The sequence below is a fragment of the Narcine bancroftii genome, chromosome 1 (genome assembly GCF_036971445.1).
Source record: "Narcine bancroftii isolate sNarBan1 chromosome 1, sNarBan1.hap1, whole genome shotgun sequence".
NCBI lineage: Eukaryota > Metazoa > Chordata > Chondrichthyes > Torpediniformes > Narcinidae > Narcine > Narcine bancroftii.
The window spans coordinates 342,216,420-342,288,508 of record NC_091469.1 but is presented as its reverse complement, the minus strand read 5'-3'; the positions used below and the strand labels follow the sequence as shown (position 1 = coordinate 342,288,508).

General features: G+C 38.8%; 1 protein-coding gene across 4 annotated transcripts; it reads right to left on the bottom strand.

Moving 5' to 3' along the window:
- Window positions 1-15,471: 15,471 nt before the first annotated feature.
- On the bottom strand, window positions 15,472-71,747 carry LOC138749211 (brain acid soluble protein 1 homolog). 4 transcript variants are annotated; one of them, XM_069910323.1, is made up of 2 exons: window positions 71,572-71,747; window positions 15,472-16,454 (listed from the first exon to the last, which is right to left on the bottom strand). In XM_069910323.1, exon 2 carries the CDS (start codon window positions 16,442-16,444, stop codon window positions 15,713-15,715), a length of 732 nt encoding a protein of 243 aa, XP_069766424.1. In that variant the 5' UTR covers window positions 16,445-16,454; window positions 71,572-71,747; the 3' UTR covers window positions 15,472-15,712. The 4 variants fall into 4 exon arrangements, with proteins under 4 accessions (XP_069766424.1, XP_069766406.1, XP_069766434.1 ...); XM_069910305.1 differs by lacking the exon at window positions 71,572-71,747 and adding an exon at window positions 21,557-21,673; XM_069910333.1 differs by lacking the exon at window positions 71,572-71,747 and adding an exon at window positions 21,535-21,649.
- Window positions 71,748-72,089: the final 342 nt, after the last annotated feature.

The window sequence follows — 72,089 nt, the reverse complement described above, 5'->3', positions numbered from 1 at the left end:
ATTCTTACGTTTCTCAGTGTAACCCCTAAAATTTGCATAACTCTTTAAATCTGTTGTGAATGTTACATTTTATATTACCATTTAGTTATTTTTTTTCTTATCACCTTGAAGAATCCAGAAGGCTCAACTGAAAACAAAGTAATTCCACTTTAAATGAAAACAATTAAGTTTCCATTTCTTCTTATTATTAACACTAAGTTGATCAGTACCCTGGGAAATCTGATTTCATGAAGAAAAAAACCAGCCTAACCTGCTCATGTTAATTACTTTGCTCCTATCACTTATCCCAGAAGTCTTTTATTGCTGTCTTCTTTCTTTTCAGTCTCAGCAGTCATTTATTTTTAGTTCATACTGTCAACATTGGCACCCACAACAAATTGAGATAAGTTTCATATCTGCATCTTTCTCTCAGTTTGAATCACTTATTTCAAATATGGTCTTCCAGACACTAAAATCTTTTCAATATAAACCTTATATAACAGCCTGGAATAGAAATGTTTTTTTTAAACTAGGAGAAATAGCAATTTCCCTAATTCATCTGTATATTTTGAGGATATATTTTAAACATTATGTTGCTCTTAATTATATATATTAATTGTACTGCCAAATATTATAATTAATTGTTATTAGAAAAGTATTTTAGAAAAAAATTAGACATAGAAAGGTTTAACATAATTGTTGAGGATTTTTAACAAGAATATTTTTTGTGTCCCTTGCACAAATTGTTATTCTAATTCTCTGAATTAGAGTCGATAAAATATTGTGTGATTTTTACATTTATCAATACACCCACATATTTACATCATCTTAAAAACTAAAGGGAAGATTGTCATATCTTTATAATGTTGAATAGCATACCTATTAATAACTGCACTGCCAATAAGTTGGAGAGGAGATGACTATGTTTTCACTCAGAGTGACCAGCCTATTGTACAGCTAACAATTTCATTTTATTCATGAAACACCTTTATGACAGAAAAAAAACAGATTTAATAGAAATTATGAGAAAATCTTTGGCAACTTTTCAAATTTAAAATAGCAGTATTTCTCAAGAAAAGCGTACTGAGTGGAGGATTGTTACGATCAAACTCTGGAAAGGATCAGTGACAAACCAAATGCATTATTGTCTAAAATAATCTTACAGAGAATTGTTAATTAAGTCCTTGAAAACTTCACAGTCTGAGAGCCTTCCTGCACCAAACTTGGGTCTATCCCAAACATCCTATCAATATATATTATTTTTTATCCTGGACTGTAAAATATCAATGTTCCAACATACAAAATCCACTTTGTGTCAGATACAAAATATAATAAACAAAGAATATATATAATGGTAACTGTCCTCATTCAGTTAATGCACCAATTAACATACCAGACCAAAAATTCAATATGTCCGGCTACCCTATTGACATAATAATAATGTTTTCTCATAAGGAAATTAATCTTATGTTAAGATGCCTCAAAGTTTTAATGACAGATATTCAGCAGGAAAAAAAATTGAAGCTCTTTAATTGACAGTCCAGAATACATTATAAGATTAATCTTTAATTATGAAGGAACACTGAGATTCACCATATTATTCCTGGTTTACTAGTGATAAGGTTAACGTAGTTAAATGTCAGTTGCTGTTAAGTAGAAGAGCCAAATTTTGACACATAAAATTGGTTATTGCCAAGCACTATCCAAAGATGATGGATAAACTGAATTATAATCTTTGGAATTCAATTTTACCTTTGCAAATCTGTAACACATACATTTGCTTTTGATTCCAACTTTTGACCTGAACTGCAATCTACTATCCTGTCATGCAACACTAACTGTCAGGTGATTTTTGCATCAATGTGTCCAATGTCAGTCATTTATGACATTAGACAATCAAAAGTATTCTCTGCGCCTTTCTCAACAATTTTCTGACTCATTGGAAGGCATCATTTGGCAAGTGATTTTTCACACATTCTTTGCATCTTAAATAAAGCATTAATACACATTGATTACTGGAAGATATCAGGAATAAATTTTGTCAGTAAAGTGCATAAAAATTGGAAATTTTTAGTAACATTGAGGAATAAATGTATAAAAATTTCCCCACCCCCAATTAGACTGCTCAGGAATTTACAAAGGAAATAATGTTTACAATTCACACTATTATTGTACAAAGGGTCTCGGAAATAACCCTGGTAATTTTTTTCTATCAGTCAAAATCCACTTAAAAGAATCAAATGTTTTGACCAATCTGTCTGATTATATTTCTATTCATGTAAAATAAATCAACAGATCCCTAATCTTTAATAGCCAGCTGTTAGATCAGACCTTCTGCCTTACTTTTTTGTGTTTATTTCCAGCTGCGTCTCTGAATGAACCTGTTTTCTTAAACAGAAATTTTCTTGCCCTCTACTATAAACATTCAGAATTGCCAGATCTTGAGATGAAATAGATTCACTTTTCTCATATTGAGCCTGATCTATGCTTGGAGAACTTTGTTTTGAATGCAATTTAATTGCCCTTCATTCAAGTTTATTGTCACATGCTACACCCAAAATGTTAATTTTGTGTGCTATTCATCAAGTCAATCCATACACAAGTACAACAAATAAAACAGTGCAGAATTTCAGAGAGAGCTAAAATGGAGCACAGGAAATTACAAATGTGAGGTTCGTTCAGAAATCTGATAGTGGGAAAGGGAAGTGTTCTTGAAGCTGGTGTGAGTGATTTCTCACTTGTGAATCTAATTAGAGGAGGGTGTGACTGGGATAGGATGAGCCCTTTAATATGTTGGCTGCTTTTCAGAAGCATCAGGAAGTATAGATGAAGTCGATGGAAAGGGGAGAGTTGTTTGATGGTCTGATTTGCATTCATGACTCTCTGGAGTTTTTTTTCTTTCCAATCTTGGACAGAACAGTTCCCATAACACACAGTGATGCAGGAAATATACAAAATTTCCTCCAGTTTCTGAAGAAATGGAAATATTAGTGTGCTTTCTTTGGCCATCATGTCTACATGGATGAACTAGATTGTTGAAGATATTTGCTCCTAGGAAATGAAACTGTCTGGTGTATCTTTCTCAGTGCTGTTGGTGAATAGGGGAGTGAGTTCTACCCCTTTATCAGCTCCTTTGTCCAAATGTCTTTGAAGAAGAGTTTGTTGTCCTAGCACCAGGCCACACAACACTCTATCTCCCTTCTTTATTCTGCCTTACCATTGTTTGAGATTCTGCCTACAACTGTGGGAGTCATCTGCAAATGTGTAGATAGATTGGAGCAGCATTTGGATACACGCTCATCAGTCCTCAACTGCCTAATTTGTAATGTGTGGGTTGAGGTTGCACAAAATAATTTGGCTCCCCTTTTCCCCTCCCTTCTGGAGGATAAGTGAACAAATGGTACACCAGGAGAATTGTTGAATAGTTGTGGTTTTAAGTAGGATCATTGTCACTGCAAGAGTTTCATTATTCAATAAGAATTGAAATGTCCCATGCACTGTCCCTTTTTAAGAACATAATGTAGGCAGTTAATATGTCCTGGATACAAATGTACATTTCCCTTGGAAGCAATGTTGAGTGTCACATGAGATGTTGTGAAGAAGGCCTGTGAAGTGAATACAAGAAACTGATGTAGTACACATTGAATACCACAGATAACATTTTAAAATTCCACAATCCAACCAGTGCCTTGTGTTAAGCATGCACAACTGAAAATGACATTAAGTGGCATGTCAACCCTACTTAAAAGGATTATGGACAATCTTCAGATTAGTTGGTGTATTATATGCTAAGGGTTTTTTTTTAAAGGTGTTTCCAGCCTCAGCATTCTTTGGAAAGTGGTCAAATGGATTTGACCATGTCCTTCATTTTGTTGAAAGGAATTCTTCCCAACACAGATGGCTTGGCCAAGTGGAGGTACAGAAGAAGTCTCAAGATACTGGGGTCTAGCACAGTACCCAAAAATGCGTGAGAAACTCAGCAAGTCATGTAGCAGCCATAGAAGACAAAAGGCAGTCAAACGTTTGGGCCTGAGCCCTTCTTCATGAGTGCCAAAAAAAATCAGGCAAACATTCAGATAAGAAGGTGGGAGGGGGGAAAGGGAAGAAGCACAGCCAAGCAGGTCAACCTTCTTCTGGGAATTGAGCACGATCAGCAGAATGGTGAGAAAACACACAGTGCAGAACAAGCTACTGGATAAGGATAGAGAAGATGGGCAGAATGGCTTTCTGTAGGAAGCTGCATTGGCCAAGTGCCTTCAATTAGTCAATGTCTTAGTACAATCTCTATGATGACAACTATTGGAGATACCTTCATTTTAATAACTCCAGCAAGCTCAAGGTAGTCAAGGGTCACTTTGTGTTAACATATTCAAAGGCACCTATTTCCAGAACTTCTTACCTGTAGCCAAGATTCTGAACAGAGTTTTAAGTTTAGGTCTTAATGAAAATAATTATTCCCCAGCCTTGTTTATTTCCCATACTCTACATATTGCAAAGCTTGCATTTTCTTTCACATTTTAGCTCTGCTAGGCAAACTATTAGTTTGTCAAACTAACAATTTGCCCTCTCTTGATTCCCTCACTATTTTCTGCCTCATCTGCAAAATAATTCCTCTATTTTATATCTATTTATTTTCTGTCTGAATATTTATTTCTCTGTTTTCCATGTTCCTTTGTTCTACAGGATTTTGGTGCCATTGAGTGTGAGGTTGTTGTTAGTACACCATTCAGCCGAGTTTTCAATCTCCCTCCTGTATGCTGATTTATCACTTACGATTACCATGGTATCATCAGAAAACTGGAGATGGTGTTATTGTGCTGAGCCACTCAGTCATAGCTGTAAAGCAAATAGAGTAAGGGGCTAAAAATTCAGTCCTGTGGTGCTCCAGTAATAATGGAGATTGTGGAGGAGATGTTTTCACCAATCCTCACTGATTGTATTCTTGAGGTGAGAAAACACAGAGGGATGTTGAATCCCAGGTCTTAGAGTTTGCTGATCAGTTTTGAGGGGATGATAGTGTTAAATGCTGAACTGTCATTGATAAACAGCATTGTGATGTATGTGTCTTTGCTGTCCAGGTGTTCCAAGGCTTTGCATTGAGCCAATGAGATGGCATCTGCCTTACACTTTTTGCTGTAGTTGGCAAATTGGAACTGATCCATGTCATCACTTAGACAGGAAATTATATACTTCAACAACAGCCTCTCAAAACACCATCACTGTGGATGTGAGTGTGCCTAGTCATTAGTCATTTAGGCAGGTTGCCATACTCTTCTTGGGAACTGGTACAATTAAAGCCTGTTTGAAACAGATGGGTACCACACGCTGCCAGAGTGAGATGTTGAAGATATCCATGAATACATTGGAAAGTTGGTCAACACAGGCTTTCTGTACTGGGCCGAGTACTTGCTTTGGACTAGATGCTTTCCTTGGATTCACTCTCCTCAAGGCAGCGCACACATTATCCTTGGATACTGACAGTAGAGGATCACCAGAGGACGCAAGGAAGCCTCTTTGCTTCTTCCTTGTTCTGGTGGTGAAATTGGACATAAAATGTAATTGGTTCATCTAGGACTGAATCTTTGTTGTCTCCTACTGTACCAGATTTGGTTTTTCCAACAAGTTATCTAAGTTAGGCCCTATCACAGCTGTCAGGTATCCTTAGTTGCATCAATGCTTCATGTTATTAAGCCAAATAATAGAAGCTGCTTTTTTAAGACAACACCTCATGTAGATGTCCTTGATGGAATGGAGTCTGGTGCTTGTGATTTTGCAGGCTGAGTTAACAACCCTCTGGAGTTTATTTTTGCCCTGAGAATTGGTGTCTCCATACCAGGCAGTGATTCAACCAGCCAGAATGCTCTCTGTGGTACACACGTAGAAATTTTGAGATTTTCAGTGATGTACAAATCTCTTCAGATACCTCACAAAGTATAGCCTTCTTTGTGATTGCATCAACATGGAAGCTCCAGGACAGACCCTCAGCTGCATTTGAATCCCTTAATACTTAAAAATTTGCAGTCTCTATCAAATAAAATCACCATGGAGGCTCCCAAAGAGACTGAGTCCCTTGGATAGAGAATTCCAAAGAGTCACCATCTTCCAAGTGAAGAAGTATCTCCTCGTTCTTATCCTGAATGGTGAACCTTTAAATTTATGACAATAATATTTGTTTGAAGGCATCCTAGCCAGAATGTTCTATAACTACCCTCTCAAGACTCTTTAGAAAGCTGTATGATTCAATGACATCACCTCTCATATTCTTTGAAACTGGAGTTTCAGTCCAATGTGTTTAACCTCTCCCTGTATGACAAATCCACCACACACTAGTGACTGTCCTTTTACTGCTCTTATTAGTATAGAAGCCCTCCTCTTCAGACCTAAATGAATCTTGCATTTGAAATATTGACTGCCTCTTGTAGATGGCAATCAATCTATTGTGTGATTGCTATTTATTTTTTGCTTTCGTTTTAGGTTTCTAGCATCCAGCTTTTCATTAAAAATCAAACAAAATTATAGGTAATATATGGTTATCTCATGTTCATGGAATTTTGCTCGCTCTTCAATAACTGAATCTGGTGGAAAATCTAAATGTACATTTTGTAGCAACTGTCCAGCATAATTGATGAAACATTTTTCTTCAGAAACAGAAAATCAATGCAGGTTCTTTCTCCAGACAGTTGTAGATTATCTCAGGTAAGTCAAATTGATTTTTTTTGGTTGAGCAGTTTGTCCAATTTCCTTATTACAACTCAAAGATGACCATATTGAGGTGTTGACTTGATATTCTGTGGTCCATACACAATGGTCCAAGAATTATAGACTCGGGGAGAGTTTTCTTTTTCAAATTTGACTAAAATGCAGTTAACTCCACAAGCAAAATAATTGTCACTGATTCTATCTACCAATTGATCCTTAACAATATGAAATGGACAGTTCATGAACAACATTGATGTGCAAATACTATTGAGGAGAAAATAAATAATGTATCCATGACTTTTGGAGCTATTATTCAATGATATTTCCTTCAAGATATCCAAAGCAGCATTTAATTTTCTTCCTCTGTCGAAAGGGCTTTGGATAATGCACAAATAAATAGTTCCCATATTAACTACATTCTCCTCGCATATATGAAAGAAGCTATTTTTTCAGCACACAGGGAGAAGGCCATCTAACATGCTTGTCAGTGGACTGGGAGATGAGCACACAATAAAAAAAAAACTTCCCAAGGTAGCTGGAGTACTCACCAGATGAAGAATGGAACACATTGTGCTTTTAGCTCACCCTCTGCTTCAGCCTCACCTTTGATAACTCTCTGTGCTGATTGAATGAGCATTGTCCTGTCTTTGGCAGACTGAGTGGCTGTGGGAGGAATTCCCTCAGATGTTAGTGGGAAGGCCGAATTTATTGAGACCACGTAAAACCTTTACGAGTTTTTGAGAGTTTGTTGGTCCTCGGAGGTTTAGAGCTGGAGTTTGGGCTGCTGATGGATTGAATTGGAATCTGTATGGCTACAGAAGCACTGAAGATGAATCCACGGACACTCTCAGTGACTCTACAGGGTATCTTTTTCCTATCGGGTAATGCTCATGGAATCTGTTTGCCTATGGCAGACATAAAATTGAAGCATATCATGGATATTACATTCTTGATAATAGGAAACTTTGAACCTTTCTCAGAGTTATTGATGGCCCTTGGATGAGGAAGTGATCATGGACTTCAGAAACGATATTGGGGTATGCACTCTACATGTTCCCGCCCAAACCTAGAGAAGATGATGTTGATACAAGATCCAGTCATCCTGTATTTTGTACTTCGCCAAATACCACATTTAGTCTTGGAGCTTCCTGTGACTCTCAACTCGCAATATCAGGGCAGAAAGGTTTGCCCCTTGTCAAAGTTAGCTACTGAAGGCATTTTTACAGATTTAACGTCTAAAAGTGCTGTACCTAGCTGTTATTTTAATTCTATCACATTGTTAATACCTAACAGACTGTAATAAAATGGAATATACCAGAAATACTCAGCAGATAAGGCAGCATTTTTGGAGAGAGAAACAAGTGTTGTTGTTTCATGGCTTTCATCAGATGTACAGACCTTAAAGCATTCCCTGTTCAATATGAAGTTCTAGCATGTTCAGCATTTTGTTTCCATGTAACCTCTGTAGACAGAATCTGATAAGTATTGTGCAGGGTGGAATCCAGGAATGGGGTCTGTGTACAAAAAGTGGATGGGCAGTGGGAAAGATGTGTGCCCAAGAGGCAGAGAAAGTCTGGTTGATCATGATAATGTCGGAAAGCAGTTAAAATAAAATCCTCTTTCAGCAGTGAGCCATTATCCACTTAAAACACTGAGTGTGTCCATTTGTCCAGGGGATGAATCAGCACCACGATGTCACCTGTGGAAGGTCCAGTGGAGCTCAAACTCGCTATTGCCCAGTTCATATCGTTCTTTGTTGGTGGTAGGAGATACAATTAACGAAAGCTACAAAAATAGCATGAACGTCTATATCAAATAATTTGACTCATTTACAGGAGATTCCCATGTGTCCAATGGAAGATCTGACCACTGGAAGTCAGGTCTACCCAAAAGTCCTAAACAGCTATGAGGATAACAAGTTCTTCAAAAATAAAAGCATTCTGCTTCCAGTACTGCCGAGATCTTGCTACTCATTCCCAGGATCAGGTAAAGCTTTACCATCAGGGAGCTAAAAGACTAAGATGCTTCTAAACTGTCACTCTGTGAAGATTTTAGAAGTGATCACATCCCGGTTTCTGAAACCCACCTAATTGCTAATAAACTTAATCAACAGTTTTAGCCTGCATCATACAGAAATAACAGTGCCAGCCTATAAATTTTCCGTTCACTTTCATTCCTCTTCAACAAACAGCAATCCAAACAGCTTTCCAGGAGAAGCAATGATTGACCTGCACTTCTTAGAATTACAATAAGTGCACTGCTTGCAGTAGGCACGATATGGTCACCTTTACATGGAAAAATCAAACACTTTGCATATTACTTCTGTTCAGTTCACAAAGGCAGTCTCGATCTTCCAACCTTCTGCCACTTTATCACTCTGACCTCTTTTTTTCAGCTTCCCTTATTCTCTGATGATACCTAACATAAGCTTAGCAAACAGTATCTTTCATTTGGATATGCTGCAGCTTCCAAAACTTAATATTTATTCAACAACTTCAGGTAATGCCCATCACCCACATCTTTTTTTCCTCTTACTCTCTCCACAAAGTGGTCATAGATTTGTTCCAGTTTGTTTTATTCTTTTTTTTTTTCATTTTAGAGTTACAGCAACGGTAACAGGCCCTACCAGCAATGAGCTCACGCTTCCCAATTAAACTTCAAATACTTCAAAGAGGATGTTACCAGGACTGGTGAGCTGGAGAGTTTGGTTAGACTTTTTGTTGAATGGAGGAGGCTGAGAGGTGTCCTTATAAATGATGGGGTGCATAGAAAAGGTGAACAGTCATTGCAGGGTAGAGTTACTCCAGGGTAAGGCAATCTAAAACTAGAGGGCAAGGCTCAAAGAGAGAATGTACAGAGCAACATTTTCCACACAGACAATGGTGCAATTTAAATGATATTTGGACAATTACAGAGATGGGGGTTTAAAGGAATATGACAAATGAGATCAGCTCAGAGAGACAATATGGATGAATTGGGCTAAAAGGACCATTTCTTACCTGAACAACTCTGTAATTGGGGTCTGCTCACTCTTCCGTTTCTACTAGATGGTCCCTGACCCAAAATATTTATTCCCTTTCACTCTCCACTCTCTGAATCTGAGCACTTCCAGCATTCTCTTTATTTAAGTTCACGTTCACGTTTATTATCATCTGACTGTACATAGAACCAGATGAATTCTCCAGACCATACATCTTTACAGCCTGGCGACACAACCCAACCCCAAGGGGACATAATGTACGTGTCTTACTTGGGCACCTTGGGCTCTGGTGGTTTAGTAGCTGCCACATGTTTTAAAAAAAGCATGCATGAAATAAGCCTCAAGATGTTTGCAAATTAAATAAATTCATTCACTCTTTCTCTGTTTGATGTTGCTGTGTCAGCGTGGCGTGAGTTTGACACCGAGAGAGTACTCGTTAACTGTGTAGGTGCTGTCAGGGTGAAGAATTGTTGTTTTCAGAATGATATAGGGTGGATTGAGGATGGGTAAGCTGATTTCAGACTCATTTCATATTTATGGTCAAAGTACATACATGACCTCGTGTACCAACCCTGAGATTCCTTTTTCCTGTGGGTGCAGCAGAATTAGCACTAGTTGATGCTGAAATGGAGTGGAGCTGCACTGTGAATCTAGTAGGATTCTAGGATGGAGATCTAGTGTGACTGAGAGCAAAGCAAATGGGGTCCAAGTTTTAAAAATTAGATACACAACAGAACCCCACATAAGGGAGTGAGCATGTGCCCAAGGCAGTACCGGATTCCTGCCAATTGTTGAATCAAACCAGGCATAAGGAAAACAAAAAGATTTTGGACTCAGGCAATGTTCAGAATGACTGTGTAGAAGCTAGGTTTAATGTTATACTCAAAAATATATAAAATAGCAGAAAGGGGGAATTATCAGTGTTTTTTTTTTATCCCTCTTGATCTGGTGTTTCTTATGTCATTTGTTTTCCTCTGACATGCATTGCTCTTTGAGCACTCTCTTTCTTCATCCACGTTTGCTGTCTGACCTCTTGAACAGTTCTGGGACTTTCTATTTGGATTAAAGTTATGTAAAAACAAAGACAGCTGTGAAATGTTGGAGGATTCTGCTGAAAGGATACATTTAAATAGGCTGATTACCCTTTTTAGATTGTATTCCTCTCATGATCTCTGTTGTGGAAAGATGTGGCAATTTGTACTTAGTACAGATAAATCTAAATCTAATTCTAATGCTTGAGATTGAGCAGTATGGAATTATTGGGAGACTATCTAATCAATTACCATAAATATTCGTGTATAATGCAAAAAATTTGTTCCAAAATTGGAGCTAAAAGTCGAGGGGGTCACATTATACACAAGGTTATTATTTTAACAATTTTTTTCTGCCAGGTTTAACGATAAGTAAGATTATCAGCTGCTGCTTACATTGACGGCAGGGTGGGATGGGGGTGGGGGTAGAGAGACGGCAGCGCGACTCAGATGGGCGACAGGGGAGAGATGCCAGCACGACTCAGGTGGGCAAGGGGGGAGAGGTGCCAGTGCAAGTTGGGCGGGTCAAGGGGAAGAGAGACGCCAGCGTGAAATGGTGGGCGAGGGGAGAGAGACAGCAGTGTGACACGGGCAGGCGAGGGGAAGACGGCAGCGCAAATCGGGCGGGCGAGGGGAGGGGGGTCACATTATACATGGGGGAATAAAATTTTTCTCCCTTTTTCCCCTCACAAATTGGGGGGGTGGTGCATTATACACGAAAGGCATTATACACAAATATTTACAGTATTGGTTGGATGGGAGGTGTCAGAGAGTAGTGGTAGAAAATTGCTTGTCCAATTGGAGGCCGGTGACTAGTGGAGTTCCTCAGGGATCGGTCCTGGGTCCACTATTGTTTGTTATATATATTAACGATCTGGAAGTAGGGGTGGAGAATTGGATAAGCAAGTTTGCGGATGATACAAAGAATGGTGGTGTTGTGGACAGTGAGGAAGATTACCATAGATTAAAAGGTGATTTAGGAAGGCTGGAGGTGTGGGCTGAGAAATGGCTGATGGAATTTAATACAGATAAGTGTGAGGTGTTACATTTTGGAAAGGCAAATCTAAATAGGTCATATGCATTAAATGGTAGGCTATTGAGATGTGCAGAACAACAAAGGGATTTAGGAGTGATGGTAAATAGTACCCTCAAGGCTGATACTCAGGTAGATGGTGTGGTGAAGAAGGCATCTGGAATGTTGGCCTTCATAAATCGGAGTATTGAATTCAAGAGTAGGGAGGTTATGATTAAATTGTACAAGGCATTGGTGAGGCCAAATTTGGAGTACTGTGTACAGTTTTGGTCACCAAATTATAGGAAAGATATAAACAAAATAGAGAGAGTACAGAGAAGGTTCACGAGAATGTTGATAGGATTTCAGGGTCTGAGTTACAGGGAAAGGTTGTGCAGACTGGGACTTTTTTCTCTGGAGCGTAGAAGATTGAGAGGGGACTTGATAGAGGTGTTTAAGATTTTAAAAGGGACAGACAGAGTAAACGTGGATAGGCTTTTTCAATTAAGAGTGGGGAAGATTCAAACTGGAGGGCATGGTTTAAGATTGAAGGGGGAAATTATAAGGGGAACATGAGGGGAAATTTCTTTACACAAAGGGTGGTAGGGATGTGGAATGAGCTTCCGACAGGATCATTGGTTACATTTAAGGAAAGACTGGATAGTTACATGGATAGGAGAGGACTGGAGGGGTATGGACCGGGTGCTGGTCAGTGGGACTAGGAGGGTGGGGATTTGTTACGGCATGTACTAGTAGGACCGAACTGGCCTGTTCTGTGCTGTAAGTGGTTATATGGTTACAATATAGGAAGGCACTCAATACATGGCTGCCTACTAGAGAATTAATCAACTGCAAGTCAATGTCCTTTCCTTGCAAAATATTCTGTAATGCAAAAATAAAAGCTGAAAGTATTTATATTTGCATGCATAGTAAAAGGAGATGTTGACATGAAGGCTGTGGGAAAATGAAGCGTGAAGTGCAATGAAGGGTCTTTTCACTTCTATAGAGAACATGGGAGGTTGCCAAAGGAAGAACAGTAGCAAAGCTGGGACTGATATAAGGTGTTCATTTGCATTGACTCCTTTTCAGTGGTAGTGAGGTGTCATTTGCAGAAATATCTCTCCGTTAACCACTGTCTGGGCAAAGATGAAAGGATTAAAAAGGAATACTGCACATATAGTGTTCTGGATTCATCAAAGAGTGAAAGAATTCGAGCATTGGATTAATACAGTCCAAACTTGGAACAGTTAATATTTGATATGTGGTGGGGATAATAAGCAAATAAGATCTGATTTTTTTTAAAGAACTTAATTAACATTTAATATGAACACACAAACTAGGAGGTGCAAAAAGGTTGGCAAGGGACTATGAGTTGAGTTAAGAGGAGGTTGCTGGTTTAAAAACCATCGTGCAGTGGGTGAGCTAAATTACAATTAGAAGGGATGGCAGAATTAATTATTAGTAACTGATGTACAAAATGGTACCAAGTGTCTCTAGTCACAATGCTATTTTTGGCAGCCTTCATCAACCTTAAGCAGGGTGTGAGAAAATGCCCAAAGGGAGGTGTGTTAAAATGGAAGGTAATTTGATAGTTTATCTAATGTTGTTTATATTGCACATGTCATCTTCCATGCTCAGAAATGTAAAGTATCCTTACTTTATGTGCTCCATTGTGTTTTACTCATTTCAATTACTATATTATAATTCTCAAGCTTTGTTAGTAGTTGTAACCAATGAAAAAGGGACAGTACAGTCTCCATCATTTATGGGAACTGAATATGATCAGATACATGCTTAAACTAAGGCCAAAATAAAATGGATGGCTTTTCAAAATTGTAGTTATATGAAGAATCAGTAAATAGAACCATAAAACAATTACAGCACAGAAACAGGCCACATCAGCCCCTCTAGTCTGTTCCAAACTTTTTTTTCCTAATCCCACTACCTGCACCAAGCCCATAGCCCTCCATACCTCTCTATTCATGTACCTGTCTAAATTCTTCTTAAATGTCAAATCTGAGCCAACATTTACCTCTTTAGCTGCAAGCTCATTCCAGAATCCCACCACTTTCTGTGTGAAGAAGTTCTCCCTCATGTACCCCCTAAACTTTCCCCCTTTCATCCTTAACCCACGTCCTCTGGTTTATATCTCACCTAACCTCAGTGGAAAAAGCCTATCTAATTTTACTCTGTCTATTCTGCTCATTTTTGAAATACCTCTATCAAATCTCCCCTCATTCTTCTATGCTCCAGGGAATAAAGCCCTAACCTGTTTAATCTTTCCTCATAACTCAATTTCTGAAGTCTGGGGAACATCCTAGTAACTCTTCTCTGCGCTTTCTCCATCTTATTGATAGCTTTCCTGTAGGTTGGAAACCAAAACTGCGCACAATACTCCAAATTTAGCCTCACCAATGGCTTATATAACTTTAACATGCTTAGCTTTACAGAAAGTATTTTCAAATTCCTATTAGCCAACAATGAGGAACTGCAGGGCAAGTTAACTTTGGCTGCTATTTTGGACATACTGAGAATATGGGAACCCACACACACATCAGTGTAAAAAAAAACAATGCTACCTTCAGAGTATGAGCAATTGTTTGGGACAGAGAGGAGAAGAAATCCACAAATATAAGGAGTCTTTAGAATTCTCCAGCCAAGAGAGCTGTTGAGTAATTAGTGAGTAAATTAAATATGGAAATTGACAGGCTTTGAAATTAAGGGAATTAGCATTATGTGATTTTTAGAGGAGAGTGCATTCAGTCATCATATTACTAAGTGATGAAGCTGATGCAAAGTAGGCTGAATGGTTCAGTGTCTTGATCATGTCCTTCTCTTTACATTTCCAAATTCTCTTCCAAGCTTTAAGCAGCCAAGAAAACCTGTTAGAACTTGAAAATTCAATTTTGCATATTTAAAATGGGTGAAGTCCAAGGTATGTCTCTCAACTTATATAGGAGCAATGAAAGAAGATAATTAACTCCTTTAACCACAAGTATTAGAGCTAGAGTGCATTGAGCCACAGGGTTGTTTCTGAGTTGGTTTTGTTTTGAGTGGCAATTAAAATAATAAAAGTGAATGAAAAATCATATGCAATTTGTGTTGTATTTCTTTGCAAGCTTTCAAATAATTATTTCATAAACTTCAAGCAAAGATGCATAGAAATCTTACTATTAGTTCATAGTGTCTCCGAAATACTGACACTTCCATCAAACGAGCCAAATGCATCACTGCAAAAGTGATGTGAGTTTGAATAAAAATAAATTCAAACCGCTTGGTTTTTTTTTCATTATTTTTATTACTGTTGCACCATTAATACAATCACGTATAATTTCAATGCATCCATTTTACAATTCTCATCATCTTCAATATGTGCTGTGGTGATGGAGGCATTAGGGATACTGAATGGAGGAGAAGCTGGAATTGCAATGAACGCAGACTTGTTTGCCACTTACTGTTAAACAGAACTACAGGTGCACCCAACAACGGACATGCATTAACTGATCAAGAGAAATCTAGATAGGCTACGTACAATGGGAAGTGTATGTTAGTCTGAAATACTTCTGTATCAGGCGTACTGTGGAAAAGGGAGTACGGTCACTTTTATCTAATGAATGTAGTACCTCATTGTGTAAAATCAGGCTGGAAAACAAATAAGGTGTTATCTAAGCATCAGAATGCAATAGCACAACCCCACTAACCCTCACTCGGCATAGTCACAACCTTTATCCTTTAAGTTGATTTTGATCCAAACATACTTGCGAGGTACATCACTTTCAACTGTTCAGCTGCTTTGTGTTCAATTCACTTAACTTTCTGACATCTATGTTTAAGTCCGGGGTTTTTTTTTTCACTCGCAGAGTGGCACGAAATTTCCTGATGGAATTTCTCAGCATGGGGATATGGAAATATATCCTCGGGAATTTTTCTGGTAAAAGACAGTTGGGTCAAATTGGTTATTACATTTGAAATTAATGCAGGTTGTGAGTGGTTTTCGAATGGGGCCGTCCATTATTCTTGCACAGCTAAAGTTTGATCAGTAACGGCTGAGGAACCCTCTGAAGCTGTGATGTCTGCTGGGGTAGCACTGTCTGAGGCTGCAGGACCAGCTGGGGTGGAGCTGGGAGCTTCTGCTGCTCCCACCTCACTGGAAGTGGCATCACTGGTGCTTGTGGCAGAGTCCAAACTCTGGGGCTCGGCAATTTTACTTTGCTCTTGGGTGGCAGGGGCAGATGAGACCTCAGTCTGTTTGGCTTCAGCTTCATCCTTGCTAGAGCACTTGTCTTCTGTTTTGCTTTCAGCTGCAGGTGCCGGGGTTTCAGAGGGCTGAGTGGATGCCACTTCACTACTGGATTCGGGTGCTGCTGACGACTCCTTCTCTGTGGAACTGGCAGCAGGGGCATCCTGGGGTGGCTCTGCAGGCTTTTCTGCAGTGGGTTCCGCAGACTGAGGCTCTGCTTTCACTTCAGTGGATGCTTGTGAACTTTCTGCTTCAGGCTTCTGATTTTCCTCCTTGCTCACCTTTTCTTTATCTCCTTCTTTGGCCTCTGTCGTGGCCTGAACAGCCTGGCTATCCTTGCCTTGTGAGGCATTTCCTTCTGTCGCCCCTTCTGAGGACTTTGCCTCTTCCTGGCTTTCTTTTTTAGCCTCTCCATCTTCTGCTGCTGTGCCTTCAGCCACTTTATCTGCCTCTTTGTCTCTGGATAGTTTATAGTTCTTCTTCCTGATCAGAGTGTTTCCCATTTTAAAGGCTCTGAAAAAAAAAATTAAAATAAAAAGGAATTAGGCCAGCTTCCGTAGATAATTTCACAACAATAAAATTCATTTAACAAAGATTCTGATTAGACAGACCAAGGTCACCTAAGCAACGACTATTTCAAAGGCATACATAGGAAATAATAATTTTAATATAATGGACAGAGTGAATATAAAATAGATTGGAATAAAAATTGAAATCCCTATATAAATATTTCCCCATCTTCATTTCCTCTGTTTTGCTTGAATTATGCATTCTACAGAAACCAAACTCATTCACTATTAAAAAAAAACTTGACCTAAAAATGAGGCTTTTCCAACATTCTCATGGTTTATATTTGTTAAGAATCTATTTGAATAGAAGATGATCTCAGTTGCTCCTTGTACAGAAGAATTAACAGTGGCCTCTTTTTCCCACCATTACTGGTGAGTGCTGCAAGAAGTGTGAGCAGGACCAGGATTTTTTTTTTCTCTCTGAATTCCTACCCTAGGAGCCAGCCAATGTAAACTTGATGGATGCGCACTTGTCAGGATAGTAATCTGGACCCATGAAATATCAGGAGGAAGTGCTTTTCTATATTCAAAGAAGTCCTCTACAATTGGCATTCAGGGAACTTTTATCAGTAAAGGGGTTGAAAAAGCAAAATACTCAAGTCAGCCAAAGTTTGTTCAGCTTTTTGAATTGTAGTACAGGGGGTCTTGGTTGTCCTGCTGGTAATATCACAGGACTTGATCCCTTTGATGCCCAAAATTTCTCAAGGCACAACAGTCGGAGCACAAGACAGCAGCCCTCACCCATAAAAGCTTGCTTTATTTAGTTGTTCCTGCTATAATTATTTTCATTGCACTTTCCAGTAAAGCTCTCCAAAAGTTTCTGTAGGTTCCACAGTGAAACCATTTTATTTATTTCCCTGCAAGACATAGAACTCCTAATGTCCAAAATATACTTAGATTTTTAAAAAAGCCACTAGTTGTTTGCAATAAGAATGGCAAATCAGCAGAACCTCCATTTGCATATTTAAATTGATTGATTACCATTTTATCAGAGTGGAAACTTCTCCCAAGAGGCTGGTCTTGGGTGATAGTCATGTCCAAATCAGCTAAATATAGATTGTCTAAATTTCCAGGAAACAGCATTATTTTTAATCCCGCTGCACTGAAGTCATCATTTTTCTTTTGTGCAGTTACTGCTTGATTAATTGAAGCCAGAAAATACACTTCTCAGGCTTTAATCAGACCAAGTTTATGTGGTGTAATAACATTAAAGGTCAGCTAAAACACACGAGAAAACAATTGCATTTCCACAGGCTGACATGGTTTAATCAAATTTGTGTCAACTTCTAGTTTTTTATCCTAAAATAAATAAAACAAATCTGATCCCTGCTCATCTCTACATGGTCAGATACAGCTCTTGTGGTTACACCTTGACCTCTGAATCTTTCAGTCTGTCGGTTCAAGACCTGCTCCTCAGCCTTCCGTGCACAATTCTGGCTGAATATTTCATGGCAATATCGAAAGTGTGCCACACTGTCTGTTCTCTCAAGTGGGCATAAGGCACAGTACCGTAGAAAAAACAGTGGGGTTAACTACACTGATCTCACTGCAAATCACTCTACAGCGATGAACGCAGCCAGAGGCATTGACAATTAAATGCATCTGCTTTCTTCTCCATATAAATTCTAAACTTGCACCACTCCACTTCCAAGCAAAACATCTACTTCAGAGACGCATGAGAGACTCCAAATGTTGGGAGTCTGAAGCCAAACTCAATCTGCTACAGGAGCTCAGCAGGTCTAGCAGCACCAGTGGGAGAGAGAGAATGGTGGCCATTTTGAGCTGAAGCTCTTCGTCAGGACCAATGAATATCGACGAGTCTTAAATTCTTGGCATTATGTGATCCCAACAAATGAATAAGGGCACTTAGATAAGCTTCTCTGCCTCTCATTGCTCTGATTATTAACCCCTCAGAGAGAAAAAAAATTATAAATTAATAAAAGGAAAGGGAGACCTGTTATGCTCGGACTCCTTTTTCCTTTTAAAGCTTTGACGATTGAGGTTACTGATTGGATAGGCAGTTCTGTCAGTAATGCATTTAAATCTGACTTCCTCATTGTAACTGAAAGAGCAATGCAACACATGAAGTTGCCTTAAAGGGTTCCCCAAAAGTGAAACAGAGGTGGATGCTCTGTCGACTTTCGTCTACTCCTCCAGCAGTGCTCCCGCTAAGCTGCGTGCGCACGCACAAAGGGAATCGCGCAGCGAGCACTTGTGCGCAGCAGGGGCGCGCACACAGTCCATTTTGTGTGAGTGCATGCCCACACACAGAACATTTGTGCATGCGTGTGCCTGCACAGCTTAGAGGGAACACTGTCCTCAAGAGCCAGAAACAGCAGGAACCTCCAGGGAGGCCTTTAACTTCCACCTCCTGATTGACAGTCTCAACCCACCATCTGCAAATAAATCTCAACAGACGGTAACCACTCCTCCCCCCCCCACCCACTTCGAATGAATCCCAATCACAAGCTCTCCATAACCACACAAATACAGACTTGTCCCTCTGTCCTGATCCTTCGCCCGCCTCACCCTTCCTAATTGAGTAGGAATATGGGGGTATATGAAATTGCACCAGGACTAGTCTATTCAGCTTCTCAAGGGTGATCCAACATTCACAGTACAGATTTTACATCAGAGCTTACTCTGACCTGCCCCCATCTCTTGATTTCCCCACTATGCCTAAATATCTATCATTCTTCCTTGAATATACTCAACTACCGAACCTCCATACCTCTTTAGGGAGAATTACAAAACCTCACTGACCCTGGATACAGATATTTCTTTTTATCGCATTCCTGAATGGCCACCTCCTATCCTAACCCTGGTCCTAGACGGGCCGAAGGGCCTACCCCAGCTCCTATTGTCTATTGTCTATAACCCCAGTAAGAGTTGTGGACCTTCAATGAAATCATCTCTCATTCTTCTAAACCCTAGAAAACATAAACCTACATGCTTAATTTCTTCTCGTGCAACATACCTATAATCCCAGGAATCAATCTGGTGAATCTTCATTACACATCCTCTATTGGAAGTATATCCTTCTTTAGGTAGGGAGACCAGATCATTGAACAATATTCTATCCATGGTCTAATCAAGACTCTACGTAATTGGAGCAATTACAATCATTCTTTTTCACCAATCAAAGCCTCATTCCAGATCTCTCTCTCTCTCTCTTCTCTACAAATCCACCCTTCTTTCCCCACTGAATCACAGTCGCTCTGCCTCTCATCCATTAAATGCAACTTATCATCTTCGCCTGCATCCTCAGGACATTTCTGACCTCCTAAAATCATCTTCTCAAGCAGGCTTTCCCTCTATTTCTCTCTTTCTGGCCCTATTAGGGGTGACTATTTGGATACCAGGCAGGGAATGTAATGAAAAAGTGGCCTGCAAATTTTCTTCCATCACTGTTTCCCCACATTGATTCTTTACCAAAGGAAAGGTGCAGTGATGCCAATAACTTGAAACTGCTTGGGCAAACTGTATGTTACGGAGTAAATGAGTAGCCACTGAGATATTAAATCTCAAATCAACCAATTCAGCTGGAGTCATAGAAGAGTGATTAGGACCTGGAACCTTGACAGTTATCCCCACCTCTGATAAGGTGTAACAACCCAACCTGCAAAATGATAACACAATTTGGAGAATAAGCCTGTGGTAAGGAACATTTTGGTTCAGTTCTCCACAAGAATCATGATGCCTGTATTCTCTTCACTTCAAAAAGAGAACACCACACATCCAAGTTGAAAAATAACAAAATCAACGAGAGGTCCTGCTTAAATATACACTTTGTGGCTTTTTTAAATCAAGAGATGATAGCCTTTCCTCCAAAAAGGATAAAATGACTTGAACAAACAGAGTCCATTTTAAAATCCATTTTATATAGCACAAAAGAGCAGCTAAGTTCTTGACTGAGTCACTCTACCTGGAGCTCAAAAGTGAAAATGCAAAGTTTCAAATGATTGAAATTGGGCAAAAATCCATCCTTGGTTCCAAGCATTACATTTGCTGTAATATTGGTTTCTCGAGTACTCCTCTTTCAAGATTTTCTTCTGTGAACTTCAAAGGAACCAAATTACAGAAATATATACTACACATGTATTGCCTCTTTTGCGCATGTAACTGATCAGAAAATTTGTCCCTGATGATTTCTGTGTTTTAATAATCTAAGCATCCATCAAGTGGTCTTGTCTATCTGAATATTTTATTATTCATGGGATGTGGCCATTGCAAAGGGACCCAAAGATTTATCATCTAACTGCCATTGTTGGACAGTTAAGGTGTGTTTGGTGAAGTTATATGGCAATATTAGAACCCCAAGACTTTGACAGGATGGGATAGTTTACTTTGAAATATCCTGCTGCACATAATCAACACTCTCAGTTTCCACATGCCTGGTCCAAATTCCAAAGGCCTATCTCTCAGGTCCAAAGAATCCAAAGCTCCAAAAGTATGGCCCAAGTGACAGCAGGTGCATGACAGAGCACTGAGGAAGACCCACTGGGACATACCTGATTGTTTTGAAAGCTCACAAAACCCCACCATGGATTTGCTGAAAGCCAGGGCTGAGAAGGTGTAAACATTCTTCTGAGTCACATGGATTTGCACACACTGCTCAGTCAGAAGGTTTACAAACTCTAGCCCCTGTGCATTTAACTGAAATGAAAGGCAATGGCAACTTTTCCTCTACCCAATTAGGCTTACTTGAGGCTTAAAGCAAAAGAAAATGGTTTCACCACAACAAGACGTTCCTCTTTTAACAGAACTGACTTTCAGGAACATTTAAAACTACTGAAAATAAAATAAATTTAAAAAAATAAGTCAGGTGATGACATCTAAAGGTACTTACATATAATTAAATGCTAAACTAAATATTAAACCTACCTCAATTTTGATTTTAAAGAGAAAACTGCTATCTCCCTTTGTATTCCCATCTGCAGCCCAATATATTTTCCACTCTGATATATCGTATGATGTTTTTAAGCATTAAACAGCAACAGACTTATCGGAAAACCAAAACGTACCTCAGGATTTAAAAGGTATCACCTTAGCACGAATGCATCAATGTCTGATAAACGCAAAATATAAGGCAGTTTGTAGATGGAGATTCTACCACACCCAGTAAGACATTGCAATGCCTGATGTGTCATGCTGAATTTGTTCATGTGATCAGCCGTAAAAAGGAAATGCATCAGCACCCACATCCTGCCTTAGCTGTGGAAAGAAACTACAGAAAGCAGCAACCAACCATCTGTTTACAAACATGTTGCTTGCCCAAATTGCAGAGGATGGAGTCAGCATTTAATTGGTTAAATATATGGCCACTCAGAGGTGCACAAGAACACATCTGAAAAGTTCAAAATGTAACTACTTTGCATTGAAGTGAAGGGCATTGACAAATGCTGCTCTAGTCTAATTAAGCATAGATGTAGCTTTAAATTAAAAAAAAGGGGTTTCAAAGCCATTTTCTTCTTTTAACAGTATCACTTGGTTCTTGCTGCTGATCTGCCTTGTTCCTCAACACACAATGCACATGCGATGCTTTCCTTCTCCTGATGGCAGAGTCCTTCTTGGACCCAGCCATGAGTTGGAAACATCTCCAACTCAAGAAATGCAGGAAGTGTAGGTAGATAAATCTTAAAAAAAAATTATACACTCGTATTAACCAAGTGTTATAGAACAATCCTCTCTCCCCCAACCCCTCCCCCTTCCGTCGTTCACCCTCCAGAAGATTAAATAAGCTTGGAAAGGGTGAAGTTAAACAAAATCAAGTGAGTTTAGAAGAGAGAGAAATATTCACAACCTGGTAGTTCACCTATCCCATCACTCATGTCATGCACGAATCCACTGTTCTAAGATGTGTTTGAAAATCAAGATCTCAGAAACCAAGGACAACTGGTCAGCAGCAGACCCTGCCTTCCTACATGCTTTTGATTACTGGCCTCTACGTTTCTCTAAACCAGTGGTTTTCAAACTTTATCTTTCCACTCACATACAACCTTAAATAATCCCTATGCCATAAGTGCTCTGTGATTGGTAAGGGATTACTTAAGGTGGTATCTGAGTTGAAAGAAAAAGTTTGAAAACCACTGCTCTAAATTCATTGCAAAGAAAAGTGAACCAATCTCAGTGTCTTCTCCCTGAATAATACCCAAACACAGAAGCTCTAGTCACTCTCAAATGGCTCAGATGGAGGTAGTAAACTGGATTCGACATTGGTTATATGGGAGAAGGCAGAGAGTGGTAGTGGAGGATTGATTCTCAGCTGGAGGCCTGTGACTAGTGGTGTGCCTCAGGGATCAGTGCTGAGACCGTTATTGTTTGTCATCTACTGTATATCAGTGATCTGGATGATAATGTGGTAAATTGGATCAGCAAATTTGCAGATGACACAATGATTGGAGGTGGTGTGGACAGCAAGGAAGGCTTTCGAAGTTTGCAGAGAAATCTTGACCAGCTGCAAAAATGGTCTGAAAAATGGCAGATGGAATTTAATTGCAGACAAGTGTGAGGTGTTGCATTTTGGAAGAACAAACCAAGAAAGGACATACATGGTAAATGGTAGGTCACTGAGGAGTGGCAGTAGAACAGTGGGGTTTGGGAATATATAATTCCCTGAAAGTGGGATCACAGGTAGATAGGGTTATAAAGAAATCTTCTGCATATTGCCCTTCATAATCAAAGTATTGAATTATAAGAATTGGGAATCTATGGTAAACTTGACATTGGTGAGGCCAAATTTGGGGTACTGGTGCAGCTTTGCTCACCTAACTACAAGAAAGATAAGGTTGAAAGAGCACGGAGATGATTTACTAGGATGTTGCTGCGATTTCAGGAACTGAAATACCTGAAAGGGTTAAATGGTTAGGACAGTGGTTCTCAACCTTTTTCTTTCCACCCACATACCACTTTAAATAATCCCTATGCCATAGGTGCTCTGTGATTAGTAAGGGATTGCTTAAGGTGGTATGTGGGTGGAATTAAAAAGGTTGAAAACTACTGTTTTAATCATACCTCATTGACTCGTTATGTGGATGGTTTCATAACTCCAAAGGAAATGAGCCAATAACAAATTTTCTCAAGCAAAATATTTCAGTAACAATTGGGTCTCGAGCAGTGATTCTCAACCTTCCCTTCCCACTCACATGCCAACTTAAGCAATCCTTTACTAATCAAAGAGCATCAATGGCATAGGGATTACTCAAAGTGGTATGTATGTGGAAAGAAAAAGGTTCAGAATCACTGGGTTAGGACTTTATTCCCTGGAGCGTAGAAGAATAAGGGAGATTTAATTGAGGGATAAAAAATTAGGAGGAGTACAGATAGAGTAAATGTAGAAAGGCTTTTTCTACTGAGGATAGGTGAGATACAAACCAGAGGGAAAGGGGAAACGCTTAGGGGAAACATTAGAGGGAGCTTCTTCACACAGACAGTTGTGGGAGTGTGGAATAAGCTGCCAGCTGAAGTGGTAAATGCGAGATCAATTTCAACATTTAAGAAAAATTTGGACAGGTACATGAATAGGAGGGATATGTAGAGCTATGGACTGTTAGTGGGACTGGGCAGAATAATAATTTGACAGACTAGAAGGGCCATAGGCCCTATTTTCTGTGCTGTAATTTTGACTGGTTCTATGGTTCTATGTTACACTGGCTACATCATTCACATGCCAGTGACCAATAAAAGACACTTGTTATCCCAAACTCTAGCCCAGGAGGAGATTAACAGGCAGACATTCAAAGATGTGCACAGAACTTCCTTGGAAAAGTTCTCTGCTGGGAACTCCTGGCCCACAATCACACAAAATGGAGGTGCTTTTGGCATGATATTGAGAACCTTGAAGCCATGCATCAAGAGAACTGCCTTACATGCCATCTAGTAATTTCTCCCATCAACTACCTCTTGTTTTCTCTGTGTGGTTCCTCCATTAACCTCATTAGTCCCCTCTGAACCCAGAAATCTGAGTGGAAGCAAGTCACCCTCTATCTCAAGTGAATGCCTCAGGAGAAAATTATTTCAGAAGTGCTAAATAACTACATCCATTACTATACTGAATGTTCAATTAATTCACCCCATAGTTTTCCAACACAGACAACCTCATAAACCAGGGGTCCCCAAACATTTTAGACCATTGACCCTTCATGGAATCTTTGATCCGTCATAGGCCCCCAAGTATGTACAAAAATTAATTAATAAACGAATAGCCAGTAAGTAAATGTGCAGTTTCCATACGCATTAGTGAGGGAAACTGCATACCATGTGCATGGTGTCTGGGCCTCCCAGCAACAACTCAAACCTTGTTACAACACCCTACCAGTAACAACTCAAACCTTTTTACAACATCCTACCAGCAACAACTCAAACCTTGTTACAACACCCCAAACGCCAAGTAACAAATCTGTAAATTAAGCAAGCAAGTGATTAAAATAACAGTAAAAAAAATCCTTTGCTCTGGCCGGGAATTTGCCAAACAGAGCTGGGTCCAAGTTTTCAGCATCGGTAAAGACAATTTCATTCTCAACATTGGGTGTGCTACTGTCCGCATCAAAGAAGTCATCTCGGTCTCTCGGGCAGGAGCAGGGACTTCGGGCTCCCAGGACAGGACAGGGACCTTGGACTCCCGGGGAAGGAGCGGGAACCTTGCACTTTACAATTCTTCCGATCCCAAAGGTTCCATCGACCCCCTGGCATTTATTGACTCCTTGGATAGTCCCATTGAATCCCAGGGGTAAATACTGACCACTTTAGAGACCCCTCTCTTAAACAAAAAACATAAACCAGCTACTGCATATTCATTCCGTGTTGAGGGAGGGAAGAAGGCCAAGTCACTGGCACAATTTCCAATGGTGCTACTGGATAAATAGTGACCATCTGAATGAGCTGGAGAGCTAAATGTTCAATGTAAATGATTTTTCTCCAATAATGCAGCACCCTTAATGCTCCAAAAGAGTATATCTATGATTGTGTTCAAATCTATACCCACCCAACCCAGTGCAGCAAATTTTTCTGAGCTGTAATGTTTAATTGGACGGATCTTCTCCTGAGTAGAATGATCAAAATTTCCAGTCTCAAATCAATTCCAGCCCAAATACTTCACCTTTAATAATAATTTTCATAAATGTTCTATGATGGTGATTGATTTTATTCCAAGAGAAAATGTTGTGAAAAATAGTTTAGTTTGTTTTGCAGCAACTTACACTGAACTCAAAACCACAGAAGAGCAAGCATTCTGCAGATGTAGTTACTCACCAGCAGTAAAGCATAACTGACAACTTCCTGTCAATGCTGTAAAATCCATCTACAACAGAAAGCTGAGCAAAGGCTTCACAACAGGAACAAGAAACATGTTTTATCAACTTGAAACAAAAGTTGAACTAAAGTTATTGTCCAATTAAATTGAAAGGAAGACTAAGAATGAGTCCATCTTTCCTGGGCAGGATTACAGTTGGTATTGATGCTACTGTAAAAATGCTTTCAGGCAGTATAATCTGGAAAACATATTGTGAGAAACAGTTTTGCAATTTGTCCCTCTGCACATTAATATTATGAAAGCCTTCTTTGAATCACCCTACAACAGTTGTAGTTCGATTCAGTTGGCTACCTCCCCAGTGCTTAATCTTCCAAAAAAATTGAAAATTACATTGCAGTAGATATATCATTAAGTACATCATTAATGGAAAATCTGATCTAGTAAAAAAAGTCCTCTGATGTTTCAGCTAAATGAATATTCTGGTGGCGGCAGGTCATATTTCACTTGTACACCATTGATTTCAATGGAAATGACTTTTCGAAATGGAGTACAACACTTACATTCCAATCATTTTACTTCCAAGTGACTGAGGGTAAATTTCTCCATTCTTAATGAGGTGCATAAAACTAAGACTCAATTTTAGCTGTCTTCAGGCATAATTTGAAGGTCTGTGAACGGTTTTGGTATCCAGGCCAGACTTTCCCTTTCTTTCATTAAGCTTTGAACCCTGATACTAATTCATTCCATAGGTAATATCTAATTCTGCCATTGCTTTAACATAAAAATTATAATTCTTGTTTTTGAAATCCACCCATGAATTAATAACCAGTCTCTTTTGGTCTCCCTAATCGCCTCCATCCTTGCAAGCATCTCAGATTGTAATCACTACACCTCTGTAACCATGCCTTCGTCTGACTAAATGCTGAGCTCCAGATTTTTTTTCTGAAACCCCTCTCCCTTTCCTCTTTTTAAAATGGACCTTAAAACCTGTTCTTTAAACCAAGCTATTGATAACATCTAATTGATTGTGGCTCCTATGAACTCTCTTAAGACATTTTATTATGTTTTAGCTAAATGTAAGTTGATGTTATTATTAATAAGAAGTCACAAGCCAATTCTTAGCTTATATTGGCTGGATAATGGACTAGATTCTTTTGGAGAAATGCCAGAGTTCTACTTACATTCGAGCAGCTGAGTGTGACCACACTTAGGTCAGGAACCCTTGCATACATTTTTAATTAATTAAATGTACTTAAATTAAGATATTTCTTAAATGATTCCATTCCATGCCTTTATTTATCATGATTTGCTTCACTTTTAAATATCTTTAAAAACTTTTTTGATTTATATTTATGCATTTGAATATCAGAGATTTCAAAATCATTCAAATTTTTTGACAGCTGTGCTCACTATGCGAGACACTTACTGCATTTTGATTTTTACAATTCATTATATAAATACAAGTATTATAATTTTTATTTACCATAAATGGGTTGATGCCATTGTGTCCCAAGATAATGAATGAAACAAGCAGAATCCTTTCCTAGTTTGGGATAGGTCACTTTATATCTCCTATTTTCTTCACCATGAATAAAACTTGTGTCTATCCATTGTCTCATAGTTTGTCTACGTTTCAAAAACAATATATTGGTCAGTGTTAATCAGTGATGAGCTGAGATCATGGAAAAAAAATTGCAGAAATAACTATTGTAGAAACCGTTAGATCTTTGAGGAAAAAGTTGAATCATTGATTGAAAGAAATAATTAATTCTCAGGTAGAGCAGATTAAGCAAATTTCTCTCCATCCAATTTCTATATAAGCATGTTTCAGTTAAATACAGAAAGTGATGCTGGAAGCACCTGAGAGGGAGGCTCCACCAACAGAAAGAGGATCAGCATTAACATTTCATATTGTCAACATTACCATTAATAGATCGATAGAGAATATGCATATTGGATCGAACAAATAACAGGAACATTCTCATCGCTGCCTCAACCCTGGTACCATATCTCTGACATCATGCCTGCACTATACCACTCTTCCTTTCAAGTGTTGTTAGATTCAAATTCTCTCCAGGTCACAACATATATAAGAGAAGAACTAGGCACATTAGCCTATCAAGTTTCTGCAGGAATTTGATATTTGCTTCAATCACTTTGCTCTTTTCATTGTGCATGAAAAGTGACTGCATGGAGTCTGAAGACTGAGGAGTATAGTTACAGCAAGCCTGGGCTTGCTTCTCCAAGAACAGCTTTAAGATTTCTTTTCCAATATTTTGAATCCGGCAATGATGAATCAGCCTCCCTTTTCAGACCACAATCATTCCATGCCAGTAATTTTGGGTGAAAGCTGCTGCTGTGGCGCAGAGACCAGGAAGCACAGCATATGAAGGCATGCCCAACATTTGCAACTGATTATAGCACATGACAAGACAAAAATACATGAAAGCTGACCCATCACTTCCAGCTGAAAGCCACAGTCAACTCTGCTCTGCCACTTTTCCTATAATTCCAGATCCACACAAATCCAAAGTCAAACACTTGCTAATTTTAAAATGAAACTTCTTATTTTATGTAGGGTTCAATTAATAATGTATGTGTTGCTTTCAGCATTATTCACAGCAGTGTTCATGGAGATCGTCAACATCTTACTCTGGCAGGGTGTGCTATCCACCTGTTTCAAACAGGCTTCAATTGCACCGGTGCCCAAGGATTGTGCGGTAACCTGTCTAAATGACTACTGACCAGTGGCATTCACATCCACAGTGAATAAAGTGTTTTGAGAGGCCAGTGTTGAAACATATCAGCGATTATGGATCCATTCCAATTTGCCAACCGCAGCAACACATCTACAATAGATACCATCTCAATGGCGCTACACTAAACCATGGAACACCGGGTTGCATACAGCAGGATGCTCTTTATTGAATACAGTTCAGTATTCAATACCATCATCCCTTCAAAACTGATCAGAAAACTCCAAGATCTGGGACTCAAGACCATACTGTGTCATTGGATCCTGGATTGCCTCACCTCAACATCACAATCAGTAAGGATTGGAAAGAACATCTCCATCACAAACTCCATCAGTACTGCAGCACCACAGGGCTGCATACTTACATATATATATTAATATAAATATTATCTATCTATATATATATATATATATATATATATATATATATATATATTTATATTATGAGCCCCCTGTTTTACTCGCTTTATGCCTATGATTGTGTGGCTCTGTATGACAACAGCACTATCTATAAATTCGTTGACGATACCCTGGCAGTGAGTTGTATAAAAAGGGGCAATGAGTCAGCATACGAGATTGAAAACTTAGCTGAATGGTGCACCAACAACAAATCTGCACTCAAAGTAACCAAAACTAAAGAGCTGATTATTGACTTCAGGAAGGGAAACCAGAGGTGTACAATCCAGTGATCAGTGGGAGATCAGAGGTAGAGAGGGTGAGCAAATTTAAATTCCTGGGAGTCACTAACTTGGAGGACCTTTATTGGTCCCAACACACTCATGTCATCGTGAAGAAAGCAAGTCAGTACCTTACTTCCTCAGGAGTTTGCAACATTTTGGAATAACATCTAAAATCCTGACAAAGTTTTACAGATTTGCAGTGGAAGGTGTGCTGGCCAGCTACATCATGGTCTGGTATGGGAGCACCAATACCTTCAGCGGAAAGCCCTTCAAAAGGTAGTGGACACTGCCCATTGCATCACAGGCAAAATTTTCCCCACCATGGAGAAAATCAATAGGCTGTCAGAGAATAGCAGCAATCATCGAGGATCCACACCACCCAAGATATGCTCTATTCTCACTGCTGCCATCAGGAAAGTAGTATAGGTTTCACAAGACTTGTGCCACCAGGTTCAGGAACAGCTGCCATCAGACTCCAAAACAACAAACTTAATTGGAGACTCATTTGTTGACTCTTACTGTGCATAGTACATTTATTTTTTTTCTTTATTGCCCAGTCAGTTTGTTTTCATTTCTCGCTTTTGTATATGTATCTTTCCTTGAACACAGTTTTTTTGCATACCAACAAGTAGAAATTCTGCCTGGCCACAGGGAAAAGAATTTTAGGGTTTTATGTGATGTCACGTATATAATCTGACTCTAAAATTGAACTTTATTACTTTCAGCAACAAATTGAACGCTGAGACAACTTTGGGCATGGCTGTTAGGTTATTGTGACCAGCTGTAGAAGCAATCCAGCAATCCATTGTAGAAGCCAGTCAATGAAATAAAAATAAACTCTGAGAGAACCTATGGGCTGAAATTAACCACACATAAATTCTAATAAAAATTAGGATTGAAATTGCAGATAAAAATATTTAGCAAAAGGAATGACTTGATTTTGTAACTTCATGGTCATTCTTACCATACAGTCTAAATTTCCCAACTGTAGAAGTAAACATAAGGCATAAGAATTAAGGACACTAATAATGAGAGAGGTGACTAAAACAAGCATGACCCACTGAACAACAATCAAGGAACTATGAAAATGGTATTTGGAAATTAAAAAAGAAGTGCCAAGTTTACATACTGAAAAGCTAGTACAAGCACTGTCTGAAAACCAACTCAAGCCATAATCACATTATGCCATGAGAGGAAATTAAAATCTACTATTCAAAGGATACATGTCAATATTACTGCACATATAAAGGAAGTAATTCCTGCATAGAATAGTTTCTATGCACAATAAGAATGTTTGAAAATTTTATCAGGGCAATTTCATCAACAGAAATATATTTGCAATTAACATGAAGCTGCATGAAGAGTAAACAGCTTCTGAAGTGCAGGTAGAGGGTTAAATATCAGTAAGGGAAATTTTGCATCTCCTCGCTGAATAGTAGCATGGGATCTTTTTCATCCATTATAGAGAGCATAAATAAATATCAATTGGCTCTCTCATCCAAAGCAATAGTTCATCACTGTTGCATCAAACCATACTCTGGTGTTCAAGGCCCTAGAGAAAGAATTTAATACACTTCATTGAGGAACAGATGAAGCGCAATGATGTCAATCAGCTAAATAACAAAATAGCATTTGTAACAAACTATAAAAACATTGTCAAAAAGCACTTTCAGCATGTAATTGATATGTTTCTCATGTCTGTAACATATACGCACCAGAAAAAAAAAGCTCTATTCCCATTGGCTTTGTAGCTTGTAGCTTTAAGAGTTTCATTCTGCTTGTTTGAAACTATTTTTAGATATGATACCTCTTCCAGAATCATTTTGGTTCCCTTAAATAGAGTTTGGGAGAAGACAGCAGCTTGATTCCAGCAGACTGAACATTTGGATGCGGGTGTCACCGATGTGGGGAAAGGAAAACCCTCGTGTGTTGGGATTTCCTCATATATCATCCTAAACAAGATCAGCTTGTCTGCTGCTCATTCACAACTTGGTGGAGAGTTCCAAGCCATATTTTGGTAAAATCAGCAGTTGCACTTAATCTCCATCAGGTCATAGCAATAAAAGAAAATCCAGCAAAATCAGTAATCCTACAGATGAGATTCTCCAGCACTTTTGTGTATTAATTACAATCACAGTGTAGGCAGACTTTCTTGTTTCACTCAGTAATCCTAAAAACTGGCTAAAAAGAATGATGATATTTTTCTGAATTGTCTCAACTCTTCCAGATGGGAATAGTTTCCCAAATAGGTGCTTTGGATTGCATGGTTTATGAGGAGAAACCTGGTACTGAAATGCTGGTGTGCACAGAAACATTTTCCAAACTTTATTGTGGTCAATTCTAAAGTGACAGTAAAATTTGTAAGAGTTAACTTCTTGTTAAAATATATTCATCTCTCAACCAAGTAGAATGGAAATGAAGTTTATTGGAATGTATAGGGAAGTTTTACAGCATCCTTTATTTCTGAAGTCTATCTTATTTCTCTGGATATACCTTCCACTATTTTAGAAGATATTAAATTAAAATCAGAACTCAAATGCTTTCAAAAATGGCACAGCAGATTGCTTCTAAACATCCTGCAGAGAGGACAGAGTGATTCACTATAAGAGCACTTGTAAAGAAAGTCACAGCAGGAGGCAATTGAGCCTCTTTAACCCATTCATGAAACCATGGCTCCTCCTTGACCTGTCTCCATATAAGCACACTTTACCCCAAATTAAAAACTGTAACAATCTCACCAAATGACTCAGCACCCACTTGCTGTTCATGGAACAGAATTTCTCAATGTCATTTCTGAAAGACTTAGTTCTATTTTTTTCTAAATAAGACCCCTACTCCTCTCAAAAAGGACATAAATAGTTCATCTTTAACTTATCAATTCCCCAAGAAAACCTAAAAACATTAATTTAGACATTTCTGAATTGTCATCTCCAGATGTGAAACCCCTCTTTGCAATTTAACATTATTTTGGTAAATTTGTTGCTTTCTGTACATCCAGAATATATAATCATTCAAAGAAATTCCTCTGAATCTTACTTCAGTTATATTTTCAAAAGATTCTCTGAAATTCATCAGCCTTCACTGGTTCTTTCAGATCAAATGAAAAAAAATCCAAGGTGTTCAGTTACTCTGTACTTAATTCACAGGGACTTCAGTAATTTCCCACCACACAGTTCACACTAGTTGTTGTATAAATCCTCAACTTCACTCCCTCACTTTGTAGAGGAGTGTATTGCAGCTTCAGTGAAAGCTGTTAGTTGAGATGATCAATGAGCATTACTGCATTAATAATATAGAAGTTGAGAGAGAACACTGGAGCTGAAAGAAAAGGAAACGGGGTTAACCTCTGTCTCCTCCAGCTCCCCCCCCCCTCCCATGCCCTTCCCTCTCCATTCAGAGAGTTAACCCTCCTCTATCACCTCAGCTTTTTTTTTCTCTTCTATTGTCCCATTCATATCCACCCATGACCTATTGCCTGTTCGCCTAAACTCCTCCCCGGCCCTTCTTCCCTCCTCTCCTTTCTGCCATCCAACCTTTTTATTCAGGTGCCTTGCTCAAACCTTAATATAACCATATAACCACTTACAGCACAGAACAGGCCAGTTCAGCCCTACTAGTCCATGCCATAGCAAATCCCCACCCTCCTAGTCCCACTGACCAGCACCCGGTCCATACCCCTATAGTTCCCTCCTATCCATGTAACGATCCAGTCTTTCCTTAAATGTAACCAATGACCCCGCCTCGACCACATCTGCCGGAAGCTCATTCCACATCCCCATCACCCTCTGCGTAAAGAAATTTCCCCTCATGTTCCCCTTATAATTTTCCCCCTTCAATCTTAAACCATGTGCTCTAGTTTGAATCTCCCCCTTTCTTAATTGAAAAAGCCTATCCACATTTACTCTGTCTGTCCCTTTTAAAATCTTAAACACCTCTATCAAGTCCCCTCTCAATCTTCTATGCTCCAGAGAAAAAAGCCCCAGTCTGCACAACCTTTCCCTGTAACTCAGACCCTGAAATCCTATCAACATTCTTGTGAACCTTCTCTGCACTCTCTCTATTTTGTTTATATCTTTCCTATAATTTGGTGACCAAAACTGTACACAGTACTCCAAATTTGGCCTCACCAATGCCTTGTACAATTTCATCATAACCTCCCTTCTCTTGAATTCAATACTCCGATTTATGAAGGCCAACATTCCAAATGCCTTCTTCACCACACAATCTACCTGAGTATCAGCTTTGAGGGTACTATTTACCACAACTCCTAAATCCCTTTGTTGCTCTGCACTCCTCAATTGTCTACCATTCAATGTATATGACCTATTTAAATTTGCCTTTCCAAAATGCAGCACCTCACATTTCTCTGCATTAAATTCCATCAGCCATTTCTCAGCCCACACCTCCAGCCTTCCTAAATCACCTTTTAATCTATGGTAATCTACCTCACTGTCCACAACACCACCAATCTTTGTGTCATCCGCAAACTTGCTTATCCAATTCTCCACCCCTACAGATCGTTAATATATATAACAAACAATAGTGGACCCAGGACCGAACCCTGAGGAACTCCACTAGTCACCGGCCTCCAATTGGACAAACAATTTTCTACCACTACTCTCTGACACCTTCCATCCATTTACCTTCCATCACACCTTGAATCCATTTCACTACCTCCTTATTTATACCTAATGCCTCCGCCTTTTTTCCTAACCTCCTGTGGGGAACTTTGTCAAAAGCTTTACTAAAGTCCAAATAGACAATATCCACAGCTTTCCCTTCATCAACCTTTTTCGTAACCCCCTCGAAAAACTCAATCAGGTTTGTCAAGCATGATCTACCCCTGACAAAACCATGCTGATTACTCCCTATCAATCCCTGTACCTCCAAATATTTGTAAATGCCATCCCTCAGAACACTTTCCACCAACTTGCCCACCACAGACGTCAGACTTACAGGCCTATAATTCCCAGGTTTGCATTTGGACCCTTTCTTAAACAGAGGAACCACATGCGCCACCCTCCAATCATTTGGTACCACCCAAAGGATTGGAATCAGGCCCAAAATGTTGATTACCCTCTCCTTCCTATAGATGTTGTATAACTTGCTGGGTTTCTCCAGCATTTTTCTATATTGCAAAAGGAAAAGGCAAAAGTTTTTGTGGTGATACGACCATTAGCCTCCTCCAGGGGGCGATCTCTGTACCTGCAGGAAGACCACCTAAGTGGCTGACTCCACCTGGCTGGCTGTCAATCAACGGACCTGACTATAAACCTGAGCCGGCCCCTCCTGAGCCAGTCACATGGGGAGCCACCGAGGCTTGAACTGGTGTTCAGACTTTTGTTGGAATAAAGCCTGTTGTACAGTCTTTTGAGTTTTATGCTTGCTTGCTGCTACCTCAGCGCACCACAGTTTTTGTATTGGTTTATAAACGTGTTCCTTTCCGATGTGTAAAAGAGTTAAGCAGTGACTGATGTGTCCTGTATGTTACCTCTGAAATACAATTCCATGGGCTTCGACAGAACTGATTTTTCTATGCAGCATTCGGGAGAGAGACTTACCATACTTCAGTTTTACTGCAAATGTCAGAAGATAAATGTTACAAAACTGCACCCACATAAAACCAAAATGGAACATGTACTTTATGGAGAATTCAGCTGTTCAGATGAAAAGGAGTTGGTAAACAAGAAAAAAGTTAATTTCTTTTACAGAAGGGTATAAAAAATGTTGAAATTTGAACAAATGGAAATGTTGGGCAGTTTAGAGACATTCTGAACTTCCATCCAATAATATGATGCAACCATAGAGCCAACCAGCTTTCAAAACCAAGTTTGCATAATGGATCTATGCCTATAATGGACAAATCACAAGATCTGAAAGATGATGAATTGAGGACCTAACATTTTCGTTGAGAAGCTTCTTCGGATTTTAGTTACTATATAAACACAGCAAATTGGGAAAGCTATTTGGAGTATTAGAATTTATTATATTACATCCTGCGATATTTATTGCAAATCATTAAAATCAATTACAATTTCATAAATATTGAATAAGAATACAAAATGCAAAAATTATATATAATTGAGTTTATTCTTTGGCATAAAACTAAACTAATAATCACAGAGGAGCATTTAAAATGAAAAAAAAACTGTAAGCAATGATCTTATATTCCTAGCATTATGTTTTACATTTATTTTTAAATTTTAATTTAGACATACAGCACAGTAACAGGCCATGAACCTGGGCCACCAAATTACACCCAATTTATGTACAACCCGCAGTATGTTTTGAAAGGTGAAATGAAAACTGGAGCCCCTGGGGAAAACCCATGCAGACACGGGGAGAACTTACAAATTCCTTACAGATAGCACGTGATCCAAACCCCAATTGCTGGCGCTGTAATAGCACTGTGCTCTCCGCTACACAAACCGTTATGCTAACCATCTTGCTGCCAGTTATTTTCATTTTAAATAACTGGCAACAAGACAATTGAATCCTTCAGGAAGCTCCTTTCGATACCAACATCGAGCCTTGATGACTTAACCAGTATTTGTTAACATGGTGGCAATAATCTTTGTGGGAAAGTATCTATAATTTTTCCCAGTGACTAATTGAAATAGGAAGATTCGCTAACTGTAATAACCTTACAATGAGCTTTGAAGATCAAGAGAATAGTTAACATGTGATCCACAGTGGAGGTGAATTGTCTGTACACAATATACACTAAACCTGCCTTGAACTCCCCTTCTTAAAGAAATGTCATCTGAAAATTGAGAAGAGGTCTTTTCCATCTCAAGATTTTAATGTGGTTTTATTACGAACATAATCTTTGCGCCAACTTCCAAATTCACACTGAAATAATACTTAATTCTCAATGGTATCATTGTAAAACAAAATAATAGAAAATTTCTCCAAAGAACAGAGAATGTACGTTGGGGTGGAAATCTTAGTATGATGTTAATGTATCAGATCGTGCTATATGGCGAGCTCTCCACTGGACACCGTGACAGAGGTGCACCAAAGAAAAGGTACAAGGACTGCCTAAAGAAATCTCTTGGTGCCTGCCACATTGACCACCGCCAGTGGGCTGATATTGCCTCAAACCGTGCATCTTGGCGCCTCACAGTTTGGCGGGCAGCAACCTCCTTGGAAGAAGACCGCAGAGCCCACTTCACTGACAAAAGGCAAAGGAGGAAAAACCTAACACCCAACCCCAACCAACCAATTTTCCCCTGCAACCGCTGCAACCGTGTCTGCCTGTCCCGCATCGGACTTGTCAGCCACAAGCGAGCCTGCAGCTGACGTGGACATTTACCCCCTCCATAAATCTTCGTCTGCGAAGCCAAGCCAAAGAAAGAAAGAAAAAGAAAAGAGCAATAGTGAAGGTCAGCATACAAGTTGGAAAAAAACTGCAATGAATTTAAGTAAATGAAAAAGACACAGGTTTAGTGTTCAAGTGATAGATGATGATAAAATAAACAGCATTCAACAACATTTTAACAAAAGATACATTACAGTATGTTTGCAGGGTCATGTGATCTCACTGTGTGAATTTTAATTATACACTCTCCAATATTGAAGGTGTCATTATCATATGGGTTAAAAATAATTATTTCCACTATTAAGATTCGGTGATTCCTAAGTGTATTACTGGGGTTGATTTGAAAGCATATACAAAGATTTTTTTTAAATGATGGGCATTGATCGTTGTTCAACATGTATTGTGACCATCCTGTCAACAATTCTCCAAATAAAAGTGCACTTAAGATAGTTTTAATTTTGCTTAGGGTATAAATCAGTTTCAATATTGTAAATATTAGCAGACAAATGTTAAAAAGTAAAATGGGTAAATTGCCAATTAGAGATTACATTTTATGAAAAAGCTTTAACAGGTCAGACTTAAAATATATGAAGTGTAAGAAAGCAAAGTCTTTCAATCATTAAAATGTACGAGAGTGTAATGGAATGTTTCAACTATCTATCCAGGACAAAACAGTCTTAAACATCCATTCCTCTGCTATCAGTGATGCCGACATTATGTGAAATAATTTTCAAAAACTTACCAAAAATAAGAAAACAGTACTGAAGAGATGGAGTCAGTTAAAAATGGAAGAGACTTCGCCTTGAATGTTACAATTCTGAGAGAAATCTAATAAAATAGTAAAAACTTTAATCTCTGATCTTTCAAATCTCTGAATAAAAAAGTTGTCCGAGAAGATCAAAGTATCATAAAGCAAAGCTTTACTCCAAAAGTAGAGAAAGGTGTTAACAAATGATAATAATTTAACACCATCCGTGGCGAAGTTCCTAAAAAGCCATATCAGGGACAAATGGTTTCTGAGTTGGAAAATAATGAGTTAATTAAAGAGAATGAAAAAGAACTGCAAAAGGCAAGTCCTGTCTTGATAAATGTCATTGAATTACTTTAAAGAAAAAGGTGTGTTATTACAGATAATGAATGTTTATAAAATGGAAAAAAACCACACATAATGGTTGTTTGAAATGCTCAGCTAATCAGTCAGCATCTTTTGCATCAACTTGTAGAAATGATTTGGGTTTCGGTATAAAGGATACAATGACACCATGAATACAGAAAGCATGAACAGAGCTGGCTCTGAACTTGAGAAAACAAAATCAAAATCCAACTTGCTGAGAAAGGGAATTGATATTTGAGTTGAAGACTCTTCATGAGAAAGTTAATTCTTCAAGCTGAAATATTACTCTGCATCCTGCTGATCTTTTGATAATTTCAGCATTTTCCTGTTTCTAATTCAGATTTGCAGAAGGAGAAAGATGTAATAGCTGCCAAATAAAATTCCTTTTTAGAGTAATAATGTGTTATTTATTATGAGTCGTCATAAAAATTATCCAGCAATGAAGAAAAAGATTAAGAAATTTTCTCTTCAATTTGTTATCATTTAGAGTATCCAGAAAGAGCTAAGGGTCAAAACAAATTCTGTAATACATCTTAAATAGGAAAATCATTAATATTTGAAAATAAAAATATGCCAATTACAGTGGAGTCCAATGGTTGGCTTTTCAAACTTTGAAATTATACTCCACCCAAATCCACAAACTTTCTTTTTTCAAATTTTAGTGAACATTTTACAAATGACGTCTGGTTTGGAAGGAATTCTAACACCTTGATTCAAGTGGAGTGAGTCCTCACTCTGTATCGTTCTGACTCAATGTCAGCAGTTTTATCCTCAGCCAAGAATGATGGCCAAATGTCACAATAAACACTGATGTTATTTGCTTCATAAGCTTTATTTAAGGCTGACCGATAGAGATTCATTCTGCATGTACAATCAGGGTGGGGATTATAGAGGATGCAGCTGAGAAATAACTTGCAAACTTTCTGAATTTTTTCTGCTACATAATGCAGGGACTGGCATCCATCCGGCAGGGTTGACCTCATACAGTACAAAGCAGAGATCAAATCTGGAACCTTCTATTCTCCAGCACTTTTGTGTACTGCACCTTCTATTCCATGTACAAATCAGTGAAGTGAAATCATGCACTGGAAAATTCTAGTAGAATAACTGCATGCTGCTACAATTACAGAGAGCACAGGGAAGATTTCAGATTTCATACATCAATCATTTTTCAAGATGCACATTAAATCTGTGGAAGAGAACAAGAGGCCCCCTCCATCCTATCAGTACAATTTTGCAGGGTGTAACAGGTGGGTAATTGTGACTACATTTAAATTATTGTACAGAAATTAATTCCCAGCCAGAAGCACTAAAGATGTTAGCTACATGTTGTACTCTCTTTCCACAGTTCTAATGATAGAAAAAGAGTTCATCGGCACATCTGCCAATATCCCTTGGTCATCGAATTACTCCTGCATTTAGAACATAGAAGATTACAGCACAGTGGAAGTCCTTCAGCTCATGATATTGTGTCAACTGATTAAAACTTACTCGACAAATTAAAGCTTTCATCTATAACCTTCTAATTTTCTTGTATCCATGTATCTGTCATTTAAAAGCCCCTATTATACCAGTCTCCACCACCATCCTTGTCAATGAATTCTAAGCTACTCTCTGTTAAAAAACTTCAAACCTGACTTCTTCCCTAAACTTTCCTCTCCTCACCTTGCACAGATGTCTTTTGATATTTGCTACTCTCTTCCCAGATACAAAAGTGCTGCTGTCCACCCTATTTATGCCTCTCATAATCTTGTGGATCCCTTTTAAGTCACCTCTCATCCTTCTTTGCTCCAAAGAGAAAAACCCTACCTCTGTTAATCCTGCCTCATGGATGAAGACACCTTCTCCAATCCAGCCATTAACCTGGTATATCTCCTCTGCACCTTTTCCATAGCTTCCACATCCTTCCTGTAATGAAGCTGACCACAATATTCCAAGTTTGGTTTAAGCAGAGTTTTATAGAGCTGCAGCATTACCTCACAACTCTTGAACTCAATCCTCCAACCAATGAAGGCCAGCATACAATAGCCTTCTTAACTACCATATCAACCTGCGAGACAATCTTGAGAGAGCTATGGATTTGGACCTCTGTTCTTCCATACTTTAGAATCCTACCATTAACCATGTACTCTGTTTGGCCTTCGAAAATTCATTCCTTCACACTTATCCAGATTGAACTCCATCTGCCACTTTTCCGCCTATCTCTGCATCCTATTGTAATCCACAACAACCTTCTTCACTATCCAAAACACCTCCAAGCTTCATGTCACCTGCAAACTTACTGGCCCATCCATCTACTTCTTCATCCAGGTCATTTATAAAAATCACAATGAACTAACTCCACTAGTCACTAACCTCCAGGCAGAATATGTTCCACCTACAGCTACCCTCTGCTTTCTGCAGGCATCTGATAGTTAATTTCTGTTCCCTCCTCTTCCCTGTTTTTACACCTCCATCCTTGTATCACAACTTACCTCATTTCTCATGGGTTTTTTTTAGAAATGCTAATTCTTTCCTAAATGCAGGAACTGCCAGAGCGTTTGAGTATTCACAGTATGTTTTCTATTTTTAATTCCATATTTTCAGTGTGTGCAGTAGTTGACTCCGGCAACAGTTCTTTAAAATAAGTTTTTTTTTAAATATTTTAACCATGATTCGATGGAGAAACATCATCAAGAATAAAGTAATGTTTCTGGATCAGACAATCAGTGGGTGCAAGCAAATCACAGTCCCTTTCATGTCTCTGCCTTTCTACACCTTGAAGGGACACTCAAGTCCAAACAGAATTATCAAACTCTCAAATAGACGCATACAATTTCCTAATTATCATGATGGTTTTAATTTGCCAATTAGGTTCAGGTAAGAATTCAGTTATCATCTTGTTCCTTTGTGTTTTGTTTGCACAACCCTGCTTGTACTAATTGACAAAGAGCACAAATGCTAATAGAACTGAAAAATATCAAAAGTAATTAAATGCAAAGAGCAAGAGTAGGAATTGATTAAAAATTAAATGGTAACAGCTCCTTATGGGATTTTGACTAATTTATGATTAATATCTTACCACCAAGGAAGTAGCCAAGTTTAAATACCAGCAAAATACAAGATGAAATTTTTCCCCAACCTGTATATTAACAGGAAGGACCAGCCACTGATCCGAACCAGTTTTTCAAGATAATAGTGGTAACAACTTGCTGCTTGCTTTCAATTCAATACTGCAGTGACAGTTGTTAACATATGTGCTTCTGAACAAAAGGCTTCAAATAAAGCATCCTTCCATTTTAGTCTGTAAAAGGTTTTTTAAAATCATAAAATTAGAGGACATTCTCCAAGAACCTTTATCTTTCCTGTGATGGGGTGGATATGGCAAGAGTGCATGGGTGTATCCCCACAATCAGTCACTCTACAAACCCTGAAGCTCACTGACATGGTGGCATCAGTCTCTGCTTCCAGAGCAGCACTTATACATACACCTGACGGGTGAGCAGCTGCTACAATGAGACCTGAGAATTCTGATGGCGGATTTCAGTGCACATCAATCATACTGCTTCTGAGATGAAAAGTCTTCAGGAGACAATGAATTTCTCAAAAAAAAATGGGTGTGAGATTGCAAGTCGCCAAACTCTTTAAGTTGCCCATTCATTATCACAATTGTTAGATACAGTCCTAATTGTCATGTTCTTCGGCTGGATCCAACAGAGGGTGGAGAGGGAGGAGTCAACATCTTCACTGCCAGCATGTCATTAGATACAGATTTCATATTTATTATCAGAGTACATACATGGCATCACATACAGGTCTGAACATCTTTTCTTCCTGTGAACGAGGTAGAATCACCACTCATTCGTAGTGCAAAGAAAAAACTACATAACGTACATATGTAAACAAATCCACATATGTAAATACATCCACCCATGCACTCTTGCCACTGTAAACAGATGAAAAAATGTAAACCAACTGTGGAATAAACAGAGAATTAAAAAATATCAACAAAGTGCAAGAGTAAATGCCCCTGATTGAGTTTGTTGTTGAGGAGTCTGATGGTGGAGGGGAAGCAGCTGTTCCTGAACCTGGTGGTGCAAGTCTTGTGGCAACTATTTCCTGATGGGAAGTGTAAGAACAGAGCATGTGCTGGGTGGTGTGGATCCTTGATAATTGCTGCTGTTCTCCAATGGCAGTGTTCGCTATAGATGTTGTCGATGTGGGGAGGTTTTTGCCTGTGTATTTTGGGCTGTGTTCACTACCTTTTGGAGGGTTAATACATTAACCTGTATTATTTAAAGCAGCCTGCATCTCTTCAAACATTCACTCCTGAAGTTGATGAACTCATTTTGATTAGTATTTCAAATTATATCAGTAAGATTGAAAGACTACAGAGAAGAGTTACTAGGATGCTGCTAGGATTTCAGGAATTGAGTTACAGGGAAAAGTTAAACAGATTAAGACTTAATTCCCTGGAATGAGGGGAGATTTGATAGAAGTACTTAAAATTATGAGGGGTCGAGACGGAATTAATGTCGATTGGCTTTTTCCACTGAGGGTGGGTGAGCTACAAATCAGAAGACATGGGCTAAGGGCAAAAAGGGAAAGGTGTACTGTAGAGGGAACATTAAGGGGGAGTTCTTCACATATGGCATGGTGGGAATATGGAATGAGCTGCCAGCTGAATTTGTGAATGTGGATTCAGTTTTAATTTTTAAGAAGAATTTGGTCAGGTACATGGATGGGAGAGGTATCCTGGCTATGGCCAGGATACAGGTCAGTGGGACTAGGTAGAATAATAGTTTGACTAGAAGGGCTGAAGATCCTGTTTCTGTGCTATATTGTTCTATGGTTCTATTATAAAACAACCTGAAACAGGGAATAATTTTCATCATGTTTTTGACAATGTACTAGTGAGCCTGCTGGAAGGGATCGGTTTCCTCAAAGTTGGTGCTGGAAATGTATTATTGGTAAGGTTATGGTAGGGGGTAAAAAAAACCTGACAACAAGGGTTTCCATGTATTGCAATAATCTATTCTTCAATAGATTATTGGAATTGCTGAGACATGCCCTCTCTCCCACCCCCCACCATCATCCACACACTCCTCTCAACTCCCTACCACCAATCTTCCAAGAGAGGAAGTGTTTTCATGGAACATGTCCTAGCCAGTCTCTATGATGATGACAGGTCTAGTGATGGCACTCACACCATCCAACAGTGCCCTTGTATTTGCTTGGTAGCAAATTTACCCAGACTGCTGCCATTCAATGGAAAACAATGTAGCAGAGCAGTCTGTGGGCATCCTCTGAAACCATATATAACCTTCCTCACTGACTCCATGACCTGGTTAAACCCTCATCAGTCTAGTACCTATGTGTAGGATCTCTTTAAATCAGCAAGGTTAGAGGTCAGTGGAGACACACAAGAGGATTTGGAGTGATCATCAAACTGCTCAATGGGTCTGGCGACATCCACAGGCATAAATAATGTCAACATTTCGGTTTGGAAACTTTTATTGAGACTAAAGGAGAAATTGATTGATATGTTGTTTATGAAGGGAAGAAGGAAACTGGTGAGGGGCCAAAAGGTGATAAGCTATGGGGAAAGGGAGAGACCATGGGGCATGGGTTGGGGAGGTGTGGGGAGTTGAAAAATAAGAACTGGAGGAGGTAAAGAAGATTGGAAACAGTGGAACTGGAATGGAGTGAGGGGTTACCTAAAATGAGGAAAATGATTGTTCATGTCATTAGGAAGAGTATGACACATGGTTCCTCAAGTTTATGTCCAGTTCTAGCCCTGAAAGCTATCTTTAACTCTTACATAGCTGTTCCAAACAGGAAATGTTGCAACATTTGTTCTGTTGAAAATGTTATCTGGGCAAGAATTTGCAGCCTTTTTAGTATATAATGGGACTGAATATTTAATTTCTCTGATTATAGTCAGGAACATTCTCCTCTGGCCCTGGTTCAGGGGTGAAAGGTCTATAGAATACAATGCAGATTTTTAAACATGCCGGCTATCAAAACATTAGATCAAAGGGCAAAATAAACTGATGCAAGAGTACAATTGTTCAGTGGTCAAAAGACAGTAGTAGTTTGAGGACAATTGCCAATTGTGGAATTCCAATGGATGGTGTACTGACTCAATGTTTCTAACTTCAGCAACCTCTCTGCAAATTGAACAACAAATGTGAGATGTGCTCCCTGAGAACAGGGCAGCCTCTTGAGTAAAAACAAAGGACCAAATCACCAATAGCATTTGCATCCACCGCTAACAATGTCTGTGATACCTAATGCAATAATCATAAATGGCATAATGCATGCTCTCATGAAAAACATCGTTCCTACCTTTGAGAGTTATACATCCGAGAAAAGAGTAACCTTAAAAAATTTGGCAGTACAATTATTCACTTTTTTCTCCTGTTTAATTGCACGTAAAAGTCCAAATACTATTGACTGGGCATAATTATCAGACACTACTGCCAGTCATAGAGTATTCTATTTGCCCAAAGCCAAGTTGAAGCTGCTTGAGTATGCATTGTGTTTTATTCTTCAAAACAGTAACTTGATTCAATGTACATCTCAAGGCCCTAATTTCTTAATCATTGTTATGCTCGATCCCCAACATCAGCAAAGCCTCATTCATTAACGTTGACAGGAACAGTTTTGGATGATAGGGACATCAAGAGAAAGATGGAAAGTGGAGCTGATCCCAAAATCAGATCATCATCCAATGGTTTAATTTAATGACAAAACAGATTTTAGGGTCATATGGTTTACTCTTGCTTCTGTTTTGTATGGTATTACTTTGTGACTGCCTTGCACATGGACTACCTAGAGTGCTGCCAATTAGATTAATAATTGAGACTAGAAGGTTGATCGGTGATTTTAACATCACTGGCATCCACATCACATCAAGTGAAAGCCCACTCCTTTAGTTTCCAAAATGTGATGCATGAAGAGGAAGTTAGTTTTCAGATGTGATCAAAGTCATTTCAAGCCAAATATTCCAAAATGTCCAAATGAGACGTATTTATCTTTTAAATGATTTTCACTGCATTTTTGCTTTGTTTATAATAGTTATTCACACAATAATGGTTGAATTCTATGAAATCCTTGCTCTTATTTGAGTCCTCACCTTGAATACACAACTGCTTCTCCATGTTATAATGTTAGAATAAAAAGCATCTATTTAACACTTACATGCGCCAGTGCAGCAGTAATAAATGTTGATTCCTTAAATATGTGTGTTAGGAAAGCTATGCAGTGAGTTCTTTTTGGAAACACTTTGGAAAATAAAAATAATTACAAAGTTTCACCGTGGCAGCACAAATCATCATTTTACCTAATGGTGACCATATGTTTGATTCCATTGAATTATAATGGATATCTTTCCAAAAAACAATGCATTTTTTTTGTATTCATTTCTAAGTTATCTGCACCTGAAGATCTAGATGGAGTTTCACATAATTTCTTTAGCATCAAAACTATAGTGGGTTAGAGTAAAAATTCAAAAAGGAGTGAGACCTTCTAATATGAAGTTCTGAAAAGCAGGACTACTGGGTTTCAGTGTGTAATGCTGAAATTCATTGCAATATCAACAATGTGTTGCAAGTTCCCTCAGTTGTTGCACTGCAACAAAAAAGGTTGATCACTGCGCTTAAAAGTTCAGAATTAATGAATGTAGCAAAGATGGAAATGATGTGCTTTCACAAGGAGTCATTGGGAGCAGGACAGCCTGGGAACGTACAATGCTTAAGGAGTCATGTCTTTCTTGTAGAGTGTCCATGATGGCAAAAATACCCAGAGTACTCCCTCTAAGGACAAGAATATCGGCAATGCGCTTTAGATAAACCTGTCATGAAGTAAATGCCTGTTACTTTGAGCTGAAGTGGTCAACTCCATAAAGTAGGGTACATGTGACCTTCTTAATGGTGCTGTGAATAGCAGGCTCTGCAACATAGAAGGGATTTAGTAGCAGCAGCCAGAAATAAACCCGGAACAACAAGGTTGACTTTGACCATAATCCTAACCCAAAGCAATCTAGGTGGGAGTTTTTATTTCAAACTGTAGATCACAGGTCTCAGTGAACACCAAGATTGAATGTTAGCCCCATAAATAGTGTGGTCCCATAGGGAAACATGACTAATACAGGCATATTATTCTGTATGTAAAGATGAATTTGTATGGATCAGTGATGTTGGAAATCTTACTTCAGATGTAGACTACTACAGAAATTATTTGGAGTTTTACATTGGGAGAAAGTGTTCAAGAAATGAAGATTCTTGGAAAAAAGTTCATTTTAATACAATTCACTCATGCTATTAATGTTACTGGTAAATCTTTCCAAATCCTCTTCCAATTTTTTAAACAATGGCAAATAATTTAGTTTAAACAAATTACTTATATTTCTACTAATATTAATTCCTAGTATTTAATTGCTTCATTTTGCCATTTAAATTTTGTCAATCTTTTACACTGAGATTAATCCATATCCCCCATAGGCATTACTTTAATTTTATCAATGTTCACCCATAACCTGATACTAACCCATACTCTTTTAATCTCTCATTCAACTTATATAAAGATATTTTGGTCTCGTTAAATATACTATAACATCATCAGCAAATAAACTAATTTTATGTTTTTATTACCTACTTCAAATCCTTTAATTTAATTTTCAGTTCTAATTACTTCTGCCAATGGATTAATCGCTAATAGAAACAAAAAAGGTGATAATGGACCACCTTGTCTAGAAGACCTTTCAAGCAAAAAGGATTGTGAGATTTGTTTACTTATAATCACTTTTACTTTTGGTTGATCATACGCTGCCTTTATCCAGTTTATAAAAGTATTTGGAATCCCAAAAGCATTAAGTGTCTTAAATTTAAAAATCCCATTCCAATTGATCAAATGCTTTTTCTGCATCTAAAGTTTCAGCTACCTCAGAATCTTCCTTGTTTGTGCTATATTTATCAAACTTAAAAAAATTATCTATGTTATCTGCTGCTTTTCTATTTTTAATAAAACCAGTTTGATCTAAATTTATTAATTTTGGCAAAAATCAACTAGCCTATAAGTTAATAATTTCAATACAATTTTATAGTCTGTATTCAATAAAGATATAGGTCTATATGAAGAAGGCTGTAAACAATCTTTCCATTTTTTGGAATTACAGTTATTAATGCTGTTTTAAAAGATTCAGGTAAATCATAAACCTCTTTCATTTTATCTAATACCTCCATCAATGCAGGTATTAACAACTTCTTAAACTCTTTATAAAATTCTGCTGGGAAACCATCTTCAACTGGTGCCTTATTTTTCTGTAGAGACATTAGAGTCTCATAAACTTCTTTTTCTGAAAAATTATAGGATAATCTTAACTTTTCATCCTCCTTTAACACCGGTAATTTAACTTGTCTCAAATCATCTCTCTTAGATTCTGAAGAATAAAATTTAGCATAAAAGTCTTTTAAATTATCATTTATTTCCTGCATTTTATGTTAACTGTCCTGATCATTTCTTTGTAGCAATTATTGTTCTAGAAATCTGTTCCATTTTTAATTGCCATGCATAAATTTTATGAGCCCTTTCACCCAACTCATAATATTTTTGTCGCATTCTCATTATAACTCTCTCCATTCTATAAGTATGCGCAACATTAAGTCTTGATTCCTTCAACTCTAACAATTTTCCCTTCTCCTCATCATTATTTACTTTAATTTCCTTCTCCAATTTCATTATTTCTTTACCTAATTGAGTTACCTCTTTGATATATTCTTTCTTTATTTTTGAAGTATAACTTATTATTTGACCTCTCAAGAATACAATTCAAGTACCAGAATTGTCCTTTAGAAATTTGAATAACATAATATGTGAATTTCCTTGGAAAGGTAAGATGTCAAGAATTGGTTTAGAAAAATTAATGTGAAAATTTTAAGAATTATTTTAAAGGAGGTCAATTGAGGTTTTTGTTCTCCTCTTATCAACGGGGTTAAAAACCAGATTGGATTCAAATAGAAATTAATAAAATTGGTGAAACTATTCCAGAGTTAATTTTGTATAAATGGAATAGTGAGTCATATAAAGGAACTAAAGATGTTTCTGTATTGAAACATATATTAAAAATATGGAATAGAATTCATATTAAGAGGAATTATAAATTATCAATGACCAAGAAATGAAGATTTCATTCAAAAAAGAGGAGTTTCCCAGAAAGAAATGTGAAAAATTATTGCGTGTTAACCCACTTTCTAGCTGCACACCATCTTATTTGTAATTGTGCAAATGAGTTTTTAGTTCATTGACCTTGAAGTCAGTTGACTTTCTCACCTCACCCAAAATGAGTTTTGGCAGAGTAGGGAGGCACCCAAAACCCAGTCTGCTCGCAGTTGCTGCGTGAAGTCAAATTTTAAACCATTGGTTGCATTTCAGCCCTTTGCAAAAGGGAGACTAAAGACAATTTTAAGGTCCCTAAAGCAAGCACAACTAAAATTTAACATTAATGGTAGATCAGTTGAAGATATTGTACACCAACGTTAAAAACATATTCAGACAAACAACTACATCCAAATATTGGGTGAAAATGTGCAATAGACTTCCAATGTGCAGGTGTCACAAGGAGAGTTAAGGGAAATTATAGATCTGTTTGATTGATAAAACAGGAACACCCAATGAGAATTGGGGTTATTTCAAAATTACATATGATGTAAATCAAAAGGAATTGAAGATCAAAAAACTGCAGGCGTGAAAATCTGAAACTACAAAACATTCAGCAGGTCTGGAAGCATCTAATGAAAGGTCTTCAACCTAAAACAATAACTGTGTTTCTCTTCTACAAATGCTGTCTGGCCTGCAGAGTGGTTCCAATATTTTACATTCTAAATGTAAACCACATCATATTTCTCTTGAAAAAAAAATAGATTCTCTTCACTAAAGTAAAAACACAAATGCTGGAGGAACTCAGCAGGTCTTGTAGCATCCATAGGAGGTAAAGATATGTTGCCAACATTTCAGTCCTGAGCCCTTTGTCAAGATATGACTATAATTCATGTTTCAGTCCTTTCTTCACTAAAACTTTTGGGTTGGCTGTGGAATGGATGTCATATTTTGCTATGTGCCTGCTTGCTGTAAAAGATGTTCTGCCATATGGAAGCATAGTGACACAGATAGTCGACTAAGTCAAATCTTTGCCTCACTGGGCCAGAGGATCTGCATCAATCCTGACTTTGGGTGCTGTCTGTGTGGAGTTTACACATTTTCACTGTGACCTGGTGGGTTTTTTCCCACATCCCAATGATAGGTTAATTGGCCACTGTAAATTGTCCAATTGGCCACAGTAGAATCAGGGGAGAGTTGATCAGAATGTTAGAAGAATAAAAATTGGATTCATGCAAGATCAATGATTGATACTCAGGAAGGACTCACTGTATATTCCTATTCTCTTGTAGTTTTACACTCTTTACAGTGAACAAATATTAGCAATTCCAACAACTGCTAGTGTTCATGTCTAAGTGTGCTAAGGCACATGAAATTAATTGTTGTCCAGCCCACTGAACTCCTTTGCATTACAATCAGTGTGGTATGTCCATTGACTGTATAAGCCAGTTTTGGTATCCAATTACTGTAAGTGTTGTGGCAATTTAACTGGGATTGCAAACTCCAATTATCATAAAATTGAAATAGTAGATTCAACAAATAAGATCCATAACCAATACAAGACTGAGTTGAGTCATGATTTTTTTTTCAAGCTAGCACCTAGTGGCTCTCAAAGAAAGAGAATGAATGATTACAAATTCCTGTTTCAAGAATTCAAAAAAAAGAAAAAATGGCAGGAGCTGGAAAATATTCTCTCTCAATGGATGGTTTCAATTCAAAACATGAATGATGTTTACAAGTTTACAAGACAATTAAGTATAATATACTCATCCTAACAGTTCACCCATGCAGAATGCCTCCCCATTGCATCATTTGTTTTTGAGTGCTTTGGCCCATTTTGCTAGCAGTGCCCTGTCCGGAGTCAATGCCATTTGTTGATCGGTTTCCTGCAAATAAGAGCTTCCAATTTTCAATACTATATTTCTTCTCATTTGAACTAATTATTACTTCCTTACTTCAAGGTTCAAGGTCAAGGTTCCCTTTATGTATTTTAATAATACATAAAAATATAATATACATGATATACTTCATCTTTTGTCTGCCTTGAGGCATAGAAAAAGTTGCCGTGAGCACTGCCCGGCTCCCCCAACAATAAGAGAAAGAGAAGCGAAAGAGAGTCTGTTCAAAGACTGATTATCCGTAAATTCACCTCCAGGGCTCCTGCAGACCACTGCAGACCTCCTATTCAAACCACTGGCAGCCCGAGCCCAGATTCAAACCTCCGATATGATCAGGAAGCCTTCAGAGCCAGAGGCCCTTCGGAATCTTTCTTGCCTTCGGCACCCTCTTGAATCTAATTCTAATACATGGTTCCCCTGAGCCATTCTCAAGCAGTCCGCAGCCAGTGTGGGCCCTTTGACCACAAGTCACCAACCGCCTGCAGCCTATGTGGATCTTTCAGCTGATGAGCCCCTCACGGTCCTTTGCCATACATTTTTTTTTACTGAACATCATGGGCACATTTTACAATTTTTTTCTTCATCTCCTTTTCTCTAAGGTTAGCTGTTATATGTATATTTTAGATAATCTACTTTACCTCAGAGTTGAAAAACCCAATTTCTTCCATCGTTCTCTCCACTCATTTGTAATCAGAGATTAGCTCTGCACGACAGAGACTCATATGGTTCAAAGGGACAGAAAAATGTTGGCTTCATATCTCTATCTCCTTCCTCTTCCCAGTTGGTAATGTGTCAAGTTTATGTCTTTGTTCATCCTACGATTTTTTTGGCTTATTTTTCACCTTCTGCAGATGGAAAGCGAAGTTCCATCCAAAATAGTAATCAGGAATCAGAAAATTATGAAATAATTAAAACATTTAATTCAAACAATTTATAGACTCATGTAAGGTACAATTTTAAAAGGTTATGTGTTACACCATCTGGGGACAATAGTCCTGTATCCGGACAACTGTTGAAGTCTAATGTAATATGGTTACAGTTCCTATATCATCACCCCCCCCCCACCCCCAACTAAGGTTTCTCAGTATTGCTGTGGCAAAAATCACTGACAGGGAAAAGGCCATAAAAGTACCATTAAAATTCAAAATATGGGAAAATGGGTCACAGATGGTTTTTACGCAGCCACTGGATAAAGGGAAATTTTCACAAAATTCCCACAATGCAGGCTGTGTAAAAAGTTCAGAACAGAAAGGAGTGATTCATTCCCATTCCCATATCTTTCCTGTGGCATCCTTAGACAATTTTGTGTATGCCAACAGTCTAAACTGACTGCAGACAGTCCGCAACAAAGGGTTAATGAATACACGTTTATGATGACGCGTTCAGCTCACGACACGGCAACTCGGGATTTTTTTAAATGAATATGCATGAAACACATGAAAGCAAAGTCATTCGAGTAATGCTGTACATACTCGCTGCTAACTTTAACATGATCTCTGGATTGAAGGCCATTTTGCTCTTCAGTCTGAGGCTTTTCCGACACAGAGGAATGTCAACCCAGTGACTCTGTACATTGCACAAAGGGTCTACATCACTGTTGACTTTGACCCATGCCTCGCCTATGAGAATATCAAAACTTAGCTATTTAGTTTTAACATTCTTCTTGTGTGAACAGCCACTCTGGAAGGTGTGAAAATTGTCGATGAGAAATTATTTGCAGTAACTGTGTAAAAAACCATAACAGAAATGAACAAAGTCAGAAGTTAAAATACACAAGAAATTAGACAGAGCACCAGCAAAAAGACACTACATTCATTTATTGAAACATTACTCTTTCAAATAAATTTATACTAAATTGTTAATTCAATGGATGAATTTGTGGAAAAGAAATTTCCTTTTGGTGCTGAATGTTAAATGTGCAGGATATGTGTGGAACACAATTTCTGAAAATACACTAGGCCACAAGGAACTGAATTTTGAAAACCAAGCACAATGAGCACAGATGTTTTGTACACGAGGCTAATTTTTTTCCATTGTCTCTTCATGGTTAAAAGGGTTAGCTGACAACAATAATGTAAAGAAATGTAAGGGAATAGGATTTTGTAGAACAGAATGAGCAGTGTGTTACATATAACATGTTCCAAATGTTCAATTAAAGTTAACCAGTGCACTAGGAATGCAGAACATTCTGAAATTTTCCATCAACAAAATTTGCTTGACAAGCAAAATGAAATCTTAATAGAAGATGACGCACTGGGTTATCATCAGCAGGCTAGAATGGGAGTACAGAAGAGCATTCTTATGGTTCAAGGACAGTCAATTCATGACACCAGGCATTTATCCAAAATAACGATGATATCAGGTCAACTTTGAAGACATTCTGTTAAAATGAGTTCTCTCATTTTTCCTTGTGAATTGAGCAACCTTTGACATCAGAAAGTGCTCTGGTCCACTAAAATAAACCAGGAACATTCTTTATGAACTATACTTTCTCAGCCAAATTATCAGGAATGCTGCAATTGGAACCCTCAAATCCGCAAAAAGGAAGAAAAATAAATATTTGAATGGGCTCAGAGAATTTCACTTGCTAATTTTCTAAAGGAATAATTGAACAGGTTACATGGGCTGAAGCAGGAATCCATTTGGTCGCCATTTAAGACTGCATCTTCTGCAATGAGAAGCCCCAAATACATGTTGATTGCTTGAATGTTTCACATCCAATGGTTGCATTTATGAAATTACGGTCTCACAATAAATTTCTGATATGCATGGATATTGACATAAAATGGTGGAATCAAGATGGGCAAGGAGAAAATTGATCATTCTAGACTGGCACATTAGATATTTTGATAAAATGTTTTATTTTATTAAATACCAAGCATTTGCAAGTAGCTCTGTCTTCTGATACAACCCATTTAAAGCAGCTTGTTTCTCAGTCACAAGGCACTTGTTTGGGAGCGGTGATGTGTGTGACGTTGAAACAGAATAGTAAGAGCAAATTTTCAAAATCTGGTATTCTGTGGCTGAATTAGTATTTCAGGAATACAATAAGTAGAGGTTCACTGATATCAAACTTTCTTTGGATACCATAAAATAATTTTATTACAATTCATGGTTCTATAAATGAGGTAGAGTTTATAAGATCCAAATATGTATGATTCCACAGATGATTGAGAAAAAATTGCAATGAAGCATATAGAGCACTTGACGAAGCATGCTTTTTATTAATACTGCATCCCATTTATTGTTTTGTAACTTTTAATCATTAAATTCATCTATTTCAAATTAAGGTCAATTCAGTTTACATCAGAATCAGAAATTATTGGCACGAGCAAGTCATGAAATTCGGTGATTTGCGGCAGCGAACATTCATATTATGAACCATCTTACAACAATAATATTTTAAAAATTAAAATAGCGCACAAAAAGTAAGGCAGTGTCTTTGGTTCATTGATTATTCAGGAATCTGATGGCAAGGGGGTAGAATCTGTCCTTGTGCTGCTGAGTGCTTGTCTTCAGGCTCCTGTACCTTTTTCCTGATGGTGACAGAGTGAAGAGGGCATGGCCTGGGTGGTGGCGGTCTTTGAGGATAAAGGCTGCTTTTTTAAGACACTGCCTGATGAAGATGTCCTCGATAGTATGCCTATGATGTTGCAGGCTGAGTTAACAACGCTCTGAAGCTTTTTCCTTGTCCTGAGAGTTGGCACCTCCATACCAGTCAGTGATGAAACCGGCCAGAATGCTCTCCACAGTACACCTGTAGAAATCTTTGAGAGTCTTCGGTGGCATACCGAATCTCCTCAAACACCTCACAAAGTATAAGCACTGGCGAGCCTTCTTTGTGATTGCATCAACATGGAGGCTCCAGGAGAGATCCTTGGAGATGTTGACACCCAGGAATTTGAAGTGAATACCTGGGTATCAACATCTCTACAGGAGAAATAACATCAATGCTCATGCAAATGCTGCTCCACCAGCAGTGTTAATTGGAATAATACAACCTTCTCTACTCCTTATTTTGTTGTCTGTTTATTAAGATTTATTTAAAAGCAATCATGTTCCTTACTTCAATGCTCCTTGTGGCAGCAGAGTTCAACTTCTAACAACTTTGAATAAAGACACTTGGACCACTCTTGTTTAAAAATTTGCATCTTGAAGGAAGATATATTCCTTGCAAACAATGTACTAGTTCTTTAAAAATTAGTCACAGATTGTATAGCCTTTAATACAGTCTCCTCATTTCCAGCCAACTCTTGTCTCATTCATTTATTTAATTTAAAATAAAGCTGCACATTTACTCCAATGTATAGAGAGTTGGCAGTCATAGCACACAAAAAATGTAAAATCCTCAAAAACATATTTTAACGTATAGAAAAATTGACCACCCCTCAAACTAAGACAGTTCATTGATTTAAGACAAGGCCTTCAGCCAAATCTCATACTGACCAAACCTTTACAGCTTTCTAGAGAACATAGCCCATCAAGTGAAAGCAGCCTCTCAATCTAAAGCTAACCAAACTAATACAGTCCCTCAAATTATTAGTATCTCAATCGGCTACTACCTCCCCCCCCCCCCCCCCCCGAAAAGCTATCATAGACCTAAACTATTAAAATCACTGAAATTTACATAATCTCCATTCTATTATTGCCACTGAAGCTCTCTGTTTTCTGCCCCACTCTACCTCCTTTGATTACATCACTGGAAGGTAGGTCAGCTGTCTTCTCCATCCTCTCTAAGTCAGCATCTCTCAATGTGTTACAATATTTCTTGGGCTCCACACTATCACAAATATTCCCTTTGTCCTTTCCAACCATCCTCCCTGCTCTATAACTTACAACTCTATAACTCTATAACTTACAATATATCCTTTCTATCCTTTCTATCCTTTCCAAACTCATATGGAAGGGCAGTCACCCAAAACAACCTTCTCTCCGCAGATGCTGCCTGACCTGCTGAGTTTTTTTTTGCTTTTTCTGATTTGATTCCTTCAACTAAGACTTCCTTGCAATCTAGTTTGCTCTTCAGCTTATTAAATCCAAGATGAAACCCAGATCAATGTAGGTAAAAAATGAATTGACAATCTTTTTGTTTGAATATTGAATATTGTCCAAACAGAGGTCTCAATGCATTCCTTTGATGGCGTGAAAACACAGGAAATGTTTCCACTGCATTGAAAATCAACATGAGATAATCGGAACAGACTGTAGAAGTCCAAAAATCTGAACTGCTCAGGGATTGGATTGGTCTGGATTTTCAGATTTTCCAGATTCTCAAACAGTACTTTTAAAATTCAAATGTAAGGAGGAATAAAGAGATGAACAGGTAAATGATAGTTTATTCATTAGCAAGTGCAGCATGTGTAATTTATCAAAACGAGCAGTTCTGAAGAAAAATGAAGTGGTCGCTTGTTGCCGCTGTACATCTGCATGCACACAAAAGCCAACTAAAATGAAAAACGTTTGAGAGCTTCAGAGACCAGATTCTCACGTGGTTCGAATTTTTGGATTTCTACTGCATTTGATCTGGCCAGTTCCTCATGCTCACCCATCTACATCTACTATACCATTCTCACAATCACATGAACATTTGAGCCCCTTCTCCCCATCAGTCCAACATGCTCCAAGTGTCTGCTACAGCTGGGCCACAAAACAGACCAGTCTGTAAGCACCAACAGATCCTGAGACGGCAGAGTCTGTGGCCGGACTATCAGAGGGCTGCACAGATCTGCTACTTCAGCACTCTAGCACCCCAGGTTCAATTCTGTCCAGGTAGAACTAGTCACAGGTGTGGATCCAGGGGGAGTGAGGAGCAGAGACACAGTGCTCCTCTGCAGGGATCACATGGTTTCACACCACACAAGCAACGAGTCCGGGTTGTAGGCTAATTAGCCAGTGCACCATGTCTGCGTTGTGGAGGTGAATGGAAAAATTTCTTTACTCAAAGAATTTTGAGAATGTGGAACTTATTACTTCAAAATTAGGTGGCATGGCTAGTGTTGCAGATAGTGCAATGCTGTTACAACGCCAGGGACCAGGATTTGAATTCAGCGCTATCTGTAAGGAGTTTGTATGTTCCCCTTGGGTCTGCATGGGTTTCCTCTAGCTGCTCCGGTTTCCTTTCACTGTTCAAAATGTACCAGGGGTGATAGGTCCATTGGGTGTAACTGGACAGCATAAGCTTGAAAGAGCCTGTTAATGTGCTGTATGTCTAACGTTTAAAAACCTCAAGGAACAATTGCACCAGATAACCTCATACATGGAATAATCATCCACCTCAGTAAAACATCATTTCTGATCATATTTCTGAGTACTATAGAACACTACAGCACAGAAAAAGGCCTTTCATCCCTTCTAGTCTGTACTGAACTATTACTATATACGCTTGCATAATAATCGAGTTTTGGAGACCAATTTTTCAGGGGAAATTTGGGGGGGGGGGTGTTCAACTTTTACACAGATACTACTTTCGACTGTGTTAAACACTTGCATTGTTTAAGGTGTCAGGAACTTGGATGGCTGGATGTCAAGACGAGGCTTCGCAGTCGGGGCTCTGGGAGCTCCGATGGGCGAGTGGCCAAGGTGAGGATCAGCGGTCAGTGCGTCAGGATCTTGGGCAGGAGGGCGAGAGGGGTGAGGATCCATGGTCCTGGCGTTGGCATTTCGCATGGGCAGGCAGACGGGATGGAGGGGTGTCCACTTTTACATGGAATATCCGGAAAATACACAATTTTTAGGCCAAATAAGATGTGGGATGTCAACAATTCCACAAGTATATAATGGTATTCTGCCAAGTCCTACTGACCTGCATTCTGACCATATCTCGTCATATCCCTCCCACCCATGCACTTATCCAAATTTTTCTTAAATACCAACATTGAACCTGCATTCATCAATTCAGTTAAGCAGCTCATTCCACACTCTCCCCTCTCTCTAATTAAGAGATTCCTTCTAATGTTCCCTTTAAACTTTCCCCCTTCTCCCTTAATCCATAACTTCTTGATTTTATCGCTTCTAACTTCAGTGGAAAAAGCTGCTTGCATTTATTCTATCTATACCTATCTTCTTTTTATGTAGTATCAAATTGCCCCTCATTCTTCTATGCTCCAGGGAATCAAGTCCAAACCTGTTCAATCTTTCCCTGTAGCTCAGTTCTGCCAGTCCCAGCAACATTCTTGTCAATATCCTCTGCATTGTTTCAGTGTTATTGATTGAAAAATGGAAGAGATGCAATTACAACAGCATTGTCACGGGTGTGGATCCAGGGGGAGTGAGGAACAGAGACACAGTGCTCCTCTGCAGGGACCAACTGCCCAGTCCAAATGCTGAAGTCTTTGTACAGGCTTTAAATAGCCTGATAAAGGAGATGACTTTTTTTTTAAATCCTACAGTTCTGCGGTATGTGCCCCAGATGGTGGAACCTGTGCTGGCAGCAGCCTCGAGGGTTGGGAGACTCCGAGGGAGCAGTGCACCAGCACAAGGCACCACCACATCTCCTATTGAGAAAGAGAAGCAAAGGAGACAACCCAACAGAATGGCGACAACGGCAGCAAACCAACGAGGGGCTCAACGATGGAAGGGCCCACCCAGGCTGCGAGCTGCTTCAGACGTGGGCACACGGGATGCGGGCTGCTGGAGACTAGCTCATAGAATCACATATCTGAACTGGGAATCGAGGGGGTGCTGAGGATGAGAAGGGCACCCAAAGGGCCTGAGACACCGAAGGCTTCCTGATTGTGTTGGTTTGGTTCTGGAGCTTGGGTGGCCAATGGGTTGAACAAGGGGCTGTGCAGTTGCAGAGGCTGCGGGAGTGCTGGAGTCGAATCCACGGACACTCAATGTCTCTGAAGAGACTCTCTTTTTCTTCAGGTGTACCAGGCACTACTAATGGCAACTCTTTGCCTGTCCTATGGCAGACTAAAGGAAATTTCATGTAATATTACCTTTTCTGTTTTATTACATGACAATAAAAAAGAATTTTAAATCTTGAATTCTTCCTGCAGTTAGATGACCAAAACTGCACACAGGACTTCAAATTTGGCCTCACCAATGTCTTAAACTACTTCTAAACTCAATACTTTGATTTATGAAGGTCAATGTTCCAAAAGCTCCCTTTATGACCCGATCTACCTGCAACTCCATTTTCATAAAATAATGTATCTATATTCCTACATCCCTCTGTTCTACCACACTCCTCAGACCCTTACTCTTTACTGTGTATGTCCTACCTTAGTTTGTTTTTCCGAAGTGCAAAACCTCACATTTGCCTGCATTAAATTCCATCTGCCATTTTGCAGCCCATTTTCCAACTGGTCCAGATCCCTCTGCAAGCATTGAAAGTCTTCCTTATTGACAAGTACACCTCATATCTTTGTGTTACCTGGAAACTTGCTTATCCACTTACCACATTATCATCCAGATCACTGATATAGATGACAAACAACAATGGACCCAGCATTGATCCTTGAGGCACACTACTCGTCATAGGTCCCCAGTCAGGGAGGCAATCATCCACTACCACTCTCTGACTTCTCTTGTAAACCCAATGTCTATTCCAGTTTACTACCTCACCATGAACACTGAGCCAATGAACCTTCCTGATTTCATATAATACAGTAGCCCCCCCCCTTTATCCGCAGGGGATATGTTCCAAGACCCCCTAGTGGATGCCTGAAACTGCAGGTAGCACTAAACCCTATGCAGGGTATGTGCTGATTAATGTCCATGATATGTTCTGTGAAATTGGGCATTATGCTATGTTGACATTGAACGAACACTATATTATATACATAGCAAAGCTATACGGTATACTGTAATGTACCTGTACACTTTTTATTTGTAAGTAGGGATCAGTGTGGTGATCGACATGGGGCTGAGGCCCTCTCATCTTAAACCTATGCCCTCTGGTTCGAGAAGTCTATCTGATGAAAAAGTCTGTGAGAATTTACTTTTTCCATGGACTTCATAATTGTATAACCCTTTTTAAGGTCACCCCTTATCTTCCTGTGCTTCAGGGGATAAAGACAATCTATCTAACCTTTCCCGATACAACAAATCCTCCAGAACCAGGATCGTTCTGGAGAATCTACTCTGGACCCCTTCCTTTTTACAGCTGGGTGGACAGAACTGCACATTGTGCCTCAAGTGTAGTCTCACCAGCACCTTCACAATGACGTGAGATCCCACCTTTTGCACTCAATACTCCACTCAATGAAGAAAGGCATGTCAAGCACCTTCTTCACAACCTTGAGTCATCATTTTCCTGAACTGTGCACCTGTACCCCAATGTTTCTCTGCTCTACAACACCCTCCAGTGCCCTGCCATTTACCATGCCAATTCTCCCCAAAGTGACTTACCAAAGTGCAGCATTAACTTAGCAGAGTTAAGTTCCATTTTCCACTCCTTGGCTCACCTTCTTAAATCTTCTAAATCCTGTTGTAAAGTTAGATACCCTCCCCCTCTCTCCACTACATCCTTAATTTTGACATCATCTACACATTTATTAATCATAATTTTTATATCGTGACCCAAATCATTAATATAGCTAACAAAGAGTGTTAGAGACTGCACCAACCCCAACAGCACTCCACTGGTAACAGGCACCCAATTAGTAAAGCAATCCTTCCACTAAAGCCAGTTTGGGATCCAACACACAAAGCCAAGTTGACTTCCTCTCTGCATTCCCTGCCTGTAAAATTCCTGATGGATCCTATCCCCCAGAAACCTCTCCAGCAACTTTCCCACTAATGACATCAGGCTCTCAGGCCTATAGTTCCCCGGCTTGCCCTTGGCGCTCTGTTTTAATCATAGTATAACAACTGCTGCCCTCCAGATTCTGGCACATCATATATGGTCCAGGATATTGCGACTTAGATGCTTAATGTTGTAGCTTCCATAATCATTTACTCAGTAAATACTGATGAGAAATAATAATTTAAAAATCTCACCCATCTCCTGTGGCTCCATACAAAGATGACTTTGTTAATTTTTAATTGGACAACATTTCCCCACAGCCACCTGTTAATCCCTACTATGCGGTAGAATACCATGGGATTCCTCCTTTATCTAGCCTATCAGATCCATCTCATGCCCCTCTTTTTGCCCTTCTGATTTCCTGCTTAGGCAGACCCCTACGCCCCTTATACTTACCAATATTGATCCTGACCAGACCCTCAATATCCCCGGTCAACACAAGGTTCCTTAAAATTGCCTGCCTTAACCTTCATCCAAGTAGAAACATGCTGTTCCTGAACTCTATTATCTCACTTTAAAAGCCAGGTTTTACCTCCAAACGCTCTCTCAATCAATCTCTGCAAGTTCCCGCTTAATGCCTCCAAAATCAACTGTGCTCATTTAGGACATTGAGGACTGGTCCTTTTTTTCTCCACAACAACTTAAAATTGGGACTTCACTCACTCTTCTTATCTTGTTCCCTGATGGGAGGTCCATTGTTGTGCCCTGTCAAACCCTTTGGACTATGGGTGACCCAGTCAACATTATATCTTCCAGCATACTGCCTGACTATGTTTACATTTATCACGTTTCCTTCATATTTGCTTCTTCAATTTCCATAGACAATTGGGGACCTATCATGTGATTCCATCAAAGTGATCATTTGTTGTTATCTTCTTTTGCATTCTGTCGATTATGATTCATTTTCTGAAAACCAGCTTTGTTGAAAGTCGTAAGGATTCAGGAACTACAATATGTTGAGTAATCAAAATCTGCTGTCTTTAATGAGCAGTTGAGAGAAAGCACTTCCCTGGGGTAAAAGGAAAACCAGCAAAACAAGAAACAGGACTCTTTCTTTCACAACTCCAACTGCTACTTACAAAAGGTTGGGGTGAGCTGTGAGTGGTGTTCTGCATGTGATAGAAAGAAAAAGGAAGTAAAATGTATGCTTTTAGTTAACATTCTTCCTCCATTAAATGGCAAGAGAAGAGAGAGAATGCATTTTGCAGCAAAGACAGATGTTATCAGATGTTAAACATGTTCTGGGGTATTCAACAATTTTTTGGTCATGTAATCAGAAAAAAAATCTTGTAAATCATCTTAGGTTTCAGCTATAGTCTGCATTCAAATGTGATAGATTTTCATTTTCTTGTTCTAGTGTACTAAGGATTTATTTTCCTCTTCTAGTGTACTGAAGCTTCACTTCAACTTAATATCACAAAAGAAAAATAACAAAATTAGGCTTATAATTATCCCATATAAAATAGTTCGAACCTCAAAACAGAGCAATAAGAAAAGTGCAACAGAACATATTAATGAAACTTCCCAACATACAATTTTAATCAACTATAATGGAAATGATATTCTCCCCATCTCACTCTTTACAATTATAAAATCAAGTTCTGCTCCTTTGAGATGAGTAACTTCAGCTTTGCTCTGACCTTTCTTGTTCATTATGTTCTGCTCAATACAAACTTATTTTTAACTTACCAAGTCTGCAAAACAGAGGCACAGAAGTGGAAGGATCAAACTTTCCCAAAAATGAGGAAGAAAGTCCCTGGTGAAAAATATTACTTGGTGTTTGCCTCGAAATAGCAAATGTCCTGCCAAACTTAACTGATTTGGATGAATGGCCAGAATGACAATAAAACTAATAGCTGGCTGGGTCCAATTACTTAAGCACAGAAGCATATATTTACACAATCTGGGAATATGAGGTTCACATGAGGCAAAATAAAAATCTCATGAACAAAAAGACAACAATCAACAAATTCGTCCTCCAACAGATTTTAATGACAATTTCAAAGCTGTGACTTTTGTCGACAGCAAAATTTAACACTGTAAATTTTACAGCATCAATGACTAAAGACACAAAAGTGAATGTGATTTAGTGTAAGGAAACTGATCAATGCATTTAAACCACTTTTACAGGAAAAACTCAGATTTTTAGTTTAAAAAAAGAATGACTTGCCATCAGTTCACTTCAATGTACAATAAAAAGATTTCAGCAACTGCATTTGCTTGTGTTTATGATAATATTGTGATTATGATGTTCACAATCGAGAAATTTGCAGCAGTCATATGCAGAGACATGAATTCATGTTGGAGGCTGGGGAATTTAAATTCAGCAAACTATAAAGTTGGAATAAAGTTCTTATATAAGTAATTGTGACCAATTGCTGTTATAAAGATTCATTTGATATCCTCAGGAAAATAAATCTGTCAGTCTAACCCATTCTGATGTACATGTAATGTCAGGTTGAGAGCAAAATGACTAAAATACGCTACAGAGGCAATCAAGTGCAGTTACAGATTTTTTTTAAAATAAAGCAAAAGCGATTGCATCAACTGAATATCTGCATGATGAAGCAAGTTTCTGGCGAAGAAACCACAACAAACACTTGCATTTCAATTAAAATTCAAGGTAAATTAATCTATTTATGAATTATCAGTCATGATGGTTTATAGTCTAGTGGTCAATGGAATGGTTCTCTTCTGTGCCCATTAAGTTAGTATAAACAAATAACAGGTCAAATTTTGAATCTTCTTGAGAAACAGTTTCAGTCTTGAATCTACAGTATTTGCTCCTGCATCAGTTACAGTCTCTTACAGTGAATGGTGGCTACATAATTCCCAAATTTTCTTCATCCACTGAAAGCAAGTAAACAAAAGTCATGTAAACCTCATGAATTTTATGTCAGCAAAAAAAGGCAGCGATAATCACACTGAAGGCAAATCTTCATTAGACATAAAATGCTGATATTCACTGCTGTCATGTGCCAATAATGCACAGAGCTTCAAACTAACTTATTTTCCCCTCACTTTTTTCTGCATTCTCAGACATAACCATGATGCTGTCATTTGAACATTTGAGCACAGAGGGGATAGGTGACATCTCATCAGTTCATATACTACTTACCCAATCTTCACAAAGATACCTAAAAATAGATTAGAGATCATACTCCATCTTCACTTTTTGCTTATTATGGATAGATTAGGCATTTGTTACATATGTGGAGGAAATAACAATCTTAATTTTTAAATAAACTCACAGGATCACAACATTGGAAACCATTGGACAGGTAGCAGGTGTTGATGGGAATAGACAGGAACCTGCAGATAAATAACAAGACATCTGGCAACTGGGAGCCTTTTACGAGCGAGTTCAGAGTTAACGTCTTCTTGTTAGGGTGAGCAAAAAGGCTTGGAGGATTAGGGAACCCCAGCTGATGAATGATATTGAGGCTTCAGTTTGAGAAAAATGTAGGCAGACGTCTGATACAGGCAGCTGAGAATAAGGGATGTAAACATATACCAAAGAAAGAAACAAAGAGAGCAAAATGTGGACATGAGATTTCCTTGGCAGACAAGGTAAAAGAAAATCTAAAGAGATCATATAATTATATCATGAGCAAAAGGGTAACTTGGAAAAGAATAGTCCATTTAAAGATTTGTGTGGTTATCTATGTGTGGAACCACGGGAGATGAGCAACATCTTAAAGAGTTCAGACAACAGCCCTGAAACATGTTGACATTAGGAAAGTGGAGTTGTTGACAACCTTGAAGCACACAAAGGTGGTTAAATCCCCAGGGCTTGTGGAAACTAATCTTGGAAGTTGTGGGAAGCAAGGGTATAAATTGATGGAATTATGGCAGAGATTTTTGTATCTTCCTTAGCCATGGGTAAGGAAACTGGATGGTGGTTAACACTGTGCTTCTATACAAGAAGTGTTGCAAGGACATGCCAGGGAACTACAGGCTGGTGAGCCAAATATCAGTGGTGGGAAAGTTACTGCAGGAGATTTTGAGAAGCAGGATCTGTTTGCATTTAAAAAGGCAAGGGCTGGCTGGAAATAGTCAGCTTGGCTTTGTGTGCATGGGATAATAAGCCTCACAAATGTAACCGTATTTTAGTTTGAAGAGGTGACCAAGTTTTCTGAGGGCAACGTGGAAGATGTATTATCTACATGATTAATTGCGCGGATTTTGTCAAGATCCCACGTGATAGATTGGTCCGGAAGACAAGATCACATGAGATCCAGGGTGAGCTTGGGAGTTGGATGGAATATTGACTTTTGGGAAGTTGTCAGAAGGTGGTAGTGAAAAGCTGTTTTTCAGATTGGATGTAATACGGCCAGTGGAATGTCACAGGGAATGGTATACTCATGATGAGCAAGTTTGCAGAAAACCAAAATTGGCAGTGTGATGGAGAGTGAAGAATGTTGTCCCAGATTACAGCAGGATCTAAACCAACTGAGATAGTGAGAAAGGGAGTGGAACATAGAATTTAACTCAGACAAGTGCAAAGTGATGTATCTTAACAAGTTAAACCAGATCTTATTCAATAATTTCCAGTGCCCTGGGGAGCATTATAAAAGACAGAGACTTAGGGTTATGAGTGCGTAGTTCTCTGAAAGTGGCCCCCAAGGTTGAAAAAGTGGTGAAGAAGATAGATGACATGTGTGCCCTCATTGGAAAGAATATTGCACACAGGTAAAAACACACAGAGCTGGAGAAACTCAGCAGGTCAAGCAATGTCCTTGATGTAGCAAATTTAAAAATACTTAACTGACATTTCGGGTTTGAGCCCTTCATCAAGATATGGGAATATGTTGATAGGCATCCAAACAAAGAAGTTGTGGGGAAGGGGTGGTCACAAGCCAGGAGGCGATAGGTGAAGGGAGGGAGGGGACACCAGGTGATATGAACTGCACATAGAGCAGGGGTGTCAAACTCAAATTCACGGAGGGCCAAAGTTAAAAACTTGGACTAAGTCGAGGGCCGAACTCAATATTTATTGAAAATTTTCAACAACATCTGCATGTTTTCTCTTCTTTCAACATATGTAATGTTAAACTTTAGGATATAACTTTAGGAGGATAATGTTACAGGTCAGGAGTAGGTAGCTCAAGTTCACCCTTTGCTTGACCTGAGGGAAACCTATTTGGTCCCTGTGGAGATGTAGTCAGCATTCACAGGCTGTGTCCATTTTGGCCTTCATCAGGACTCAGCATTTCCTGCTCACTCCTAGGCTCTAGGCCTCTATTCACCCTCGACCCACCATCCCTCTACCTGACCAGTCCTTTACCCAACCTCTACTCACCCCTCACTCCACTCGCTCTGCCTCTACCCACCCCATCCTATTCACACCCCTCTACTGCCTCTCCCCTCAACCTGTTCCTCCCTCTACCCGTCTCTCACCTTCTAATCACCCCTCCCCTACTCGCCCTGCCCCTCCCCTTTTACTTCTTCCCTATCCACCCCTCCTTCTACTCATCCCTCCCTCTAACAGCCCCTCGCACCACCATAACTTCCCCTGCCCATTACTCCTCACCAACACCCTCTGCCCACCCCTGCTTACCCACCCACTCAGGCCCAGCGCGCTGCCGATCAGCCTTTGCGGACAGCCACCATCTCTCTCTTCACGTGTAGGGCCGAACCAGCCATCCCTGGGGTCCGCGCGGGTGCAAGCGCTGAAGGCCGTGGCGACCGGGAGAAGTGCGCTCGCGCTGTGGAAGGACCATCCGGTGCCAGTCGCTCGGGGCTCGCGCTGCCCGGGGGCCGTGCGCAGCCTGCCATGCCCGTCGCGCCGACAGGAAATCACAGGCGCTCGCCAATCCACCTGACAGGTGGGAGAAGTGACTGGTTGTGCGGGGAGCCTTCCAACTGGCTTGCCGGCTGATGACATCGACAGACTTCTCGTGTTACAATGGGGAAGGATGTGCAATGAAGGGGGAGGATGGTGGGGGTGACATTACCAAAAAACAGCATCAGCTCTCGCTGCAGGGCGGGCCACCTCTAATACATTTTTGAAATGATCTTGCGGGCCAAATATAATTATATCGCGGGCCAAATTTGGCCCGCGGGCCAGAGTTTGACATGTGTGACATAGAGGAAGGATGTGATTAAGCTAGACAGGGTGCAGAAAGGTTCACAAGGATATTACCAAAAGAGCTGAGGTTATGAGGAGAGATTATATAGGATGGGATGGTTTTCCCTAGAGCAAAGAAGACTGAAGGAGAACCTTACAGAATTTTATAAAATCATGAGAGACATAAATAAAGTGGATGTCACAGTCCTTTCCCTATGGTACAGGAGTCTAAAACTAGAGGCCCTGCTTCAAGATGAGAGGGGAGAAATTGAAGGGGACTTGAAAAGCCATTTTTCCCCCCCCCACCCAGAATGTGATGAGTACCCAGAATCAGCTGCCAGAGGAAATGGTAGAGGCTGATACAGTGACAAAATTTAAAAGCATTTGGACAGGCTCATGAATAAGATAGGTTTTAGAGGGGACTAATACTGATAAAGAGGACCCACTCGGGAAGGCACGATGGTTGGCATGGATAAATTGGGCTAAAGAGCCTGCTTCCATGCTCTCCAAGTCTATGACTCGAATGAAGCTCTATTAAGATCTCATGTTTCCACGATGTTGTAAAAAACACAAACCTGCAAATGCTAGGATCTTGAGCAAACAATGAACATTTCAGGTCTGGACCATTTATCAAATTATGTTGTGTGTTCGTTTTTGGTTCATGGAATATTTAATTCACTGGACATAATTAACCTTCTGACACTTTATCACTTAGGGCACTTAATCCTAAAACATCTTGGGAATGATTTTAATTTCTACATGAACAGTTCATTCCAATAATAAACCATGGACCAGATATATTACTGTAATTCTGTTTTTTTACTCCTCAGAAGGTGACTGATCTGCTGAATAATTACTAGCATTTTCTGGTTTTATTTTAACTGAATTATTTTAATTTTGGATTCAAGCTAATTTTTAAGAAAGTAATCTTCTGTCTTTCAGCTATTCCGATAAAATAGATTTACTAAATTGATACTAAATCTTCTGAAATAAAAGGAAAATGTGCAAGAGGGAAAGTGTCAGAATTCCAAAAGCATCAAACATAAAAATTCAATCACAAAATTCTATTGTATTTAATAGGATTAGAGGAGTATTAAATGGATCTGAGGATTACTCTTGGTCTCTTATGCTACATAACAGAATAACACTGGGCTGCAATCCAATTTATTATATGGTTATCCTGTAAGGCTAACTCAGCATAAGCATTTACTTTACAAAGCTCATCTTATGACACATCGTTTAAAATGTACATGATGTCTGAATTTCTTAATTTCATTGATATTTATTGTAGATATTTCAGTAATATAATCTTAACAAAACTACTGTGAGATTTAATGGTAATATTATGTAAAAAAAATAAAATATTTTATTAATCTTTGTTCAATATTGCTGTTACCTTGACACTAAGATGATTTAAGATAAGCAAAAGTAAACATCTTAAAACATTACTTATTTATTTTCATAAGACATTTAGGGGAGGGGCCTTACTGAATTAAATTTATTACAATTCCTTGCAGACATCTGAAAAGATTTGGAGGAATGAAACAGTTTCAAGCAGGTAGACAAATTTTCTTTGCATGAATTGTTCACGGCAAGCTAATATATTTAGAATGAAATGTAATTACAATCTAACAGTTTATGCCAATAATTGTTCCTTTTGTGCAATCTTTGAACCTTGTCATTTTCTTTTAGCAAATCATGCCTCAGCACATAAAAGGTCATTCCTTGATTCAGTACTTGTGATTTGAAGCAAGGCCATTTGGCCATGTTTTAAATCTGAGGGTCATATCGGATCTCAGATATTCTTATGAGACTGATTTGTGGTAAGTTTAGTTCCCATTTCACATGTTTTAGATAACCATCAAATTGACACATCAGATGAGTGAGAAGTCGACACAGCCATTACAGATATGTTAATCTGCCAATTATTGGATTTAGATGATTACTAATGGAATAAAGTGTTTTGACTGACATGAGAAGTTGCCATATATTAAATTAATTACACATGCTTAAGAATCAAACTTGTTGACCAATGTAAAATGCACAAGCATGCATTAATCAATTTATCCAAATGAACACTGCAGAGGATTATAGAGCAAAGAGCAATGGTGAGAATGTCAACCTCAGTGTCTTCTGTACCTGAGATCCAGTTGGCAGCGAATGATAAAATAAAATATATCAATTTAACATAGCAGACCAGTGGCATCATGCAGATATCTTTGAGGATTTTTGTTCAGTAAGGTCTGATCTTGGGTGATCAGTATTCAATGAAGTTGATACCTGACAGTCTGCTCCAAAAAATTCAACGTTACAACCATCTGAACTAATTTTTATTAAGCCAGCAGAATGCAGTTAATTCTAAAGAGAATGCAATGTATGTCATCATTGATGGGTTGATTTCATCCAATTGGCTTGCAATTTTATACACAGACCATCCTGCTGGTAAAATACATTCAAACCCCTACTTGTAACCATTTTGAGAAACTGCAATTCAAGCTAGAAGAAATATGCAAAAGTTAATGGTGAAATCCACACATATCTAAATCAAATTTTTTTAAATGGTCCAAATATGAAAAGCATAATTTACTACCTACGTGCACCCTCTGAGCTGATTCTCTCCTCACTGATGCTACCAGACAAGGTGAGAGTTCTGTGTTTTCTGGGGAGGAAGGGAATGGGTTACTTCAGCTTCCCAGCAGCATGTTTGCTTTGCAAAGAGAGTGATCTGTGCATTTCCAGAATTTGCTTTCTAATTTTCAGTGTTTGCAGGTTTTCTTTTTACACCGTGAAACTATAAACTCCCTGTTGAATAAACAAGATTTTTTTTTAAAACAATGGGTCTAAAGCTTTCCTCTTTTCTCAACAAAGACTAAGCAATTAAAGAAAGGAGCTGGTAAGTACAAGATACAGAACTCCAGGTGAGAACATAGGAAAGAAAATTAGAAGAAAAGACATTGTCAAAAGTTTGCCTCCAGTGTATGGGAACATATTTCCAAGTATTGAGGTACAGCTGCTCTTGAGCTTCTCCATAAATTTCAGCATCTTGAGTGGTTTTATTCTGTACATGATCTACAGGGAACATTAAGATCTCAATATCCATTGTGGTAATCAAATAAACTGATTGAATCCTACTAATTTCCAAACAGATGAGTCCAAAACCAATTGCATATTGTTAAGCCTATCAATATAGAGGCAGAATTTGAGGAGAACTGAAGGGATATCAGCATCTGGCATCACCCAAGATCAGACCTTACTGAACAGAAATCCTCAAAGATATCTGCATGATGCCACTGGTCTGCTATGTTAAATTGATATATTTTATTTTATCATTTGCTGCCAACTGGATCTCAGGTACAGAAGACACTGAGGTTGACATTCTCACCATTGCTCTTTGCTCCATAATCCTCTGCAGTGTTCATTTGGATAAATTGATTAATGCAAGCTTGTGCATTTTACATTGGTCAACAAGTTTGATTCTTAAGCATGTGTAATTAATTTAAGATATGGCAACTTCTCATGTCAGTCAAAACACTTTATTCCATTAGTAATCATCTAAATCCAATAATTGGCAGATTAACATATCTGTAATGGCTGTGTCGACTTCTCACTCATCTGATGTGTCAATTTGATGGTCATCTAAAACTTGTGGCTCTGCTCAATAAGGGATTATGTACTTGCGAGGAATCTTGAATATCATTCATATAGAAAACTTAAATAGTATACATATTTTTTGTAACGTTTAATGTAAATCCATTTAAGAAACCAAAGTTGCAGCCATTTCATAAATTTACTTTAACATTATAAACCTTAAATAACAAACAATTAAGATCCATCCGACCTTGTATATATTTCCAGCAAGCTTTAGTTCTTGCAATTACCAGGAACTGTCCAATGTGAAAATATTTGACAAGGGTAAAATCAGGGAAGGTGCAAAACTGCAAACCTTTACAATGATTTTACATTTTTAAACTTTAACTTACACTGCCATGAAAGAGGAGAAACACCACCCAGAAAGTAGAATGTTAACATTATCACACCAGCCTGTTCTGTTTCTGTACAGAAACTGAACAAAGAATGATAATGCAACTAGCAATACAATTATTGAAAGCTTCACACATTGCTAAACCACAATGTTGAAAAGGCAAGTGTGATCATGGAGGAATGAAATTACTACTTAAGAAAATGTAGGCAAGGAATTCAATACCGGGCATTGCTCAGGATTGGAGGAGGAAAATAATGAAGATCATGCCATATGAATTACTCAACAACATACTGAAAGTACGACTAAATAATTGAATTTTAAAAGAATATTATCACAGATATTTTATGTTCTATATAAAATGGCACATTTTGCTTTGCAAGATACCATATCAGCAATGAACCATAACACTGCAGATCATATTGAATACAGTCATTATATTCACCTTCTCCCAGGATCTTTTTAACAATTAACAATTGCTTCCGGAACTATAAATCAGATGTAGAAAATTGTATTGACTGGTGTTTAGCCTTGGTGATCTGTGATTAAGAAAATGCCTCATTCTGACTCTTGACAAGCTTATGGTGAAAGACACCGAAGTGGAACTTATTTGTACAGTCTAGGTATATATTGATGCTGTGCAAAATTTTAAAAGAAAAATAATTTTAGAACTGAATATTGTATGTTTATTTGAATAATATGATTTGGGGAAAAAAATGTTTTTTTTTAAAAAAGCACAGAAACCAGTGCGAGTACTGTTTCAAATTGGTTTCAAAGAGCCAAGCCTTTATCCTAAGCACCCTGCCTGGAATTCCTAGTCGGTGCCAGACTACATCCCCGGGCTTGCCTGTACTGAAGGTCTGTGGTGTAACTTTTTTTTAAACTGATCATTCTTACAGGGTTTTTTTTTTCACTTGCTCATTAGAAGTATAGACCACAGAGAAATGTTTCCAGAATTACGAGATTAAACTTCGAAACCACAAGGCTATTACATGTAGGTGAATGATGCTTCATCGCAGACATAGGTCGGAATCTGGAACTGAATGAGGGGAAGATTTCCTATTGTCCCACTGCCTGGACTGAGATGACAGAATGATTCATGGAGATGTCTTCGTTCCCCACCCTAGAGCGAAGCGCATGCGTCAGGGGAAACAAAGGAAGCAAATTGCCATATACGTTAAATCTACTGCAGTCTCTTACGAGAAATGCACGCCCGGATCGTGCATAAAGGGGTATTGCGCTTTATAATGTGATGGGGAAGTCTGCTTGCAATAATTCTGCATGCCCCGATGCAGGCAGGGTATTTGTTTTAATGTGCCTCCTCTCCAGAACAGAGGATCTGTGCACTTTCTCCCGCAGGCATCAACCCTGTGCATCGGGAAGAACGATTCCAGATGTTTTCGACCGAAAAGATGCCCATCATTTACAGTAAACTCTTTCCTAACCATCACAAGAGTCATAAAACCAGGGGCTGCATCAGAGCGATAAATTCGCTTCCTCGATGGGAGATGGCTTGCTTTGCGAGGGGTCGCCATTGTAACTACACTGCTATTTTATTGTTATTGACAGATCTGTCTTCATCCCATTCTAGCAACCTGAAATAATGATACTTAAAATGTTATTCTGCCCAGATGTTAGGAATCAACAGCCATTAACTATGCCCCTCGATGATGATCACACCATGAAACGTTTTTTTTACAAAAGATCAGACTAATGCAGCTGTCGTCCTCTTGCTGGGAGCTTGGGCTTGTCTCCGAAAACGTACACGGTAGTGAGTCCCCCATTCGCGACAGGTTACTCAGCTCAGACTTGTTGACTTACACCTCTGCAGATCCCCTCGCAATACTTTGGCAAAGCTTTAGATGTCCAAAAAAAATAGTCTATGAAATTATAGGGTGGAACGAACTGACACCTCATCCAGTCACACAGCCCCACAAAGCGCTCACGCTTGCTGCTCAGCGCAGGGGCTGCAGTCCCCGAGTCCCACACATCATTCAAGCCGTCGTTCCGCTGGAGACCAAATCCTGGGTTTTTTGTAATATATATGTGGGTATATACACGCCAGGGTACATTTCTGTACAGAGAGGCACCGCATCAACCCCTTACCGTTATTCCGATCGCCCCTTTTCCCTGCTGCCCGGTCGGTCCGAAGCTGGACTTCGCCTGCGCTGCTCGTATCTGACTGTGAAATGGGGAGGAGGAGTGGAGGGGATTTACGCGACACTCCTCCTCCTCCGCCGCCCGCCGCTGCTGCATTTCGCTTTAAGACTGTGGGCAGGAGCGATTCAATCTCAGCACATTGGTAAAATAATATCCGAGATGGCGCTGTGAGCGCATTTGGGAACGGGAACCCACATCACGTGCCTTTTTTGGGGTCCGAATTCCGACTTTAAAAACAAAAAGTCAGCTTTGAAGTATTTCAATCAAGAGTTTAATTCTCAATTTTTCATGCTCGCCCTCTTTGTTCTTACAAATTCGACGCAATTCCTGAGATCTCCCTCTCACACGTCCATAAGATTTTTTTTTGCACGAAATTATTAATGAAACGGATACGTTTTCTAACTCTATTGTTTTCTCCTCAGTGGGTGCAGTGGTTGGGATGGGAAGAATTGGAGACAGGCTAT

What these genes read in the sequence shown, in the direction of transcription:
- LOC138749211 (XM_069910305.1), bottom strand. Translation starts at nt 21,660, where the DNA reads ATGACACATCAGGCATTGCAATGTCTTACTGGGTGTGGTAGAATCTCC. An exon ending in ATTGATGCATTCGTGCTAAG is followed by an intron (nt 16,455 to 21,556) that starts GTGATACCTTTT and finishes TTTTTTTTTCAG; the next exon opens with AGCCTTTAAAATGGGAAACA.